Source organism: Malaclemys terrapin, chromosome 3 (assembly GCF_027887155.1).
Source record: "Malaclemys terrapin pileata isolate rMalTer1 chromosome 3, rMalTer1.hap1, whole genome shotgun sequence".
Lineage (NCBI taxonomy): Eukaryota > Metazoa > Chordata > Testudines > Emydidae > Malaclemys > Malaclemys terrapin.
In genome coordinates this window covers 191,496,636-191,568,724 of record NC_071507.1, presented here as the reverse complement: position 1 = coordinate 191,568,724, position 72,089 = coordinate 191,496,636, and positions in this window count along the sequence as shown.

Here is a 72,089-nt window from a genome sequence, read left to right as displayed (position 1 = left end):
CCCGCCCACTACCCTTTCCGATCAGAATATGGAGATATACCTATACCATAGAGCTGGAAGGAACCTTGAAAGGTCATCAAGTCCAGCCCCCTGCCTTTCCTAGCAAGACCAAGTACTGATTTTTTCCCCAGATCCCTAAGTGGCCCCTTCAAGGATTGAACTCACAACCCTAGGTTTAGCAGGCCAATGCTCAAACCACTGAGCTATCCCTCCCCAAGGCTGGGTTTTGTATGCATCATGGCAGAGGAGAGTCTCTTTAAAAGAGAGGCAGATTGGTGAGCTGTAAAAGCTGGGAATGCTAGTGGAATGAAGGGGGGGAGGATCAGCTTCACAATAGGTTACTAGGTCAGCTTCGCAGGGTAGAACTAGGTTGTGAAGAACCTTCAAGGTAAATTGTTGATAATTTGGAGAGGGTAGAAAAACCATAAAAAGATTAAAGGATTGGATTTGTTGTGATTTAAGACTGCAAGGTCTACAGTGTAGTTATTGTCTCTTACCTGTGTTTTTGCATTGTCTAGCACAGTGAGGCCTTCACAATAATATAAGTATTTACTACTAACATCATAAGCAGACCAATAAAATAGAAAAATGAATATACTGGCCAGTATCAGTAGCAAACCTACCCACACAGACCCAGGATCTCAGCTCTCCCCAGAACCCTTTCAAACATGTTTTGTGGAATTTTTATTTTTTAAACTTACTCATAGCCATGCTGCAGACAGTACTCCCTACCTCCTCATGCTCCTAGCAATGACAAGTTATCAAAATGAGGGGGCTGGCAGACAATGCAGTCCAAGGAGCCAGGGCCGGCTCTTTTTTGCCGCCCCAGGCAAAAAAGCCGCCGGCCGCCCCACCCCCCCCCTGCGGGGGGAGGGGGGGCGAAGGCAGCCGGAGCCCCGGGGGGAGGGCGGCCGGAGCCCTGGGAGGAGGGTGGTGAGCCCCGGCGGCGGCCGGAGCCCTGGGAGGAGGGCGGCGTGCTCCCCCCGGCGGCCGGGAGGAGGGCGCGGGGGGGGGAGGGCGGCCGGAGCCCTGGGAGGAGGGCGGTGAGCCCCGGCGGGGGCTCTGCTCTCCCCCCGGTGGCCAGAGCGCAGGGGGCAGGGCGGCGAGAGGGCGGCGAGCCCCAGCCGGGGGGGGGGGCAGGGCGGCGAGAGGGCGCCGGGGGGGAGGGCGGCCAGAGCGCCGGGGGGAGGGCGGCGAGCCCGGCCGTGGCCCCGCTCTCCCCGGGGGCCGGAGCGCCGCGCTGCCCCCCTCCAGGTGCCTCCCCAAGCACAAGCTTGGTGGGCTGGTGCCTGGAGCTGGCCCTGCAAGGAGCTTTACAAAAATATTGTCTTGCCCCTGACATGCATGAATTATAGACTAACAAGTGGGTATTTGGCAATCGCCTGCCAAGTAACTTGCTGCAGTTGACTACTCTATTTGCTTTATAGCAACTCATGGGATGCCTCTGGCTGAAAGATTGTCTGAATTTCTATTTTATTAACCTTCTTCTTTATCTAATGACAGTCTGTCATGTTCTAGGATGCCAGAACAATATTTGTTTGATAAGATGTCTCTTGGGGAAAACAGGCAGTTATAAGGGATAAAAGCATGCAAAAAAACAAAAAAAAACAGCCAGCTTCAGCAAAAAAATTGCTGCTTTGTATTCCTGACTTAGTTAATATATCCTCTACCCTTAGTGCACTCCTACGGCTGCAAATGCCATTATTTTCCTCTTATAAAAGATCCCCACAAAGGTAGAGAAATTCTCCTTGAAATCTGCCCTTTCCTCTGTCTTCGTAGATACCATGAAAGATAAAGCACTCATGGAGGAGGAGCAGAAGAAGGCTGAGAATAACTTTGCTGAACAGCTGCAGTTGCTAATTCCACATGTTTATTTGGGTAGCACACATTACAAGATAACATTTCAGTACCAGAACTCCTATGAATGATCTATCTTCATTTTGCTCATTTAATATGAATGGGGAGATCTGTAACTTTCATATCAATTCTCTACTTGCCATAATTGTCTTTCTTGGATTTTCTCATCAAATTTCCTGGACGTGATTTTTCTTTCAGTTCTCTGCAGCTCTGAATTGGAGTTATTTAGAACATGTAGTTCCCCCCACCAATTGTTTTCCTTTTTTACTAGATGGACCCTGTACCAACAAACAAAATTACATGACCAATCAATAGACTTTATAGACACAGAGTTTTGAAACACAGGTGTGAATTGCAATAAAGATTTCATCCATTTCAATTTGGACAGGCTCCACTTCAGTAACTAGGCCAAGTTTTGCTCTCAGCCATGCCCATGCATCTCTATCCCAGCCATCTTTGGGAAATCAATCACTCCAGATTTCTCGATTGCTGATTCAATCAGCATGAGACTACACTCTCATGAAATCAGGAATCTGTTTGATCAATTTGCCTGAGAACGTCCTGTGACTTAAAATATTGACAGTGTTCTCTCTCTTTTCTTAGCCTACCATTCTCTGGGTTAGTCTACACTACTGCACTGATGCAGCTGTGCTGCCACTTCCTGCAGCTCCAATTGGCCGGGAATGGCGAACCGAGGCCACGGGGAGCTGTGGGGAACCGTGCCTGCAGATGGTCAATGTAAACAAACTGTCTTGCAGCCTGCCAGCAGATTACCCTGATGGGCCGCGTGTCAAAGGTTGCCGACCCCTGCTATAGGTTTAACAACTTTAACTGTTTCACAACAAAAAGTGTTTTGTCTTTGAATGTCAATAAAGAGTACATTCATCTTCTGTACACAGTAAACATCACCACAATTTCTAACTCAGGACCTTTAATCCTAGATGTTGATATTCCCTGACAGCCAGCCATAATCTGGTGCAGTGTGCCCCACTCCTTCAGCAAAGAGAAGAATTAATATTTTTGTTTTAACTCAATAGACACTGGATACTGCTGGAACGTGACACCCAGCAAATGCTACAAATTATGTACCTTCACCTGGTACCAGCTCTTATGGATTCTACCGGGGTGCTGCCTTAGGCTAGGTCTATACTACCCGCCTGAATCGGCGGGTAGAAATCGACCTCTCGGGGATCGATTTATCGTGTCCCGTTGGGACGCGACAATCGATCCCCGAATCGGTGCTCTTACTCCACCAGCGGAGGTGGTAGTAAGCGCCGTCGACAGAAAGCCGCAAAAGTCGATTTTGCCGCTGTCCTCACAACGGGGTAAGTCGGCTGCGATACGTCGAATTCAGCTACGCTGAATTTGCGTATCTTAAATCGACTCCCCCCTGTAGTGTAGATGTACCCTTAGTGTAGCAGGAACATGCAAACTACTTACACATTCTGCTGCTGGAGAAACCATAGTTTTCCTGCCCATTATACATCAACTTTTACTTCTTTTATTTCTGTGGCAAGGATTTTTTTTTTTCTGAAATCTAGTATTCCCCCAGCAGAACTGCTAACTGTGGTGTGTAACCTATCATTTAAATCAGCTTCTGTACCAGATGACTGGAGGATAGCTAATGTGACATCAATTTTTAAAAAAAGGCTTCAGAGGCAATCCTAGCAATTACAGGCCAGTAAGTCTAAATTCAGTATCAGGCAAATTGGTTGAAACTGTAGTAAACAAGAGAATTATCAGACACATAGACGAACACAATTTGTTGGGGAAGAGTCAACACGGCTTTTGTAGAGGGAAACCATGCCTCATCAATCTATTAGAATTCTTAGAGGGGGGTCAAAAAACGTGTGAACAAGGCTGATCCAGTGGATATAGTGTACTTGGACTTTCAAAAAGCCTTTGACAAGATCCCTCACCAAAGGCTCTTATGCAAAGTAAGCAGTCATGGGATAAGAGAGAAGGTCCTCCCACAGATCAGTAAATGATTAAAAGACAGAAAACAAAGGGTAGGAATAAATGGTCAGTCTTCAGAAAGGAGAGAAGTAAATAGTGGTGTTCCCCAGCGGTCTGAACTGGAACGAGTGCTGCTCAACATGTTCACAAATGCTTTGGAAAAAGGGGTAAACAGTGAGGTAGCAAAGTTTGCAGATGATACAAAATTACTCAAGATTGTTGAGTCCAGAATAGACTGCAAAGAGTTACAAAGGAAACTCACAAAACTGGGTGACTGCGCAACAAAATGCCAGAGGAAATTCATGTTGATAAATGCAAAATAATGCACATTGGAAAACATAATCCCAGCTATACATAAAAAATGATGGGGTCTAAATTAGCTGTTACCACTCAAGAAAGAGATCTTGGAGTCATTGTGAATAGTTCTCTGAAAACATCCATTCAATGTGCAGCGCCAATCAAAAAACTAACAGAATGTTAGGAACCATTAGGAAATGGATATATAACACTGCTCTACAGCCAAAATGCTTCTGAAATAAATGTAGTCAAATGTTACTAATTCTGGGTCACTGAGAATGAAAATGATGCTTAAAATTGTTAATTGGCTCTAGTTTTCAAGATATACTATTGGGTCAGTATATACGACCCTTGACTTGGGAATGGCGGAGGATAAGTGAGTTATAAAGGGAAGGGATCTCAATTTAAACCAGAAATGACTAAAATACGTCTTTGACTGGATCTATGAATAAATCTATGACTGGGTTTGGACAGTACTTGCTTTTTAGGCAAAACAATGAATGATGCAATCTGAAGCTGGTATTGCATCAAACATGATATGAATTGCATCATGTTAGGGGGGAGGGATGGATAGCTCAGTAGTTTGAGCATTAGCCTGATAAGCCCAGGGTTGTGATTCAATCCTTGAGGGGGCCACTTAGGGATCTGGGGCAAAAGTCAGTACTTGGTCCTGCTAGTGAAGGCAGGGGGCTGGACTTGATGACCTTTCAAGGTCCCTTCCAGCTCTATGAGATAGGTGTATCTCCATATATTATATTATTCCTAGAAGTCATGGATGATGCAATCATAACGAAGCTTACATCACTCTGCTGAACAAATTGCCCTATATTAGCTCTAGAAATCATACAGTGTCATGCTCTCTTATTTGTCAGTGTTTGATTTTGAAAAGGGACACATTTCTGTTTAGCCAAAGTGAGCAGAGATGCCTCGAACTTGTGTGAACAGTGCAGATAACTTCTGCTATGTTTGTGAAGTGACTTTTGCATCACAAAAGCACAGTATAACCACTATGGTTAAGAAAGCCTATCACCTTTATTTTGGCTGCAAAATTGGAGATCAGGACAAGAGGTGGGCCCCACACATATGCTGCAACACTTGTGCAACAAATCTTTGCCAGTGGTTGAACAGGAAAAGGAAATCTTTGCCTTTTGCAGTGCCAATGATTTGGAGAGAGTCAACAGATCATACCAGAAATTGTTACTTCTGCATGGTGCCTCCAGTTGGGAAAGGTGTGACAAAGAAGAAAAAGTGGACTGTGCATTATCCAAACATTCCATCAACTATACGCCCAATACCCCATGGAGAAGGACTGCCGGTTCCTGATGCACCAGAATCATCCTCACTTGAGTCAGATGAGGAAGAGGATGAAACTTCTGGTCCTGAACCATCAATGTCACAGGACCCACATTTTCTCCCATCCTCCTCCTCTGAACCACATCTCATAACACAAGGTGAACTGAATGACCTTGTCAGGGATTTGGAACTACCCAAGAGTAAGGCAGAGCTGTTGGGCTCCAGACTACAGCAGTGGAATCTCCTGGCAGATGATGTTAGGGTTTCCATGTTCCGTGACCGTCAAAAGGATCTTGTCCCATTCTTCTTCATGGAAGGTGATCTTGTAGCCTGCAACTACATCGATGGTGTGATGGCAGCCCTCAACATCGTTCATGATCCAGATGAGTGGAGACTGTTCATTGATTCATCGAAGACGAGTCTTAAAGCTGTTTTACTGCATAATGGCAATGTTTTGCCATCAATTCCAGTTGGTCATGCAGTCCATATGAAGGAAACCTATGACAACATGAAACAACTTTTTAGGTGCATAAACTATGACCAACATCAGTGGCAGCTTTGTGGCGATTTGAAGGTTGTTGCTCTCTTGCTTGGTCTGCAGACTGGATACACAAAGTACTGCTGTTTTCTCTGCGAATGGGATAGTCGTGCAAGAGATTCCCACTACATCAAGAAAGATTGGTCACTCCGACAGTGGATCAAGGAAGATTTTGTTACCACCCTTACACATCAAGCTGGGTCTGATGAGGAACTTTGTCAAGGCCATTGACAAAACACAAGCAGCTTTCAAGTACCTCTGTGGAAAATTTCCAAGGTTAAGTGAAGCTAAGATAAAAGAAGGTGTCTTTGTTGGTCCTCAGATTTGTGAACTTCTTCGAGATGATTAATTTGACCATGCACTGCGTGGCAAGGAAAAGATGGCATGGAAAGCCTTCCAGTTAGTGGCAATAAATTTTCTCGGAAACAACAAGGCAGACAACTACAGGTTGTTGGTGGAAAACCTCCTCAAGGCATACAAAAGCCTTGGTTGCAACATGTCACTAAAGATATATTTTTTGCACTCTCATCTAGATTTTTTTTCCACCGAACTGCAGAGCAGTGAGCAACGAGCATGGCAAGCGAGTTCACCAGGACATTGCAACAATGGAGAAACGCTATCAGGGCAAATGGAGCCCATCAATGCTTGCAGACTATTGCTGGACAGTGACAAGAGATGCTCCATTTAATGAATACAAAAGACAAGCCAAGAAGCGCCGAGTCGACACTGAATAGGACTAAACTATGTACATAATATTTTTTTGCCTTTTGTTTCATAATACATTTGATTTATATAACACTTTTGCTGATTTTTAAAGTGTTACATAAACAGGACAGGTGAAATATTATCATGTAAAGCAACCATAAACACATGAAAAGACCTAGGTTTACAATTTATGATTAAAACTCTACTATCTACACAATATACATAGACATAAAATGTAAAAACTTAAATATTTTAGAAACAGTAGCTAATCAGTTGTTTTAATTGTCATATTTGAATTCAGCACATCAAAATACATAATAAATAGCACATTTTATCTCTGAAGCAAACGACGTCTCAAAAATTGTAGGCCAGTGTAATCAGACAGAAAATAGCACAATGCTATTATATAAATCCATGGTACATCACCACATGAATACTGCATGCAGTTCTGGTCATCCATCTCCAAAATGATATATTAGAATTGGAAAAGGACCAGAGAAGGGCAACAAAAACGATTAAGGGTATGGAACAACTTCCATATAAGGAGAGATTAAAAAGATTGGGACTGTTGAGCTTGGAAAGGAGATGACTAGGAGGGGATATGATAGAGGTCTATAAAATTGTAACTGATCTGGAGAAAGTGAATAAGGAAGTCTTATTTACTCCTTCATATAATACAAGAACCAGGTGTCCCCAATGAAAATAATAGGCAAGTAAGTTTAAATCAAACAAAAGAAAGTACTTTTTCACAGAACACAATGTCAATCTGTGAAACTTGTCACCAGAGGATGTTGTGATGGTCAGAACTATAATAGGGTTCAAAAAGAACTAGATAAGAGGATAAGTCCATCAATAGCTATTAACCAAGATGGGCAGGGATGCAACATCATGGTCTGAGTGTCCCTAACCTCTGTTTGCCAGAGGCTCGGAGTGGACAAGAGGAGATGGATCACTCGATGATTGCCTGTTCTGTTCATTCCCTCTGAAGCACCTGGCATTGGCCATTGTCAGAAGACAGGATACTGGGCTAGATGGACACAGTCTGACACAGTATGGCCATTCTTATGTTCTTAACATAAGGATTTCCAAATAGGAATCTAAACATCTGAAGGTGAATATCTACTTGTTTGGCCATCCCAGCTACATTAGTATCATGAACAGAACCTTAGTGTAAGAAACATCTGTTCAGCAGAGGAGACATCTCTAATTAAAGACGATTAGATAACACAATGCCATGTCACCCAGTAATCTTCCCAGTCCATGGCCCAAGTGGTGTAACAAAAATCACAACAGTATCATATCCTTGAAGGCACAGTAATGAGATTTTACAGCTCATTATTTAAAACAAGAAGAAATATCATGTTCAAGTGATCTATTCACAGTTTAATTTCTCAACATAATGAATTGTTCTTCCAAGGGTAGGTCTCTCTTCCACATGTTCTTTGTATTGTTATTAAACTATTCACTGAAGTAGCTCATGTGGAAAGCTCAGCTAATTGTAAACAAATGAATACTAATGTTACTTTGTTAGAAATAAGGCTAAGTGGCAGAGTTGGCATTTTAAACTGGGGGTTATTCTATCATCCTTTTTTAACTCAGAGGATAAATTATATCTCAGTTTGAATGTCTGTTCTTGACTGCTTCTGTTACAACAATGTTGCGACGTTGCACTCCATATGCTTTATGAAAATATGCTTATGAATGTGAATATGATGCAACTGGAATATGCTTTATGCAAAAGGTCTCTTGTAAGGTATCATTACAAAGCTTATAATCTACTGAGTGTGTTCATCCTATTTGTTTGCATGTATTATTTCTATGTCTGGAGCTAGAAGAATAAGATATACATTTGTATTACTGATATAAACATATTACGTGGAAGCCATTAAGGGTGCTTCAGAATCAATAAACTATAAATGGCTCTGTTTACTTGCAAACCTTCCCGTGTACTGTGGGCCAGCCCAGGAAGAATGGAGGCTGGGGTCTCACAGGACGTGTGATGATGTCACCTGATATTGGAATCCATCTTAAATCTGGTATTTTTCCATTTAGAAGGAGGGGTGGGGACCCAGAGAGACAAAAGAGTCCCGCTTTGTGCCAAAGCTATAAAAGGGGGTGGAGCAGGACAAAAGGGGCAGCCATGAGAAAACCCCTGCTTACCATCTGAGATGTCTGCTGGAACTAACAAGGACTGTACCAGAGAAAAGGATTGGCCCCAGATTAGGAAGGAGTCTAGTCTGTGAAAGAAGCTTATTGGAACATCTCTGAGGGTGAGATATTATCTGTAATCAATTTCTTAATGTATTAGGCTTAGACTTGAGTGTTTTGTTTTATTTTGCTTTGTGACGTACTTTGTTCTGGGTCAGGTTTTAGAGTGTTAGCCGTGTTGGTCTGTATCAGCAAAAACAACGAGGAGTCCTGGTGGCACCTTAGAGACTAACAAATTTATTTAGGCATAAGCTTTCGTGGGCTAGAACCCACTTCATCAGATGCATGGAGTGGAAAATACAGTAGCAGTTATATATATACATAATACATGAAAAGATGGGAGTTGCCTTACCAAGTGGGGGGGTCAGTCTAATGAGACAATTCAATTAACAGTAAAATACCAAGGGAGGAAAAATCACTTTTGTAGGGGTAATGAGGATGGCCCATTTCAAACAGTTGGCAAGAAGGTGCGAGTAACAATAGGGGTAAATTATTAGGGGGAAATTAGTAATGACCCATCCACTCCCAGTCTTTATTGAGGCCTAATTTGATGGTGTCCAGTTTGAAAATTAATTCCAGTTCTGCAGTTTCACATTGGAGTCTGTTTTTGAAGTTTTTTGTTGAAGAATTGCCACTTTTAAGTCTGTTATTGAGTGACCAGGGAGAATGAAGTGTTCTCCTACTGGTTTTTGAATGTTATAATTCCTGATGTCAGGTTTGTGTCCATTTATTCTTTTGCGTAGAGACTGTCCGGTTTGGCCAATGTACATGGCAGAGGGGCATTGCTGGCACATGATGGCATATATCACATTGGTAGATGTGCAAGTGAATGATCCCCTGATGGTGTGGCTGATGTGGTTAGGTACTATAATGGTGTCCTTTGAATAGATATGCGGACACAGTTGGCACCAGGGTTTGTTGCAGGGTTTGGTTCCTGGTTTGGATCTGTGTGTTATTACGTGAGACCACTTAAATCCTACTTTTTGTACTTAATAAAATCATTTTTGTTTATTAATAAACACAGAGTAAGTGATTAATACCTGGGGGAAGCAAACAGATGTGCATATCTCTCTATCAGTGATATAGAGGGTAAACAATTTATGAATTTACCCTGTATAAGCTTTATACAGAGTAAAATGGATTTATTTGGGGTTTGGATCCCATTAGGAGCTGGGTGTCTAGGTGCTGGAGGCAGGTAACCTGTTAAGCTGTTTTCACTTAAAGCCTGCAGCTTTGGGGGCGTGGTCCAGACCCTGGATCTCTGTTGCAGCAGGCTAGTGTGTCTGGCTCAACAAGGCAAGGTTCTGGAGTCCCAAGCTGGCAGGGAAAATGGGCTCAGAGATAATTTCAGCACACCAGGTGACAGTCCCCAGGGGATCTCTGTGACCGAACCGGTCACAAACGTACACACAATTCATTGACAAAAAGCTTCATTAATGCAGAGTTAAGGTTGCCTGTGGTGTCTCGTGCCCTTCCAGAATGCCAAGTTCGGGGACTACCAGGAATTGAAGAAACTATTCAGAAAAGAAAAGAGCCTTGTATATCTCCAAGTTTGTCCTTGAACTTGCCATAACGATAATTATTTAGAAATGTTTAGGACCGATCAGCAAGGGGACTTAATCTAATACCTTCTGGATATACATCTCTCTCTCTCTTTCTAGCTTGAGGCCTAGTGATACAGGAATTGTGTATATTTTCTCAGTTTTAGTATATTAGCATAGCTCCACTGAGATCAGTGAACCTCTACCAGTTCACACCTGCTGTGAGTATGGCCCCTCGAGAGAGTGTCATAGGGCATGTCCACCCCAGCACCCCCTTCTACTCAAGCATAGCACTCTCTGCCTCAGTTGCTTTCCCCAGGATGGGTCTCCTCAGCTTTCCTATGCAGGTCAGTTCTGGAGCTGTAGCATGGCTCTCCAGCCAAGTCACAAGCAAACTTAACCCCTTCCAGGTTAACAAAAGTCCACCTAAAGAGTCTCAACAAACAAAAAGTCTCTTCAGACCTTTGCGGGCATCTCTTCAGCCCTCTCTCTGGGCCCTGATCCCAGCCCCTTTCTAGACTACCTATGAGTTTTCCCCCTGGAGTACCATTCTCAACCCCTGCTGTGCTTTGTTCCTTGGATCCTCCCCTGCTCTGATATAGAGCACAGGTCCACACAGGCTCCTTCCCCTGGCGTAACTAGCCTCTTGCAGATCCTGGCTCAGGGTTTCCATAGGAACCTGTCCACTCGCTGCATTTCCACAACCCAGACTGATTGATCTCTCTTAGCCCTTTTGTGAGGCCCAGTGTCCATTAAGCTATCACCTGACCTGCTTAGTCCCACCCTCTCAGGCTGGGAAGCACCTAATTAGTTATGGCATAGTTGGGGCAGGCCCCATATCTCCTTAAAGGGGCCAGTCAATGGGACACAAAATCCAGCGGTTAGAGACAGAGACTGGAAATCAGAGTTCCTGGGTTCTCTCCTTGCCACTGAATCACTATTGTATGTAACTCTGGGAGACTCGTAACCTCTCCCTGTCTCAGTTTACCCATCTTTAAAATGTGGGAAATATTTACCTTTCAGCATTAGGGTCTGCAAGTATAAACACGCTGAAAGACATATTAGCACTCTCTAGGCTTTTATATGGCACCCTTCACTGGATTATCCTGGTTCACAGATAAACACTTAGAGGAAAAGCACATCGTCAGGTGAAAAGAGAAAGAAGTGTAGCCCCCGCTCCTGCTCACTGGCCCATTCTGAGATTGTTCAAGATAGTGGAAGCCTGCCTTGAAACTTTTTACACAACTTTGGGAAACTGGGCCTGTGGCTCTTTTCTGTGTTCTACGTTGTGTGTCAGTGTGGGTTCACCTCAGATCAGACGCACTCAGAATAACCACCAGGAACAAGGGTTTATTCCGTAAAGAACATAAGAACAAGGATTACAGTCCAGCAGCCTCCTCTCTGCTTGCCTGCTACGTGCTCCCAGCTCAGTCAGTGCTGAGACCTCCTGCTGGGGAGCAGAGGGTACATCCTGGCAGAAACCAGGAAGTTTTCCCAACATGCTGTAGTTTGTAGCCTACAATTTGTAGTTCCCACGGCTGCTATTGAAGCACACTGGACCTTGGGCTACAGATGGATGGACATAGTTATAGTTACTAGATGGACTGTCGAACCTCTTTGTATATTTTACAATATTTTGACTATTGAAAAACTTTGACAGAACCCTGGGTTATCTTGCCACTGATGTATCTTCTTTCTCAACAATAGGCGAACATTCTGTACACATTTGTGTTTTTTCTTTCACAAAAATAATGGAAATTACCCTATAATTTCAGGGAAATTGTAAAGACAGAAGTAAGAAAAGCAGACTGTCAACCATGGAATTGGAAAAACTTTGATCAAAACTAGATATTCTAACCCAAACTTGGAATAATGGTAACTCAAACAAAGAGCAACAGAGGGTCCTGTGGCACCTTTGAGACTAACAGAAGTATTGGGAGCATAAGCTTTCGTGGGTAAGAACCTCACTTCTTCAGATGCAAACAAAGAATGACTAGAAAACCTCACCATGGGCTTTTGTCTCTATATTTAAAAAAAAAAAAATACAAGTCAGACCAGTTAACAAGTATAAATGGGTTAGTTTTATAACTACAAACAGAGGACAAATTATTATTCCACCTTTGGAATCCAGAGGGTAGTTGCAGCAGCACAGAAGCCATATTGGAGGTTAAAGAGAAAAACAAACATAAATAAAGCAATTTGGTCAATAACCATGTTGTCTGACCTTTATGAGCTAGCTTCAACAATAGCAAAGCTTTAGTGAACAGCATAAGAACCAATATAGAAGAGGAAGAGGTGCATTGTGGGGAAGTCTGCCCTGCCACTATGGATAGAGGACTTCGGTTACTAGAGCTATTTCTATGTGGTACCCTTCAATCAGCACTAAATTAACAAGAACAATTCAAAAAGAAGGAAAGGCCTTTGGCTCTTATCACAGCCACTCCAGTAACCTTCAAAAACAAATATAGACTTAAAAAAAATCCCATCAGCACATGACAAATGCTGCAGAATGACAAGTGATGCAACAACTAAACTTTAGAGGACTGCACTGATTTCTAGATGAGATAACTTGGATCTTTTCTGATGAAAGGGAATCCAATCAAAAATAGCCTGGGGACACCCAACTGGAGGAGATGTGATGGTCATGATGACTTCAACAACTCTAGCCAGTAAATGTCACCATTTGCTCAAGAACAGACACATATATTGCAGCTGCTCAGTTCCAGGCACTTTTTAAAGCATTTCCATTTAGCTGCTCCACTCAATCAGTGCTATACTCCGTTTGCACTTGCAACTGTATAATGTAAAGGGAAAGTCTGTGCAGCAAAAACTCAGCAGCGTGATGACAGGTAAACAGTCACAGCACCAGAAAATGGGTAATTAAGAAAGCTTGGGAAATAGAGTCCGGATGCTGACCATTCAAAGTGAGTGCTTGTTTTGTTTTAAACTCAGGCATTACCATCGGGTTGTGATTTGTTGGGACGGATATGGCTGCAAAGAGAGAAAGCCTTTTGGTTTGCTTTTGGAATCAACACCAGCTTAATGCTTGTGCTGCAGTTTGGAATGACAGCCTAGCAAGCAAGTTTGGGTGGTGGTCTTTTTAGAGAAGATGATGATACAGCTCAGAATGGGATGGCTAATTGTAGCTGCTTGCCCTTGCTTTTGGAATAGTAACAGTATCAATGAAGGCAAAACCTCAGGCTTTCCTATTCGGCTGGCAGCTTTGTGTACAATATCTTCTGCAATACGAGTGATACAAGTATGGATAATGTTTATAAACTCACTTATTTTTCTACTGCACGAGTGGGCAGTTTTTAATTTAGAAATACACATAATGTATTCAAGGCATCGGGTATTTTTTTAAAAAGATATTTAGTTTACTTTTGTCCTCAACTGAAGTCAATTCCAGAGGCAGTTGTGCAGCAGCCCTTGTTAGCCATCCTTGGTTGAGGATATCACTGCAGACCTGGCTGTAAATCTTAGTTCCCATGACTGTTTGTCTCAAAAGGCTAGATTCCGCCCAGCCCATTTGCATCCAGAACATGAGGGAAGTGTGTCGCTTTCCAGCAGTACCCAGAGTTGAGAGGCACCTCTTTACCACCTGCCCTTAGTGTCAGGAAGCCTGCTCTGTGCCAGTCAGGGGCCAGCTCCCAAACCTGACCAGCCCCTGGAAAACTAAGCATTCCCCTCTAGGCCTCACAGGCCTTGCTGTTCCCCTGCAGGTTAGCGATAGGCACATTCCAACCCCCGAGCTCACCAAGCCTCTCCCTGGAGTGTCCAATGTCTGTTCCACTGGGCACTCGCAGTATTCGCTGATCTGATGCTTCCAAAGAAGCAGTACACCCCAACTCGCCAGTTCCACCTCAGCTCACCACTCCACTTACCTCACAGCACTTAGATTTGTTTAGGGTTGCCAGGTGTCCAGTTTCCGACTGGAATGCCTGGTTGAAAAGGGACCCTGGTGGCTCCAGTCAGCACTGCTGACTGTGTTGTTAAAAGTCCTGTCGGCGGTGCTTCAGGGCTAAGGCAGGCTAGCCCCTACCTGTCCTGGCACCGCACTACACCCTGGATGCGGCCAGCAGGTCTGGCTCCTAGGCGGGGGGCCACGGGGCTCCATGCGCTGACCCCACACCAAGCACCGGCTCCGCACTCCCATTGGCCAGGAACCCACGTGTGAGAGCAGCGGGCAGAGCCTCCTGGCCCCCCCGCCTAGGAGCTGGATCTGTGGCCTCTTCCAGGGTGCAGTGCGGACCCAGAATAGGCAGGGAGCCTGCCTTAGCCCCACTGCGCCGCTGACTAGGAGCCGCCCGAGGTAAGCCCACACCCCAACCCTGAGTGCCAACCCCCTCCCCCAGCCCTGATCCCCCCCCAAACCTGGAGCCCCCTCCTGCACCCTAAACCCCTCATCCCCGGCCCCACCCGAGAGCCCACAACCCCAGCCCAGAGCCCTCACCCCTCCCTCCTGCACTCCAACCCCCTGCCTCAACCCGCAGCCCCGTCCCACACTCCGAATCCCTCAGCCCCATCCCCCAGCCTGGAGCCCCCTCCAGCACCCCAAACCCCTCATCCTCAGACCCACCCCAGAGCCTGCACCCCCAACTGCAGCCCTCACCCTCTCCTGCACCCCAACTCCTTGCCCCAGCCCAGGCCCCCCCGTACCCTGAACCCCTCATTTCTGGCCCAAACCCAGAGCCTGCACCCCCAGTTAGAACCCTCACCCACTTTTGCACCCTAACCCCCTGCCCCAGCCCAGTGAAAGTGAGTGAGGGTGGGGGAGAGCGATCCACCAAGGGAGGGGGAATGTAGTGAGTGGGGGTGGGGCCTCATGGAAGGGGGAGGGCAGAGGAAGGGCCTCAGGGAAGGGGCGGGGCTTGGGTGTTTGGTTTTGTGCGATTAGAAAGTTGGCAACCCTAGATTTGTTTAGAGTGAAATCGAGTATAAGTTTATTTAACAATGCACAGACATTCAAGTGCTAGCAAGTAGAAATATTGGAAACAAAGGGCTACATATAAAACAAAAGCATAACATGCAGTTTAGAGCCTAGATATATTAATCAGGCCTCATGTCTAATAAAGTATTGCTCATCTCAAATCCCTGCAGGCCGTGACCCTTCTTTCATGAGACAAACATTGTCAGTTTGCCTCCTCGGTGAAGGATTCAGTGTGTCTCTTTGCTCTCCAGGATATACCAGACCAATCCTTTGCCTTGATCCGTAAACAGGACACCTCTTTCTTCCTGTAGAATTCCTCTTTTTTAGATTTTATAATCGCTCCATTGACACCTGGCTCAGTATGTAAATGGTCATGCAGTGTGAGGTAGTGTCATAGGGTGCACCACTCACCGCTAGTCTGGCACCTCCTCCTGGTCACTATGGGGATTAGCTCTTGAGATCGGTGCCCCTTCCTGTGTTAATACACCATCACCCAGTCAGGAGATTTCTTAGCTACCTGATTCCTCTCAACTCTGTCCTGATGGGTTAATTAACCCCCTTCTTTGTCTTCATTAACATTTTCAGGGCAAGTGTGAGGTGAATACCCCATCAGAGGCAAACAATACACAAATGGCCAGATAGGGAAATAGGTGTCTGTTACCACCTGCCTGAAAGGAACCTTTCCGACGAAGTGGGCATTCACCCACGAAAGCTTATGCTCCAATACTTCTGTTAGTCTTAAAGGTGCCACAGGACCCTCTGTTGCTTTTTACAGATCTAGACTAACACGGCTACCCCTCTGATACTTTCCGAAGTATGTCACCTCCTGGTGACCTGCCTTAACTCACGAAAGTTTATGCTCAAATAAAATTGTTAGGCTCTAAGGTGCCACAAGTACTCCTGTTCTTTTTGCCTTAACTCTGAGATCTTAGGAGGAGGTACAGGCCCTGGACTATAGTGCCTATGCCATGATTTGGCCTTGGCCCTACCACAAGGGTCGGCTGGGATGGCACAAACTTGCCCTGAGTGATTTGTGGCTACTTTGTGTTGAGTGATCATAAATTGTGTGTGACAGTGTGAGAGCAGCCTAGGGCTGTCTCACTACTCTGTGCACTTTGTACACATCCCCGCATGGGCCAGATTGGGAGAGAATTGATTGGGAGTGGGGGATTAACCAGGTAACAAGGGGATTCAGCTTGTCAGCTGGGGACTGTTAAATGGGAGATAGGGAAAGAGAGAGGGGAAGGCTGGAAGGAAGGGCAAAGGATCTCAGCATCTCAGAGAAGTGCAACCCCATCCTGTACATAGGGTTAAAGCTTGGAAAAAACCTTATGGTATTGGGACACGAAGCTGCATACGACATTGTAAAAAAAGTACACTGTGGTGAGCTTATGTAAGAGTCTAACGAGAAATCCAGTGGGAGGGAGAGTGCAGCCTGGGACACTGTGTACTTGAAAAATGCAATGATCAGTATAAATGGTCTCTACACTGAATGAGACTACCTTACCTGCCGACAATTATCTTTGAATTAAAACTCTATTAATGTTTCAATTAGATCATATGCTGCAATATGTAGTTAAATTATAAGCACTTCATTAATGATTTACAGAGCCATTTCTCCTTGCCTGCAAACTGTTATAAAATATGCAGTTATAGGTTTCAGTGCTATTAATAAAAGATGTTTAAAGACACTTTCGAGAGGATAACAATCTGTGCTATTGTCATAATAATCATAATAGGAGGCAAAGAAAGGCTTCTGGTTTGCTCATTGGTTCAGGTTGCTTACTGCAGTATTTGAGTGACTGAAGATATCTCTGGAGATATTTAAGAGCAGGTTAGGTAAATGTCTATCAGGGATGGTCTAGACAGTATTTGGTCCTGCCATGAGGGCAGGGGACTGGACTCGATGACCTCTCGAGGTCCCTTCCAGTCCTAGAATCTATGAATCTATAAGAAGGCAAAAATGCTGTCAATTGTAATTGTCAACCCCAAGCGATCAATTTTATTTTAAATGGGGTTCATTTTCTGGGTTTTGAACTTTTAAGCCTTTAGAGATCATGGGTTTTGAGCTTTTTTCTCTGTAACGAGATAGGCTAGAAACTAACTTTACCTGAAAATCTCAATTTCCCTTTTTTAAAAAAAATCTCCTGATTCCAGGCACTGGGGATTTAAGAAAAAAAACAGACAGTATCATGAGATTCACACAAAAAATCCTAGCAGTTAGCAACACCAGCTTAAATGTATGTATAGATTTTCTCATTTGAAAGCAGTGGGGTCTGATCATGTGGGTGAAGTTCTGGATGAGTTTCAGTGTTTACAGGGTGGGATCCAGACTTTAGCACATGCAACCGGAGCTCTGCATGGACACACGCTAAACAAATCCAATCATGAATTTAACTGAAAGAGCCAACCCATCCAGCTGAGTCAAGTAGGTATTTATGTCAACAACATAACTGGCAAAATGAAGAGTCATTGCATTTGATGCCAATGGTGGTCAGCTAAGGACAACAGCAATCTAAGGCCATGTCTACCCTACCACTTATGTCAGTAAAACTTATGTTGCTCAGGGATGTGAAGAAAACACCCCGGAGCGACATAAGTTTTGCCGGCATAAATGCTCGTGTGCACAACACTACATCGGCGGGCAGACGCTCTCCTGCCGACATAGCTACCGCCACTCATTTAGGTGGTTTTATTAGGAGAGCTCTCTCCTGTCGGCACAGAGCGGCTACAGCTGTGTTGCTGTAAATTCGCTAGTGTAGACATGGCCTAATATGTAGAATCAATATGTCACAGCCATCAGTTAGATGGCAGGAAAATTACAAGAAGTTATGGTGGCGATGGGGCAAATACACTCCATCTCTGAGGGAGTGAAGAAGGGGCTAAAATCTGCTTGTCCATATGTGACAATCACCCTTGTTGAGTCACCACTGGCGACTGACTCCCAGCGGTCTAACTCCAAAGCACAACCCTTCGCCAGCTGAAATGAAGCACTATGTTGATTAGCTAGGAACGGTAGACGGCAGCTATCCCTATATAGGGACAGACACATTTGGTCAGTTGGTTACTCATTTCCCTGCAAGGGAAGCTTGTCCTGAGCACCAGAGATCTCCAGAGGTTCAAACCCCCATCAGGGCACCACTTACAAGATCTGGGTTGTCAGTGAAAATTATACCGAGACCTCTAGCCCCAAAGCGCAGGCCTCGCTACTACGTGAGCTAAGTCCATTAGCTCATATGGGTAGCAGGCAGCTCTCATACTCTGTGGATCAGTCTTACGGGGAACACAGACAGTTAACCATCATGTTAGCTATAGAAGCAGCACAGCTGCTTGCCCATACTGTTCAGGATCTGCAGGACCGATCAGTGGGAGGAAATGAATGGTTGCTTGCTTTTGAAGGAGACTAGCAGGAAACAGATGGGTTCTTAGGGGAAACCGAAGGATACTCCTAGACTGAGAGATCTGAAATGGACCAAGACCAAGCACCATCAGGTAGGCTGAGCTGAGACAGGCTGCTTTGCGCTTATGGTATATATAGTCATATTATTTGACTGAAACAGACAGGACATGCTTTTGGTTTGTAGTAGTATAACAACTAGTGTCTGAAGGGTCTTGTCCAGCTTTCCATTTTGTTTCCTGTTCCCCAGGTCTGAGCATCCCACATATGTCTTCCACAGAGGGATGATCTGAGATTTCCCTCTCAGCTGGCCTACAGCCCAATCCTCCCCCGATTTCCCCTTTCTGCTGCCAAGCTTCCCTGCCACATGGAAAAAGTTATTAGCTAAATCCTTAGTACTTGTTCTGAAGTCAGAAAAATAATTCATGGGCTCAGATTTAAAAGCGAGAAGGAGCTATTATGATCATCTAGTCATTTCTACATTGGGACAATTTTCCTAGGGATGTGGTATATTACCTGTGACTTAATGCCTTTAAATCAAGATTGGATGCCCATCTAAAAGAGATGCTCTAACTCAACCAGAAGACTAGGCTCAATGCAGGAATCACTTGGTGAAATTCTCTGGCTTGTGCTATGCAGGAGGTCAACTAGATGATTTTAACAGTCCCTTCTGGCCTTAAAATCCATGCCTATGGATCTAGTCCGACATTCTGAATAACATAGGCCACAGAATTTCACCCAGTGACTTGTACATTAAAGTCAATAAAATGTTGCTGAAAACACACATTTATCAGCTCAGCTGTGCGATACTACGCATCACACTTTAAATAAAGGTAGACTACTAAAGGTCTGCCTGACTGCCCCATCTCTGTATCCTGTTCATCGCCTCTTGTCAAGCTGTCCTGCAGTAGCTCAAGTGCATGGCTCAAGAGCGTGAGTACCAAACTCAGGGCACAAACCCCAAACATACAGAATTCATTAATTATCAGGTGTAAACGCCTCAGGCACTATAATGTTACCCAGGGTTCCTTGCCTGAAGAAAAGCTCCCTCAGACTATTCCAAGTGTGGACTTTTACTTAACTTTTCAGAGCCATCCTGCATATGTCAGTCCTTTATATAGCATCACCCATTTAGGCATACTCTGTATCATATGCATGTATATGTTTTATTATTATATGAGTCCAGTCGTGGACCAGAGCCCCACTGTGCTAGGTGCTGTACAAACATATTTGCATTGTAAGCTGTAAGAGGCAGTGACTGTCTTTTTGCTAGAGCAGAAAAGAATTAGTAAAAGAAGGTAACAATGAGAAAATGATGGTCAGCCTGAAAAAAAAAGTGGTCACTGCATACCAGCTTCCTCACCTTTGTGAAGAATACATGCCACTTTCTATGTAGTGCCCTTATTTATTTAGGTTCTCTATTTAAAGATGACAAACTCAGAAGTATGAATCATCCATTGGGATGAACCAGTACAATTACTGCTGCATTTTATAGCATACAAGAGGTACATATCCTTCTACAATGTTTAATTATATAGGTCTAATTTAAAAACAAAAATCTTTACAGTGTAAATTCCCAGACCATTTGGATTTTTAGAATGGGATTTTCAGAAGTGCTTGGTTTTACCTTACCTCCGTAACCTCTGAAATCAAAAAGCGTAGAGATGGGCCAATGCTGGGGGCTTTTGAAAATACTACCCTTAAATACTGTAATTAATACTTTAAATTGCGCACTGAAATGAACTGGTAGTCAGTGCAGAACACTCGTATATTCTCACACCTTTCTGTGCCCAAGAAACAAGCAGCTGATTTTTCTTGTGCTGGCTGAAATTTCCAGACACTGTGGAGAACACAGATGTTAACTTCAGTTTATTGTAATATGGACATTGGGTCACTATGATCTTGACCTCAAACTATCAACTCATTTCATGTTGTCCGTAAGTCATGCTCCACTCATGGTTATTCTGTGAACACTTCCTAGGTTGGATGGTCATTTGGGGTTTGATTGAATGATCCCTGAAGTCAATGGGAGTCTTTCTATTGATTTCAGTGGTCTTTGGATGAGCCCTCTAAGGGAGTCCTGCATGGAGCAGTCTAGTCAGAAGTACCTTCTGCCGAGCAGTCTAGTTGGAAGTACCTTCTTTAACAAAGGGCTAGGTTCTGCTTTCAGTCATACCTGAGTAAGAGCAAAACATGGCCCAGAATAGCCAAGACAAGATATTTTCCTTCAGTAGATTCTCACGTGTTGTTTTTTTCTCTTCCAGTCTTAAGTGAGCTGGACAATACTTCCCAGATACCACTGAATTATACAAAAGCTTTCTTACGAGTAAGATGGGATTTCCACCACCTACTTGAGAGGTTACCAAAAAAAACCAACAACCCCAAAACAAAACAAAACAGTGCACCAAGGAGTGCAATCATTTGGTTACCATGCAATACATTAATGAATGCTTCTACCACACTAGACGACCCAAACTTCCCTTTGCCTAGTGCAAAAATGATGTCCTGAGAAGCTCTTAAGTATGAGCTCTAATGGCTATTTTATTGTGTTGGTGGCAGAGCTAAGCTATCTCTCCTCTCCTGTTATTGCATTAGCCATATTTTTAGATCTGTCATCTTCTTGTGCTTCACTGAGTGAGCTGCATAATAAGTAGCTATTGCATCTTTTTCTACTGGGAGCAGGGACTGAGTTAGCGAAAAGAGGAGAGCTTGATATAACAATTGCATAGCATTTTATTGGGTTTTTTGTTATATGTATTAGTATATAGCATTAAAACTGCTGTAAGAAAGTTCACATTTGTTGTATGGTGAAGACTGCCATTCTCTCTCCTCAGGGAACTTCTAAATGTCATGTCAGTGCCATTGAGTATTTTTAATCTACTTATTAACCTAAGAAAAGAGATTTTCAAAGAGAAATTCCCTGCAATTGCAATGGTATTATTGTGCTACATTTGCTTTCTAAATGCCAACAAAAAACAATTAGGGAGCAGTACTTGTAACGTATAATTTATATTCTGCAGGAATCTAGAGCAATTAGGCCCAGGGTGCAACATTACTTATTCATCACCATCTGGATCGTATAACTTTATAAACCCTGCTCTGGTTTATGTTTGTTTGGCAGAAATGGCAAGTTTAGCAGTTAAGTCCTGCATTATGCTGCAGGAAATAAATATTTAATAGTATCCCTGCATAATGCAGCCTAGTTGTTTGAGAGGAACATGTGTGGTCAGAGCAGACTTGTGCATTCAATACAAAGCATAAAAGAGAGAGCGAGTTCTTCTGGAAGAAAGGCTGTTGGGATTATTTCTAAATAAATCAATAGTGATTTTTTTCTCCCAGTGTATCAATATAAACCTATTGGACTGATTCCCTGAGCCAAACAATGAGCCACATACCAACAACTTGGAGCACTGAGTCTGTGAGGTATCAAGCAAGCATCTTCTGTTGCTCTTGACTGCGATGTGAAGGCGCACAGCACCAGCACTGGCCACAAATCTTATGAGGAAATGTTTTTCATTGGAAAATGTGGATTCATGGAACTCAAAAGCGGTCTTGAGGAAAGATTGACTTTGATGAATTTCCCATTTTGAAAATAGTTTTTAAATGGTCAGAACACCCGTTTTTAACATTTTCAAAATGTTTTTTAGGTTGATTTTTTTTAAACGAAGTCAAATATCATTTATAGTTAAAAGAAAAAAATTAAAAGATTGAAATTGAAACAGTTTTGATTGACCCAATCTAATTTTTTTTTTCAGATTTTTCATTCACAGAAAATTGAGGTTTCCGTTTTTGGTTGAGAATTGGAACATGAACAATTCTCAAAATATCAAAAATAAATCCTTATGGGACAGGAAAACCAGCTCAACTCAGCTCCGGACAGGACTTTTCTGGATTAGGACTATGCAGGGACATTAATTCTAATGAGTATTCTGTGCAAAAGAATTAGGTTCTCCTATTACATGCCATGTTGGGCTGTGATTTTGTTAGATGTCATGAGTTAGGCAGCTTCAAGCCTGCTCTTGTCCTGGCTAGGAGACCTCCAAAAACCAACACAAAATGGTGTTGCACACAACGATGCTGGTGATTCAGTGTCACTCTCCTCTGTCTGAATTGAACCAGTGGTCCAGCTGACTTCTAAGGGCTATTGCTCTTAGAGGTGCCTTCTCTCTATTAGATGTAAACCTGAAACCCTCATTTCTTCTACAAGGCTGGGATAGAAATGCTAGAACTGTATTACAATGTTCAGCCACTAGTTGGTGCTGTGTATAACATACCTTACCTGAGTTGGTAACAGCCATATCTGGCAGTGCATTAAAATATCTCTTGTGTCTCTCTCCATGCTTGAAGCTCTGTAGCCAGTCCAAATCTGGTGCAGAAGCCTGACCTGCTAGCAGCAACCCTGCAACCTACCATGTTCATGGAGTACATGACAAAGACAATATGGGAGAGTCCAAGACTCACCTACCAACATTATTCTGCCCTGCCAGCTGCAGCCATAATCTGTGACTACATAAGAATGGCCATACTGGGTCTCACCAAAGGTTCATCTAGCCCAGTATCCTGTTTTCCGACGGTGGCCAGTGCCAGGTGCCCCAGAGGGAATGAACAGAACAGGTAATCATCAAGTGATCCATCCCCTGTCGCCCATTCCTAACATCTGACAAACAGAGGATAAGGGACACCATCCATGCCCATCCTGGCTAATAGCCATTGATGGACCTATCCTCCATGAACGTATATAGTTCATTTTTGAACCCTGTTGTAGTCTTGGATTTCACAACATCCTCTGGGAAGGAGTTCCACAGGTTGACTGTGCGTTGTAAAAAATACTTCCTTTTGTTTGTTTTAAACCTGCTGCCTATTAACTTCATTTGGTGACCCTTGGTTCTTGTGTTTTGAGGAGTAAATAACACTTCCTTATGTACTTTCTCCAAGCCAGTCATGATTTTATAGACCTCTATCATATCCCCCCTTTAGTCATCTCTTTTACAAGCTAAAAAGTCCCAGTCTTATTAATCTCTTCTCCTATAGAAGCTGTTTTTGTTGCCCTTTTCTGAACCTTTTCCAATTCCAATTTATCTTTTTTGAGCTGGGGCAACCACATCTGCATGCAGTATTCATATATATAGAGGCAATATGATATTTTCTGTCTTCTTATCCATCCCTTTCTTAATGATTCCCACAATTCTGTTCGCTTTTTTGACTGCCACTGCACATTGAGTGGATGTTTTCAGAGAACTATCCACAATGACTCCAAGATCTCTTTCTTAAGTGCTAACAGCTAATTTAGACCCCACCATTTTATATGTATAGTTTGGATTATGACAGGTTTCAGAGTAGCAGCCGTGTTAGTCTGTATCCGCAAAAAGAACAGGAGTACTTGTGGCACCTTAGAGACAAATTTGTTAGTCTCTAAAGTGCCACAAGTACTCCTGTTCTAGTTTGGATTATGTTTTCCAATGTGCATTACTTTGCATTTATCAACATCGAATTTCATCTGCCATTCTTTTGCCAAGTCACCCAGTTTTATGAGATCCTTTTGTAGCTCTTCTCAAGATAGTTAAGTCACAAGCAGACTGCACAGTTTTGAATCATCTGAAAATTTTGCCACCTCACTGTTTACCTCTTTTTCCAGATAATTTATAAATTTGTTGAATAGGATAGTCCCAGTACAGACCCCTGGGGGACAGAACTATTTACTTCTCTCCATTCTGAAAACTGACCATTTATTCCTACCCTTTGTTTCCTATCTTTCAACCAGTTACCAGTCCATGAGAGGACCTTCCCTTTATCCCATGACAGCTTACTTTGCTTAAGAGCCTTTGGTGAGGGACCTTGTCAAAGGCTTTCTGAAAATCTAAGTACACTATATCCACTGCATCTCCCTTTTCCACATGCTTGTTGACCCCTTAAAAGAATTCTAGTAGATTGGTGAGGCATGATTTCCCTTTACAAAAAACATGTTGACTCTTCCCCAACAAATTGTATTCATCTATGTGTCTGACAATTTTGTTCTTTACTATAGTTTCAACCAGTTTTCCTGGTACCGAAGTCAGGCTTACCAGCCTGTAATTGCCAGGATCACCTCTGGAGACCTTTTAAAAAATTGGCACATATTAGCTATCCTCCAGTCATTTGGTACAGAAGCTGATTTAAGGTTACAAATTAGAGTTAGTAGTTCTGCAATTTCACATTTGAGTTCCTTCAGAACTCTTGGGTGAGTACCATTTTGTCCTGGTGACTTATTACTGTTTAGTTTATCAGTTTGTTCCAAAACCTCCTCTAATGGCACCTCAATATGGGACAGTTCCTCCGATTTGTCACCTAAAAAGAATGGCTCAGGTTTGGGAATCTCCCTCACATCCTCAAACTTGAAGACTGATGCAAAGAATCCATTTAGTTTCTCCACAATGGCCTTATTGTCCTTGAGTGCTCCTTTAGCATCTCGATCGTCCAGTGACCCCACTGGTTGTTTAGCAGGCTTCCTGCAACAAGTCCTATTTGTATTGATTACTAGGATTCCTTATCAACCCTTCCTGCTGAGCTTTCCAAGAGTAGTCTATAAAAGGTATCCTACTTCTCTAGAAGATCTCCACATCCCTGTTGTCATCTCCAGGGCACCAAAGGTCCATCTCCACCTCCCCTACCCACCTAACCAAGTTTTTGGAGGGATTCTCATAGACTCACAGGCTTTAAGGTCAGCAGGGACCATCATGATCATCTAGTCTGACCTCCTGCACATTGCAGGCCACAGAACCTCACCCACTCCTGTAATAGATCCCTAACTTCTGGCTGAGTTAATGAAGTCCTCAAATCATGGTTGAAAGACGTCAAGTTAAAGAGAATTCACCATTTACACTAATTTGAAGCTGCAAGTGACCCGTGCCCCATGCTGCAGAGGAAAGCGGAAAAAAAACAGGGTCTCTGCCAATCTGACCGGGGAGGGGGAGGGGGGATTCCTTTCTTCTCAATCTAGATTGCTGCAAAAGCCTCTGGAGTCTGGGAATTGACCATGGAGTAGTTCTGAGTATGTGAATTCCTCCCAATAGTTGAATTTGCGACTAGAAGCAGAATGGGGGAAGGAATAAAAAGCCCTAACATGAAGGAACTGTATTGTTTATGCTGCTTGGACTCTGAGGGCAAGGGTTACTAAGCATAAGCAAAAGCTCTCCAGTGCTTGGCCAGGGTAAGCCCTAAAGGACGTATAGAGCTTGCTTATTATAGAAGCTTCTGTTACCTTTGAAACTTAAGATTGGACCTCATTTGTGTTTTTATGTTTAAGTGCTTTAACCTAGTTATAATTAATTTCCTTTTCCTATTTAATAAATCTTTAGACAGTTTATTATAGGATTGGCTACAAGCATTGTCTTTGGTGTGAAATCTAAGGTGAAATTGACTGGCCATTTGGGACTGAGAGTAACCTGAATATTGCTGTGCTCTTTGGTGCCAGGGACCATCTATCACAAAGGTAAGCTTACCTGGGTGACAGGATTGACCAGAGTACTCAAAGGGACAGTCTGGGGGGAAGGGATAGCTCAGTAGTTTGAGCATTAGCCTGCTAAACCCAGGGTTGTGAGTTCAATCCTTAAGGGGACCATTTAGGGATCTGGGGCAAAAATCTGTCTGGGGGTTGGTCCTGCTTTGAGCAGGGGGTTGGACTAGATGACCTCCCGAGGTCCCTTCCAACCTTGATATTCTATGATTCCTAACTCTATGTTATGATGGTTATGGGAGAATTAAATTTGGCATAACTGCAGACAGCCATTTTGTGTGTCCAGCCACTGTTAGCTCAAAACCAAATACCACATAGCTAGCAATAATTGTTAGGACTCTGCGAGGCAAGACCAAACAGCTACGTGATTACAGTTTGCTAATCCGAATGGGAGGATGGGACAGAGAGTTAACAGATCATGAGAATGGAAAAGAGTGAGTGGATAGCCACCTTGGTTTTTAAGTGCCCCTCACATATAAGTTTTATTGTTATTATGACTAGAAGTATTGAAAATAGTTTGCTAATAAAAAAAAAGTAATTTGTTGGAATTAGGAGAATTGGTAATCCACTAGAGGTTACTATGAGTTATGTGTTTTGTGAGAGTTAGTTATAAAAAGGTGGGCTGCCAAGTGATTACAAAAATTAATCACAATTAATCACACTGTTAAACAATAAATAGAATACCATTTATTTAAATATTTTTGGATGTTTTTCTACATTTTCAAATATATTGATTTCAATTACAACACAGAATACAAAGTGTACAGTGCTCACTTTATACACCTCTACCTCGATATAACGCTGTCCTCAGGAGTCAAAAAATCTTACCACGTTATAGGTGAAACCGCGTTATACCGAACTTGATTTGATCCGCCGGAACGTGCAGCCCTGCCCCCCTGGAGTGCTGCTTTACCACATTATATCCGAATTTGTGTTATATCGGGTGGCGTTATATTGGGGTAGAGGTGTATTTATTTTTTATTACAAGTATTTGCACTGTAAAAAAACAAAAGAAATAGTATTTTGCCATTCACCTAATACAAGTACTGTAGTGCAATCTCTTTATCATGAAAGTTGAACTTACAAATGTAGAATTCTGTACAAAATAAACTGCATTCAAAAATAAAACTGTAAAATTGTAGAGCCTGCAAGTCCACTCAACCCTATCTCTTGTTCAGCGAATCACTCAAACAAGTTTGTTTACATATGCAGGAGACAATGCAGCCCACTTCTTGTTTACAATGTCACCTTGAAAGTGGGAACTGGCATTCTCATGGCACTGTCATAGCTGGCGTGGCAAGATATTTATATGCCAGATGTGCTAAAGATTCACATGTCTCTACATTCTTCAACCACCATTCCAAGGGGTATGCGTCCATGCCAATGAAGGTTCTACTCAATAACAATCCAAACCAGTGTGGACCAACACATGTTCATTTTCATTATCTGAGTCAGGTGCCACAAGCAGAAGATTGATTTTCTTTTTTTTGTGGTTCAGATGGTTAGTTTCCACCTCAGAGTGTTGTTCTTTTAAGACGTCTGAAAGCATGCTCCACACCCCGTCCCAATCGGGTTTTGGAAGGCACTAGAGATTCTTAAATCTTGGGTTGAATGCTGTAGCTATCTTTAGAAATTTCACATTGGTACCTTCTTTGCGTTTTGTCAAATCTGCAGTGAAAGTGTTCTTAAAATGAACCACACGTGCTGGTTTATCATCTGAGACTGCTATAACATGAAATAGATGGCAGAATGCGGTTAAAACCGAGCAGGGGACATACAATTCTCCCCCAAGGAGTTCAGTCACAAATTTAATTAATACATTTTTTTTAACGAGCATCATCAGTATGGAAGCATGTCCTCTGGAATGGTGGCCGAAGCACAAATGGTAAATGAATGTTTAGCATATCTGGCACTTAAATACCTTGCAATGCCAGCTACAAAAGTAGGAGCATTGCCAGCAGATCACGGGAAGTGATTATTCCCCTCTATTCGGCACTGGTGAGGCCACATCTGGAGCATTGCATCCAGTTTTGGGCCCCCCACTACAGAAAGGGTGTGGACAAATTGGAGAGAGGGACTCTTTAGCTCAATAAAATAATAAAATAAATCATCACTTTCTGGCCTAAAACATGGAATACAAGATCTGTGACAATGACAAGTATATCAATTTTGGGACCAACACATGGACAATGCTGAGACAGCATTTTTCACAGCCCAGTTTGTCAGATACTATCATTTTTTTCTGGATCAGGCAGTATAGGAAGTTCTTTGGTTTATTTAACAGGCACTAATCTTTCTGCTGACTTATCTTCATCACTGTGTCCTTTAGAGAAAGAGAGAGAGAGAGTGTGTGTGTGAGGTTTACAACTTCCCCAAGGCACAAATTCCTTCCTTGCCCTTGGTACCGCTGCCACCAAAGTGATTTAAACAAACATTCAGGGAGGGCCACTTGGAGCCCTACCTCCCCCCAAAATATCCCCCAAGCCTCTACACCCCCTTTCCTGGGGAGGCTTGAGAATAATATCCTAAACAATTGGTTACAAAGTGAGCACAGATCAAACCCCTTGGGTGTTTAGGACACTGAAAAACAATCAGGTTCTTAAAAGAAGTTTATTTAAAAAAAAAAGATAAAAGAATCACATCTGTAAAATCAGGGTGGAAGATAACTTTACAGGGTAACAAAAAGATTCAAAACACAGAGGATTTCCCCTCTAGGCAAAACTTTAAAGTTACAAAAACAGGGATAAACCTCCCTCTTAGCACAGGGAAAATTCACAAGCTAAAACAAAAGATAATCTAATGCATTTCCTTGCAATTACTTACTATTTCTGTAATATTAGATGCTTAGTTCAGATATGGCTTAGGGAAATGTATTTTCCCTGTCCTGGTTCCTTGCTGACCCGGAGAGAACAAAGGAACACAAAAACAAAAACCTTTCCCCACCGATTTGAAAGTATCTTCTCCCCTTATTGGTCCTTTTGGTTAGGTGCCAACCAGGTTACTTGAGCTTCTTAACCCTTTACAGGTAAAGGAGGGATTTTATGCTACCCTTAGCTGTATGTTTATGGTGTGTGTGTGTGTGTTCTCGTGCCCATTGTTGTTAACACAAAGGCAGCACAAACTGAAATACTTTGTTGTGACTTAGTTTGCTGTGCCACATAGAAGGAGTCCTTTGAAAAATCATTGCTAATAACAGAAGCTCCTTTATGTTTATTTAATTGCAGTTGTTTTGCTTGCCTTTTCCCAACCTGTGTTGTAGTTTAAAACTGGAGCCATGACCTAGAGGCACTCAGCTTTGCTTACGAGTCGGGACTAGGATTGTTAAAAGATTCCAAGGGAGTTAGGCCCCCACATTCCGTCTATTGACATTTGGCATCTGACTCCTTTAGGAGTCCTTTAGTCCATCCCTATTCAGGAGAGCATGTTTACTCATGTGCTTAAATCCTGTTGAAACATGTGCTTACAGTTAAGCATATGCTTAAGTGCTGCCCTGAACAGGGATGGACTTAAGCAAGTGCTTAAGTGATTTCCTGAATAGGGATGATTTCTCAGCTGGGGTCTTTGGTTCTTTGGAAATCCCAGCCTCAGTGCTCCCGGCCTCGACAAATAATGGACTCAGTAGTATCAATAAAGCTGTAACTTCTTTCTTTAGACAGTGTCCCTTTAAATCTTCTTTGTATCAGTGCAACCTCTCAGAATGCAAGATCAGGTGTCACATTCCTGACATCCTTTAAAGGTCACCACAGGTACAGCAAAAAGCAAAATAACCAAGTCTGTTTTTATGCAGTTGTGAAATGTCAAGCTAAAAACTATCAAATTCTAGGTAAAAGATGTTCAATTTTCTACTCTTTGTCGGCAGCAGTTTGCAAGAAGCGTAATCTTCAGACTAGGGCTGTCAATTAATAGCAGTTACCTCATGCAATTAACTCATAAAAATTAATCATGATTAAAAAAATTAATCACGATTAATTGCAGTTTAAATCGCACTGTTAAATAATAGAAAACCAATTGAAATGTATTAAATACTTTGGATGTTTTTCTACATTTCCATATATATTATATTCTGTGTTGTAACTGAAATAAAAAAGTGTACAATAACAAAACAATGTAAAACCTACAAGTCCACTCAGTCCTCCTCCTTGTTCAGCCAAACGCTAAGACAAACAAGTTTGTTTATATTTACAGGAAATAATGCTGCCCTCTTCTTAGAATAATAGAATATTAGGGTTGGAAGAGACCTCAGGAGGTCATCTAGTCCGACCCGCTGCTCAAAGCAGGACCAACACCAACTAAATCATCCCAGCCAGGGCTTTGTCAAGCTGGGCCTTAAAAACCTCTAAGGAAGGAGATTCCACCACTTCCCTAGGTAACCCAGTCCAGTGCTTCACAACCCTCCTAGTGAAATAGTTTTTCCTAATATCCAACCTAGATCTCCCCCACCGCAACTTGAAACCATTACTCCTTGTTCTGTCATCTGCTACCACTGAGAACAGCCTAGCTCCATCCTCCTAACTCACTAACTAGGGAGAGAGATGAATTAGGTCACATAGAATAAGAGTCTTTCTTCACTCTGGCCTATTTTTATAGTTGAACTCAAACTGACTTGGGATGGACTCCTGGGTCTTGTTTAAAAAATCCTTCATTCACAATGTTTTTCGGACAACTGCCATTAATATATTGGTGCATCAAAAACATACATGGGAACCTGACAGAAATATTCCCAGGTGTTTGTATTATTAACCCTAGTTTATTTTGGCTGGCATTCTAGTCCCTTTTAACACCAGGGCCCCAACTTCCCTCAGGAAGAAAGAACCTTAAGAACCTCAAAGTTCACCCATAAACACATAAGCCCACCACACTCCTAACCTGCACATGCATGCAAATACTGAATATTTGTTAGCGCTTCTGAAGTTGTGACTAAGGTTTTGCATTATACTATGAAGGAGATCCACTACCTACCCCCTGCCAAAGGGCACAACACCAAACTCTTCTCATGGTTATCATAGGCCCAGTCTCAATCATGGCTTTGCTACAAACCCTGTGTATGGGGCTGAATGGAGTTGCTTCAGGAGCAGAGAGTCACAGTGTGCCACCTGGTTTTCCCCCTGCTCCAGGGGGAATGTTTTTACATCAGCTCTATACTGGCTCAGCCTATGTCCCTCAGCTCACTGGCACAGATGTGCTACCCAGCATGTTGGAGAGGATGGAACCAAGGTTTCACGCATTCCCTACCCACACATGTTCCCTCCTTCCCATTGGCTCAGGAACGGGAGAACCAGCTCTGTGCAGCTCTCCCCCAGAATGGGGACAGCCGGCACAGGCATCGAAGGGGGAGATACATGCCCCCTTTTTCCCAGCACAAGTGCACAGGCTGAGCAATGATCCAGCCCTCCATTTCTGATGAGAAAACTTCCACCAGCATAGTCTAGCTCTTGCAAGTGGAATCCCATCTCTTCAGTGCATGAGGCACGATGAGCCCCCCATACCTCTAACACAGGAGTCAGCAACCTATGGCACGCGAGCTGATTTTCAGTGGCACTCTGCTGCCGGTCTGGGATTCTGTCTGTAAATGGCTTTCCATTTTTTTTCAGTGCATTGTGCAATCTTGTAACTTCCTTCTGTAGCTTTGGCTGTAACACCTGGTCTAATTTCAGTTGCTGATGACTTATGACATGCAGGAGACCAGGCTAAATAAGCTGGTGGTCCTGTCCGGCCCTGGACTCTCTAGCTTATCTGGCCCCCATCACTGCAGTAGCTGAGCAATTCACTATTTTTAAGACACTTACCCCTCTGGCAGCCATGCAGGGTTGTTCCCATTGTACAGAGGGAAAACTAAGGCACACAGGAGACATCCACACTGTGATAAAAAACTCGCCGCATCAAGTCTCAGCCTGGGTCAGCTGACTGAGGCTTGCAGGGCTAACATTAGCAATGTAGATGCTGCGAGACCCTTTCTCAGATCTCAGAGCCTGAGCATCTACATCACTCTTTTCAGCCCCATGAGCCGGAGCCCGCTGCTGCCCGTTTATTGCAGCGCAGCCATATCCAAACAGGCTGAGTGCCTGGCCCAAGGTCGCACAGGAAGCCTGTAGCAGAGGAAGGCAGAGGCGGTGAGTTGTATGTGAACGTGGTGCCCAGGCTCCAGAAATATTCAGGGCCCGGGGGCCCAGCTCCACTAATGTTTGGAGAGGTTAACAACTGATCACACAGAAGCCTGTGTGCAGCTTAAAGTATCCAAATATGTGCCAGACATTGAAAAACTCAGCAATGAAAAGCAAGGGCAAGGATCACACTAAACTGATAAGATCTGCATTTTAATTTAATTTTAAATAAAGCTTCTTAAACATTTTAAAAACCTTATTTATTTTACATACAACTATAGTTTAGTTATATAATATAGACTTATAGAGAGAGACCTTCTAAAAAACGTTAAAATGTATTACTGGCACGCGAAACCTTAAATTACAGTGAATAAATGAAGACTTGGCACACCACTTCTGAAAGGTTGCTGACCCCTGTTCTAACTGAATGCTGCTCCCAGCTAAAGGAATTTTGTCTTTCCATTCCACCATGGTCCCTTCCCATCATGAGACCATCTCTGTAAATAATCCAGGTTCCCTCTATTCCACCTATTTATGAATCTGGCCTCGAAATGACACATTTGGGCTGGTCATTATGGCAGAACATGAACTTGAAGAACTTCAGATGTAAATCTGTAGCAAAGAACATACATTCTAGTTTGACATGTTTATACTAAGGCTCACCAAATCCCCTACAGATCAAGGCCAAATGAAATCTTTGAAAGAGACCTCCTAGATTTGTGCAGATGTCAGATGTGAGGGTATTGGGGAAATAGAAATCCTTAAACATTTCACTCCAAATATTGAATTTAAAATGGGAAGAAAATTTTTTATTTTTCTGACATTTAAAACCATCAGGAAGAAATCAATTAGCACTGACAGATATAGAATCATAGATGTTAGAGATAGAAGAGGCCTATTAGCTTAATCTAATTCATCTCCGTCAATACAACAGGATTGCTCCCTGCAGTGTATTCTCCACTGTCTTGTCTGGTTTAGCTTTTAAGACCTGCATAGTTTAACAGGGAATGTAAAAGAGTAAGTGGATGGTGACCTGAACTAATTTTGTCATCTGTATTATTGTGTTTGCTTTGCAACAGACAGTGAAAGTTGATGTGTTAAAGTGTATTCCCTGATGTCCAGAGATGGCCCTGCAAAATACTTTTGCTTTGGGCAAACATTAACATCCCTGAAAAAGTAAAAAACAACCAACATTGAGGCAATAAGTATCAATGCTCAGCTTAGATGGACAGGTCATTTTATTAGAACGGATGATGATAGACTCCTGAAAAAAGTCCTCTATAGTGATCTGAAACTCAGAAAATGCAGGATGGAGGATAAATGTAAATGCTTCAAAGACACCCTTAAGCAGAATATCAACTCGTGTGGCATAGCTATTGATAACTTTTAAGACTCAGCCAAGGACAGACCTGAATAGAGAGCAACTATTAATACAGTTGTAAAGACTTTGAGAACGCAGACATGAAAAAAATGATTGAAAAAAGGGCCAAGCATCATGCCAAGTCTTCAGTGGGAGAATACACATTCCTACATGTGACATCTGCCTCCTCACATATCGGAAAATACAGCTACAAGAGGAGATGCAAGATGCGGACATCATCATCAGATACGGCAGACAAAGTTTAAGGTAAGATATAAGAGTTTTACAGGGCTATATTAACCTGGAACAGTTTGGGTCTCAGTTCTTCTCTTACTACCTGTTTTCAAGCACGTGTATAACTGATACATAAGTGCGACAGGGCGTATTTTTTGTACAATGTGAATGCAAAAGGAGTACGGTGTGGACTGAGAACTGGGACTCAGAAGAATTCTGGTTTTGAGCCCATCAGGATGAACAGCTAAGTATCTGACCCTTGCATACTGAAGGTGGGCTAAAAAGAGCTACAAGATTAAGGCAAAGTCTGGGACCATATCTAGAGACCGTAAACAGAGCTGAGGAAACTCTTAGGAAGCTGGGAATTGGAACAACAAATGTCGCATCTGTTGGTGGAGTTACTCCTGATTTACACCATTGTGAGTGAGAGCAGGAACTAGCCACTTAATCAAAAACATGAGGCAATTACTTTCACTTCCAACTCTTTTCAAATCTAACTTTTAAACCTTCAACTTTAATATACTACACCTCACCTGGGCATTTGGTTTTAGTAGCAAAGGATCCAGGTATGCTAAGAAAAAAATTGGAGGCTAGAAGAAATAAATTAGTGAGTTCATTCTGAATTTCAGCTTCTGTTTGTGCTGTTTCCTTTGTACCCTGGTTGTCTTATGTTTAAGATTATTCTTTTAAAGTCAAGGATACTTAAATCTATAAATAAAAATCCCTATTTTTTGCTATAGCTAGCCTACCCCTGTCCTCTCCATGAGGAATTTATTTTTATTTCTTCTCCATCCATTCTGTATGCTTGCATAGCAAGCAGTTCAGGCACCTTATTAAGAGTTCTTATTTTAAGTTTACTAGCTAATTCCCTTCTCTCTTTTCCCAGAAGGGAAAGCCTGATGTCACCCTTTAAAAAATAATTTTATTTCTAACAGTCCCTAAAGAATGTAACCTACAGTAAGAGGAATGGTAGTGGCTGATCTGACAGGTTTGATCAGTCCACCCAGAGTTTAATCAGGCTTGCATTGCTATGTATTATGTGGATCCATTCCCTGCTGATTTATCATGATCCTTTAGAGTGACAGTCCTGCCTGCTCTAACAATGCAACCTACCACTGAGTTTACTCTGAGAGACAGCTACCCAACACTAACACCATGAATCAAAACTTGGGAGGGGGAAATCCCCTCTCAGCATCCCCATACTTTCCCAGACAAACAAACCTATCAGAACTTTTCCCCCAGATGCATGTGTATCAATTCAGATTATGTCAAAAAGAATAGAAATGAAGATAGTGTCAGTCAGTCCCTGCAGCCCAAAGAGTATATATTGTATGGGATCCATTCCCCTTCTCACTTTACCTCATTAGTGTGCAGGGTTCATAATGTAATATTTTTAAGGAGTTCTTCAGACCAAGCAGTGTTCTGCAAAATGTTTCTGTTCAGTTGCATGTGTTGGAAGTACGGAAGCAAAGCTAACTGTGAATGGGTGTTCAGTGGGGACAGGGGATCTCGAACATTCCTCATTTCTATTTTTGGTTGGGAGATTGGAATTGCCACACTGGATCAGACTCATTCTCCATTTGGTCCCGTATCCAACAGTAGTCAGTACTAGCTGCTTCAGAGGAAGATGCATGACATCCCAAAGATATGGGGTCATCTGCCCCCAGGAAAGTTTCATCCTAACCCCAAGTAGTTAGAGATTGGTTTAAACTCTGGAAGCAAGAGGGGTTTTTTAGTCTGAACTATAACATTGAATGTTTTTGGTATCCCCAGAAACATCCAATCCCTCTCCAAATCTTGCTAAGAACCTGACCTCAATGACATTTTGCAGTAATGAGATCCACGGTCTCCTTATGCATTGAGTTACAAAGTATTTCCTTTCATCCGTTCCACTTTCGCCACCTTTCAGTTTCATCGAACGCTGCTTTCTTCTTGTGTATGAAACTAGCAGAACAAAGGCTTCCACTCTCTCAACCACTCACTGTTTTATATATTTGAAAGCTATCAATGAGTTTATACAGCACACATCAGTGCAGTGTCTCTGTGCTGGCAAACAAAAAAATCTCTCTCTCCCCCTCTTTCCTACACTGTAGGTGAATAGCTTGAGTCTAATGTTTAATTGGCTTTTTCATTTGTGTGCTTTGTGTTGAAGAACCTACTGAGGGACAGCTATACCAAAGAAATGAGAGATATGGTTGAAATCACTTGAGTGCTATTCAAAAGGAAATGAGAGAAAAGAATGACCTTGTGGACTTAGGATACCTGAGTTCAACCCTTTCATACTAACGTAGACTTGGGCAAGTCACTTAATTTCTGTGTACCTCAGTTTCCCATCTGTCAAATGGACATAAGAGTATTTCACACTGTAGTGGTCTCTTGCTCTCAAGTGATCAGGGAGGCTTCTCTGCCTCACGACTGCAGGCACCAATAGTTGAGCTCACTGGCACTGCTGGCCGGGGCCAGGCAACAAACAGGTTATAGCCCGAACCCTCCTGGCTGGGGCAGACTGCAATCACCAGTCTGGAGCTCTGGCCCTCTGGGTGGGGCAGAGCAAGAAGCAGTCATCTTTAGCCCTAAGCCTCCAGGCTGGGGCAGACAGCAAGTAAACAGTCTATCGGTGCAGGCCTTCTGGCCTCAGGTGAATAGGCAGCCAGCCCCCAGGTGTGGGAGGAGGACTGGCACAGGAAGAGGGACACAGGCCCACCCTACTCCACCAGGTCCCAGCTCAGGGCCCTAACAGTGGAAGGTGGTCTGGCCACTGGGTCAGCTGGGAAACACAAAACACTGCCTTGCTTCCCAGGAGCAGAACCAGACTAAAGTCTGATTTCCCTCAGCTACTTCCTACCCCACTCAGACGATGTTTCTCCATTGGGATTGGGTTCTGTCTCACTGCTTCGTAGTCGGGCAGCGTCCACTCTGGTAGCTCCACAGGACCTTCCGCCTCCTCAGTCAGCAGGGTGCTGCTCTGCTCTGCTGCTGGTCTGGGATCCTGCAGTGGGCATGACTTCCTGGAAGAGACATCTGCCTCCTCCCCTGATGCAGCACCAACTGAGCTATTGGGCCCTCCTTTTATATTTGCTGTTCCAACCCATACTTCTGGCAAAAGGGGCAGGGCTGGTTTCGCTCCACCCACCAGGGAGAGTGTAGTGGTCCCTCACTCTCTAGCCACTCCACATCACTAAACACCCCAGTGGCAGTTTGTCTCATTTATTTAGAATGTATACTAGAGTTGCCAACCTTCCCAGTTTTGCCAGGAGTCTCCCGGAATCATGCCCTATCTCCCAAAGCCAAACTGGGAGACTTTAGACGCTGAAAATCCGGTGGCGCAGCAGGACTGAGGCAGGCTCCCTGCCTGCCCTGGCCCTGCACCACTCCCAGAAGCATCTGGCACATTCCTGCGGCCCCAGGGAGGTAGGGGATCTCCGCACACCACCCCTCCTCAAGAGCTGTTTCTACAGCTAACATTGGCCGAGAACTGCGGCCAATGGGAGTTGCGGGGACGGTGCTTGTGGGCGTGGGCAGCGTACAAAGCTCCCTACCCCACCCCAACAGGGGCTGCAGTGATGTACCAGCCACTTCTGGGAGCAGCGCAGGGCCAGGGAAGGCAGGAAGCCTGCCTTAGCCCCGTTGTGCCACTGACCAGGAGGAGCCCGAGGTAAGCACCTCCTGACCGGAGCCTGCACCCTGTACCCCAACCCCCTACCCCAGCCTGGAGCCCCTTCCTGGACCCAAACTCCCTCCCAGAGCCCACACCCCTCACCACCTTCCACACCCCAATCCCCTACCCCAGCCCTGAGCCCACTCCAGCACCCAAACTCCCTGCCCCAGGCTTAGCCCAGAGCCCCCTTCTGCACTCTGAACCCCTTGGCCCCACACCCCAGCCCAGAGCCCACCCCCCAACTCCCTGTTCCAGCCCGGTGAAAGTGAGCAATGGAGGGAGGGGGGGCGGTGAAGTGAGTGGGGTGGGGCCTCGGAGAAGGGGTGGGGAAGGGGCAGGGTAGGGGGCAGGGCAAAGGTGTTTGGGTTTGTGTGGTTAGACAGTTGGCAGCCCTAATGGTATGGTCTTCAGAGTAGCGATTGTGTCTGCAAAGCACCTATCACCCTGGAGCCATGATTTCATTCGTGGACTTTACATGTTATTGTAAAGACACACAGTTATTATAACACGGTCCAGGAGGGGAAAGAGAGTCACATTTTTCACTGAGTTACTGAACTTTTATGGCCAGAGGAACAGCCGGAACATTCAGCTGCCTTCAGAATCAAGTGTCCTGCCTTTAAGATTAATACTATTTTAATAACTACATACATTAGCCACCAGGGCCTTAGAATGATGGATGGGCTGTGTTTAGAGAACAACAATATCCAACTTCCCCCAGTGGTGCAGGATCAGGCTCTAAATCAGTAGTCTTGTTTAAGTCGAACTTTCTAAGCCTGATGTGGTTTTTCTCCTCTCTAGTGTTTTGTCTGTCTCTCCTAAAATTAAAATAAAAAAGGATGTGAAGCGCTGTGTAAAATGGAGACATTCATGCTCAGTGAAGTGAGACATACCCCGGAAGGCAGCAGATGCTGACACCTCCGTAGCTGCTGAGGGCAGATTTTTTTAAAAGGTATTTAGGCACCTAAAAGATGCAGATAAAATGCTTTTCAAAAATCCTACTAGGCACCTAAATTACTGGATTTTATTACTTAGTCCTGCCTGGAGTGCAGAGGACTGGGCTAGACAACTTATTGAGGTCCCTTCCAGTCTTACACATCTAGGATTCTATAAATACCTCTACAGATCTGTCTAAGGCCCTATAAATATGAAGGACAGGCAAACTGGATAAATAAATCACTTAAAAGCTGTGACAATTAGAAAGGACAGGCATACCTGTATGTGTAACTTGGCACATAGAAGCTCTATAAATGTAGAGTGGGACGGATTCTAATGTAAAAGAACATAATGTCCTGTGTAAAGATACAATACTCTTTTTTGACTCATTGCTAATTTGACATCTGGCCCTGGTAAAAACAAATTCTTCCTAATGTCAGAGTAACATTTCTTCCCACTCCAGAAATATATTTATTCAGATTGTTTCTCTCTCCTCTCCCCTTATAGACCTGCCGTGCTGATGACCAATATAGGTTGTCTAACCGGACAGGGCATAGTCCCACTTGGAAAAACGAGACAGGTTCTACACTACCAGGCTACATTGATGCAGCTGTACCAATGCAGCTGTGCCGCTGTAGCGTGTCTGGAGAGCGCGCTCCCGTTGGCATAATTACTCCATCTCCACAAGAGGCGGAAGCTCTTCCACCGACACAGCATGGTGTGGACACTGCTTTAAGTCGATGTAACTTACGTCGCTCAGGGAGGTGTCGTTTTCACACCGCTGAGTGACGTATGTTACATCGACTTAAGCGGTAGTGTAGACCAGCCCTCAGGCTATGTCTGTACTTAGAGCTAGGGGTTTTGAGTCCCAGCTCATGCAGACATACTCACTTTAGCTCTCATCAAGCTAGTGCACTGAAAATAGTAATGAGGCCACTGGAGCACAGGCAGCAGCATAGAGGCGTGCAGAGAGAGCACGGGCTAGCCACCTTGAGTACAAACCTGCTTGTACTCCATAGACGCATAATCAGGCTCACTAGCTCATGCCACTGCTCACTGCCACCTGTGCTCCTAGAGCTACATAATATTTTTAGTGTAGCAGCTTGATGATAACTGATGTATGTATGCTTGTGTGAGATGGGAACCACACCACTAGCTCCAAGTGTAGATGTAGCCTCAGTCTATCTCCCATGTGCAAAACACTGTAGTGAGTAGGAGCAGCGGAGAGTCCTGTGGCATCTTATAGACTAACAGACGTATAGGAGCATGAGCTTTTGTGGGTGAAAACCCACATCTTCGGATGCATGTAGTGGAAATTTCCAGGGACAGGTATAAATATGCAAGCAAGAGTGAGTAAGGCTAGAGATAACGAAGTTAGTTCAATCAGGGAGGATGAGGCCCTTTTCTAGCAGTTGAGGTGTGAACACCAAGGGAGGAGAAACTGCTTTTGTAGTTGGCTAGCCATTCACAGTCTTTGGAGTAGCAGCCGTGTTAGTCTGTATCCGCAAAAAGAACAGGAGTACTTGTGGCACCTTAGAGACTAACAAATTTATTAGAGCACAGTCTTTATTTAATCCTGAGCTGATGGTGTCAAATTTGTAGTGAGTAGAAAATACAAGAAAAGCTTAGGAAAGTAGAATATACTTATCTAAATTGGAATTTGAGCAGGAAACATGGGTGGGCACCCCTGCACTTCTGAAAAGAGCCAGGGAACCCTTTCTGTATGTTATGAAGCACTTGGTCAGACTTGCCCGGCTCATTCTTGCTGAAAATTCATGAGACTAAGAAAACAATATTCTGTATTTGCACAGATCAAATATAGCTCTTTTCATACAAATCTCTACGAAACTCCATCATCCTTGTTATTTATGTCAATTGCCTAAAATTTTACTGAAGAGTGTAGCACAAAAACTGTATTTAGAGAGAGACAATGGAACATATAAGGTTTGGGAATAATGCTTAGTTCTCTTAGATACTTTTCAGCCATAGGTCTCAGGGCTTTACAAAGGACTATGTATAAAAATAGGCAAAATTTGAAAATGAAATTTATTCAGAACTCAATTAAAAATGAATGCAAGACTCAACTGCATGATAGAGCATGATGCTAAGGGAAATGCTAACAAATGCCTCAGTAACTTCAGGACACCCCAGTGACTCTTTCCTTTGCCTAAAAGAAGATTATAAAATAAAATTCACTAAAAATCTTTTGCTGCCATTCCAGTGCAAGTACAGTGTTCAGGACATGTGCAGCATGACATAGAGATATTTGTATAAAAAAAATATACGGGGTTTCCTGTAACTCTAAAACACTGACAACTGCCATTATTCTGGTTATTAAGGGGGGAACTTACATGAGAAAAAGGGTTTTTTTAGATCACCTGGAGCTATATCCAGTGGTGAGCTGGAGCCGGTTCACGCGAACCGGTTGTTAAGTATAGAAGCCGGTTTAAAACCGGTTGTTAAAGGGGTGGGCAAACTCCGGCCCACGGGACCGTCCTGTCCGGCCCGCCTGAGCTCCCAGCTGGGGAGGCTCCCCCGGCCCTTCCCCCGCCTTCCTCCCTCTCGCAGAGCCTCAGCATGCTGCGCCGCCGGCACCAGCGCTCTGGACCGCTCCTGGGCAGCTCTGCAGCTCCTGCCGCTTTGAGCGGCATGGTAAGGGGGTGGGGTTGCGAGCTCCAGCGGGCCGCGCGGCATCGATACACGCTGCCCTGAGCAGCATGGTAAGGGGGCAGGGAGCGGTTGGAGGGGGCAGAGGATCTAGGGGGAGGTGGTCAGGGGATGGGGAATGGGTCGGGGGGGTAGGCATGGGAGTTCCAGGGGTCTGTTGGGGTGGTGGTGGATGGGGTTGGGGCAGTCAGGGGACAGGGAGCAGGGCGAATTGGGAAGGGGGTGAGGTCCTGGGGGGCAGTTAGGGTGTGGAGGGTCTCGGGCTTGTACTCACCGGGCGGCGCTTAATAACCGGTTCCCTACTGGGTCTTCGGCGGCAGGTCCTTCACTTGTTCCGGGTCTTCGGCGGCACTGAGGGTCATGCCACCGAAGACCCGGAGTGAGTGAAGGACGTACCGCTGAAGACCCAGTAGAGAACCGGTTATTAAGATTTTGGCAGCTCATCACTGGCTATACCATGCCAGGTTGTGCTCCTGTAATGCTATTTTGTGACTTCACAGTCTCCTTATTGGTAAGTCAGCACAAACAGAATCACAAGGGGGCACAGGCTCGTAAACAGAATACTCACTTCATCCCGGAAAAGGATACAAAATAGAGGTGGGTGGCAAATGGTTTTTCCTATTCCATAAAAGTGTGACAGTTTAAATGTTGTTCCATTCCTCACTGGGATGAAACAGAGACTTTTTTTCTTCGCAATAAATGAGAGAGCACCCCCTTTCCACCCTCCAAACTAGCCAATAATCTGGGATCAGGGCACACAGGTGGAACATAGGAGAGCTGGGTTCAAGTCCCTGCTATGCGTGATGCAGACCAGAAATTTCACTTGGGTGTCCTCCATCCAACATTTTTAAATCAGCAGGTCCAGATAGCTTGCATCCAAAAGTTTTAAAAGAGCTGAATGAGGAGCTCGCTGGACCATTAATGTTGATTTTCAGCAAGTCTTTGAGCACTGGGCAAGTTCAAGAAGACTGGAAGAAAGCTAATGTTGTGCCAATTTTTAAACAAGATGACCCAGGTAATTATAGGCCTGTCACCCTGACATCATTTTCTGGCTAGATAGTGGAGCAGCTGTTATGGGATTTGATTAATAAAGAATTAAAGGAGAGTAAAATAATTAATGCAGATGACTCTGGGTTTACTGAAAATAGATCATGTCAAACTAACTTGGTATCTTTTTTAATGAGATTACAAATTTGGTTGATAAAGGTAATAGCATTGATGTAAAGCATTTGACTTGGTATTGCAAGATATTTTGATTAAAAATAAATCAATATATAATTAACATGGCACACATTAAACAGATTATAAACTGGCTAACTGAGAGATCTCAAATTGTAATTTTATATGGGGAATTGTCGTGGAGCGGGTCCGTTTCTGGTGAGATCCCACAGGTATCAGTTCTCGGCCCTGTGGTATTTAACATTTTCATCAATGGCCTGGAAGAAAACAAAATCATTACTGATGAAGTTTGCAGATGACACAAAAAGTGGGAGAGTGGTAAATAATGGAGAGGACAAGTCACTGATTCAGAGCAATCTGGATTGCTTGGTAAACTGAGTGCAAGCATATAATGTGCTTTAATACGGCTAAATGTAAATGTATACACCTAGGAATAATACATGTAGGCCATACTTACAGGATGGGGGACTCCATCCTGGGAAGCAGTGACTCTGAAAAAGATTTGGGGGTCATGGTGGATAATCAGCTGAACATGAGCTCCCAGTGTGATGCTGTGGCTAAAAAAGCCAATGTGATCCTGGGATGCATAAACAAGGGAATCTCTAGTAGAAATAGAGAGGATATTTTACCTCGGTACTTGGACTGGTGCAACTGTTGCTAGAAAGCTGTGTCCAGTTCTGGTGCCCACTATTCAAGAAGGCTGTTGATAAATTGGAGTGGGTTCAGATTTGAGCCCCAAGAATGACTAAAGGATTAGAAAACATGCCTTATAGACTCTAGAAGCTCAATATATTTATCTTAATAAAGACAAGATTAAGGGGTGACTTGATCACAGTCTATAAGTATCTTCATAGGGAACAAATATTTAATCCAATGGCTGGAAGTTGATGCTAGAAAAAAAATTACTGGAAATAAGGCATACATTTTTAACCATGAGAGCATTTAACCGTTTGAACAATTTGCCAAGGGTCGTGATGGATTCTCCATCACTGACAATTTTTAAATCAAGATGGGATATTTTTTTCTAAAAGATCCGTTCTAGGAATTTTGAGGGAAAGTTCAACGGCCTGTGTTATACAGGACGTCAGACTAGATGATCACAATGATCCCTTCTGGCCTTGGAATCGATAAATCCCAGGTGAGTGTCCCAGTCACCAGGCTATCCTGGAGCAGGAGGACAGGCAGGTTGGCTATTGCTGTCTTCAAATTCCAACCTGAACCGGATAAACTTTTCCTCACAAATTTTACACCAAAAGTGGTATATTTGCACAAAACACTTTTTCTGACAAAAACTAGTTTCAACAAAATTCCTCACCCACTCAAGCAGGAGGCAGCTCTCCACCTGCTGCTGGAGTAACAGTTTTGCTTACTGCCGCATGCCAGAAGTACACCCACACCCTGAGCTTCCTCTCAGAGTTACTTCTTGGGAGGTCACACCCACTTGGGATTATTTTTGAATATGCTACAGACCCAGCCAGCATTGTAACACTGCTATAATAGCTTGCAAGTTAAACAAGGACAAGCTGGGCCAATGCCTGGATGAGAGACCTCAGAGAACAGTAGGTGCTGCAGGAAGTTGTATTGGTGCTGTGCCATCTGGCACTTTCCTGTGTGATGGCCTGATCCAGCAAAGTATTTAAGTAAAGGAGGAGACGGTTTTTTTGCCTCTCTCGGCTACTATTGGCTAGGCTGTGGTCAGGGGGAGTCGACTGTCTCTTTTGCTCTCCCCTTCATGAATGCAGCACCCTTGAAGTAGCAACAGCAGCTATTCTGCTGCCTTGGCCTATTATTAGGGCTCTACCAAATTCCTGGTCCATTTTGGTCAATTTCACAGTCCTAGGATTTTAAAAATTGTAAGTTTCATGATTTCAGCGATTTAAATCTGAAATTTCACAGTGTTGTAATTGTAGGGGTCCTGACCAAAAAAGGAGTTCTGGAGGGTCATAAGGTTATTGTAGGGGGGGTTGTGGTATTGCCACCCTTACTTCTGCGCTGCTCCTAGCGGCGGCACTGCCTTCAGAGCTGGGCAGCTGGAGAGCGGCCTCTGCTTGCTGGGAGCGCAGCTTTGAAGGCACAGCCACTGCTAGCAACAGTGCAGAAGTAAGGATGGCATGGTATGGTATTGCCACCCATACTGCTGTGCTGCTGCTGATAGGACGCTGCCTTCAGAGCTGGGCATCCGGCCAACAGCCACTGCTCTCCAGCTGCCCAGCTCTGAAGGCAGAGCAGAAGTAAGGGTGGCAATACCGCGACCCCCCTCCCCCAAAAAAACCCCTATGACCCCCCTGCAACTCCCTTTTGGGTCAGGGCTCCCAATTTGAGAAACGCTGGTCTCCCCCATGAAATCTGTATAGTATAGGGTAAAAGCACACTAAAGACCAGATTTCCCAGAGGGAGACCAGATTTCCTGGTCCCTGACGTGTTTTTCATGGCCGTGAATTTGGTAGGGCCCTACCTATAATAGAGGTATGGTTGAAACTGTGATTCAAAGATTCTGTGTGGGTCTGACCAGTGACTAATTTTGGGAATCAGGAAGGGATTTTTCCCTTGGCGCAGATTGATAAGGAGCCTAGTGTCTTTTTTCACCTTCCTTGCGCTACCCTGGAAACCTGATTTTTAGGTTAATAAGGAGTAAGAACAGGATTTGAGGGTTGTAAGTTTATAAGCTTATAAGAGTTTATAGTTTCATTGTACCTGGCAGCCAGTGACAGGGTCAGAGGGGCAGCTCCCATAGGTAAACATTAGACCCAGGGGATAGCTGGTGAACCCTTAGCCTGGAGAAAGGAGAGGAGATCTTACGCCGTCACAGACTGAGGTGTACCCTGCTCTTTCCACCTCAGAGGGAGGCTGAATCAGGTAAACCCTCAATATTGGTTTTCTGGCATTGAGACCATTAATACTGCACTATGCCCAAAGCCATTGCTGGTATTTTGCAGGGGGTGACTAATGCCCTCCCCCTTATTAAATTTTAAAGGTAATAAAGTTGGAACCTTCCACTTTAAACTCCATAGAATCATAGAAGATTAGGGATGGAAGAAACCTCAGGAGGTCATCTAGTCCAATCCCCTGCTCAAAGCAGTATCAACACCAACTAAATCATCCCAGCCCAAGCTGGGCCTTAAAAACCTCTAAGGATGGAGATTCCACCACCTCCCTAGGTAACCCATTCCAGTGCTTCACCACCCTCCTAGTGAAATAGTGTTTCCTAATATCCAACCTAGACCTCCCCCACTGCAACTTGAGACCATTGCTTCTTGTTCGGTCATCTGCCACCACCGAGAACAGCCAAGCTCCATCCTCTTTGGAACCCCCTTACAGGTAATTGAAGGCTGCTATCAAATCGCCCCCTCACTCTTCTCTTCTGCAGACTAAATAACCCCAGCTCCCTCAGCCTCTCCTCATAAGTCAGGTGCCTCAACCCCCTAATCATTTTCATTGCCCTCCACTAGACTCTCTCCAATTTGTCCACATCCCTTCTGTAGTGGGGCGGGGGGAACCAAAACTGGATGCAATACTCTAGGTGTAGCCTGACCAGTGCCGAATAGAGGGGAATAATCACTTCCCTCGATCTGCTGGCAATGCTTCTACTAATACAGCCCAATATGCCATTGGCCTTCTTGGCTACAAAGGTACACTGCTGACTCATATCCAGTTTCTTGTCCACTGTAATCTCCAAGTCCTTTTTTGCAGAATTGCTGCTTAGCCAGTTGTTCCCCAGCCTGTAGCGGTGCATGGGATTCTTCCATCCTAAGTGCAGGACTCTGCACTTGTCCTTGTTGAACCTCATCAGATTTCTTTTGGCCCAGTCCTCTAATTTGTCTAGGTCACTCTGGACCCTATCCCTACTCTCCAGCATATCTACCTCTCCCCACAGCTTCATGTCGTCTGCAAACTTGCTGAGGGTGCATCGTCTAGATCATTAATGAAGATGTTGAACAAAACCAGCCCTAGGGACGACCCCTGAGGCACTCCACTTGATACCGGCTGCCAACTAGACATTGAGTCATTGATCACTACCCGTTGAGCCCGACAATCTAGCCAGCTTTCTATCCACCTTATAGTCCATTCATCCAATCCATACTTTTTTAACTTGTTGACAAGAATACTGTGGGAGACCGTATCAAAAGCTTTGCTAAAGTCAAGATATATCACTTCCACCACTTTCCCCATATCCACAGAGCCAGTTATCTCATCACAGAAGGCAATCAATTTGGTCAGGCATGACTTGCCCTTGGTGAATCCATGTTGACTGTTCCTGATCACCTTCCTCTCCTCCAAGTGCTTCAAAATGGCTTCCTAGAGGACCTGCTGCATGATTTTGCTGGGGATGGTCTGTAGTTCCCCAGGTTCTCTTTTTTCCCTTTTTTAAACATGGGCACTATATTTGCCTTTTTCCAATTGTCTGGGACCTCCCCCAAACACCATGAGTTTTCAAAGATAATGGTCAATGGCTCTGCAATCACATAAGCCAACTCCCTCAGCACTAGGGTTACCATATTTCAGCAAGCAAAAAAGAGGACGGGAGGAGCCCCGCCCGAGCCCCGCTCCTGCCCCTCCCACTTCCCGCCCCCCCAGAACCCCCAACCCTCCCCCCGTTCCTTGTCCCCTGACTGCCCCCTCCTGGGACCCCTGCCCCTAACTGCCCCCCAGGACTCCACTCCCTATCTAAGCCTCCCTGCCTCTTGTCCCCTGACTGCCCCAATCCTTATCCACACCCCCACCCCCAGACAGACCCCTGGGACTCCCACGCCCCATCCAACCACTCCCCACCCCCTGACAGCCCCCCCCCGAACTCGCAACCCATCTAAACCCCTCTGCTCCCTGTCCCCTGACTGCTCCGATCCCTCTCCCCACTCCTGCCCCCTGACAGCCCCCCCCAGAACTCCCAGCCCCCCACCCCCGCTCCTTGTCCCCTGACTGCCCCCTCCTGGGACCCCTGCTCCTAACTGCCCTCCAGAACCCCACCCCCTACCTAAGACTCCCTGTTCCTTGTCCCCTAACTGCCCCCTCCTAAGACCCCCCCAACTGCCCCCCAGGACCCTACCCCCTACCTGTACCCTGACTGCCCAAAACCTTATCCACTCCCCCCAAAAAGCCCCCCCCCGTTTCTTGACTGCCCCCTCCAGAACCTCCCTGCCCCTTCTCCTGCCCCCTGGCCCCCTTACCCTGCTGCTCAGAACAGGGTGTTGGGCTCTGTGCCAGCCGAGCCGGACACGTGGCTGCGCTCCCCAGCACAACAAAACCCAGTCCCTGGCCCTGCACAGTGCTGCTGGACCGGGCTGCAGGGGAGAGCTGCCGGCTCAGAATGCAGGGTGGATCCGGCTCCTCTACAGCTGCTCCGGAGTCCAGCCCGGGACTTTCCTGCAGCCCTCCCAGCTGCTCGCTCTGCTCTGCCAGGGGAGGGGGGAAATCCCGGACATTTTGAGTGCTTTACAAATTCCCCCCGGACGCTATTTTTAGAACAAAAAGGAGGACATGTCCGGGTAAATCCGGACGAATGGTAACCCTACTCAGCACCCTTGGATGCATTAGATCTGGACCCATGGATTTGTGCATGTCCTTTTCTAAATAGTCCTTAACCTGTTCTTTCACCACAGAGGGCTGCTCACTTCCTCCCCATGCTGTGTTGCCCAGTGCAACAGTCTGGGAGCTGCTCTTGTCTGTGAAGACCAAGACAAAAAAAGCATTGAGTACTTCAGCTTTTTCCCCATCATCTGTCACTAGGTTGCCTCCGCCATTCAGTAAGGGTCCCACACTTTCCCTGACTTTCTTCTTGTTTCTAACATACCTGTATAAACCCTTCTTGTTAGCCTTCCCATCCCTTGCTAGCTGCAACTCCAATTATGCTTTGCCCTTCCTGATTACACCCCTGCATGCTCTAGCAATATTTTTATACTCCTCCCTAGTCATCTGTCCAAATTTCCACTTATTGTAAGCTTCCTTTTTGAGGAAGCTTAGTGTGCTGCATTCTCCTGCCTGTTCTGAACAATTCCTATACATCCCTTTCCTACTGTGCTGTTAGGCCTTTGTGAAGCTCCTTACGATCCTGGATTGAAAGGCAGCATGTAAAAAGTCAGCATTGCAATTTTGAGTGCTTCCTGGTTCCACCATCCTGAAAGAATACTAACAGCCTTCCTTGTAGGTTTGTAGCAATTCCACTTCCAACAGAATCCAGCCATTGCTGAGCTAAGTGAAACTGGAAAGTAAGCCAGATGTTCAGCCTGTGTAAATTGGTGTTGCATCTTTCACTTCAGTGGAGTTTCAACAAGTCACACCAGTAGGAGAGCTGAACCAATCATTTCTAAAAGTTAGTGACTCAAAAGAAAATATATCCAGTTTATTTATTAGAGCAGTTCAATTCTCCCTGCATTAGTTGAGCACACCATTTAGATTAAAAAATTAATTGCACTGTTAAACAATAATAGAATACCATTTATTTAAATATTTTTGGATGTTTTCTATATTTTCAAATACATTGATTTCAGTTACAACACAGAATACAAAGTGTACAGTGCTCACTTTATATTTATATTTGATTACAAATATTTGCACTTTGTAAAAAACAAAAGAAATAGTATATTTCAATTCACCTAATACAAGTACTGTCGTGCAATCTCTTTATCATGGAAGTTTAACTTACAAATGTATAATTATGTACAAAAAATAACTTCATTCGAAAATAAAACAATGTAAAACTTTAGAGCCTACAAGTCCACCCAGTCCTACTTCAGCCAATCGCTCAGACAAACAAGTTTGGATACATTTGCAAGAGATAATGTGGCCTGCTTTTTGTTTACAATGTCACCTGAAAGTGAGAACAGGCATTTGCATGGCACTGTTGTAACCAGCGTCACAAGATATTTACGTACCAGATGCGCTAAAGATTTGTATGTCCCTTCATGCTTCAACCATCATTCCAGAGGATGTGTGTCCATGCTGATGACGGGTTCTACTCAATAGCGATCCAAAGCAGAGCGGTCCGACACATGTTCATTTTCATCACCTGAGTCAGATGCCACCAGTGGAAGATTGGTTTTCTTTTTTTGTGGTTCAGGTTCTGTAGTTTCTGCATCGGAGTGTTGCTTTTTAAAGACTTCTGAAAGCATGCGCCACTCTCAGATTTTGGAAGGCACTTCAGATTCTTAAACCTTGGGTCGAGTGCTGTAGCTATTTTTAGAAATCTCACATTGGTACCTTCTTTGCATTTTGTCAAATCTGCAGTGAAAGTGTTCTTAAAACGAACATGTGCTGGGTCATCACCCAAGACTGCTATAACATGAAATATATGGCAGAATGCAGGTAAAACAGATATACAATTCTCCTCCAAGGAGTTCAGTCACAAATTTAATTAAATGCACTATTTTTTTTAAATGAGCATCATCAGCATGGAAGCATGTCCTCCAGAATGGTGGTTAAAGCATGAAGGGGCATTTGAATGTTTAGCATATCTGGCACGTAAATACCTTGCAATGCCAGCTACAAAAATGCCATGCAAACGCCTGTTCTCACTTTCAGGTGACATTGTAAATAAGAAGCAGGCAGCAGTATCACCTGTAAATGTAAACAAACTTGTTTGTCTTAGCAATTGGCTAAACAAGAAGTAGGACTGAGTAGACTTGTAGGCTCTAAAGTTTTACACAGTTTTGTTTTTGAGTGCAGTTATGTAAGAACAAAAAAAAATCTACATTTGTAAGTTACACTGTCATGATAGAGTTTGCACTACAGTACTTGTATGAGGTGAATTGACAAATACTATTTCTTTTGTTTATTATTTTTACTGGTGCAAATATTTGTAATAAAAAATAATATAAAGTGAGCACTGTACACTTTGTATTCTGCGCTGTAATAGAAATCAATATATATGAAAATGTAGAAAAACATCCAAAAATAATTAATACATTTCAATTGGTATTCTATTGTTTAACAGTGTGATTAATCACAATTAATTTTTTTAATCACAGTTAATTTTTTTGAGTTAGTAACATGAGTTAACTGTGATTAATCGACAGCCCTATTAAAAAGCTCTTGCCATTAAGGGATGAATAGTAAACTCTGCATTTGATAGATTTTCGGTAGAGTAGCTAGTATTAACTAAGTATTTAGACACTAGTTTTATTGAATAATGCTGTATTTATGGCTTTTAGAAGACACATAATTGATGTACAGTAACAGTCTCCTGCTGCAATCCTACAAGTAGTATTAAGGCATATTAAGAAGCAACGTGGTTGGAATTTCCCATTTGGTGCCTGTTTAACCCTTATAGTTTACTTCACAGCATGGCCTGTCCCAAGAAAAAACCCTTTCTAGTCCAGAATTTTCATGGAAGACTGACATTCTGTCACATTTCCGCAGGATCCCATCACTATTTGGAACCCACATCTCACCAGGCTCAGAGACTTTGAGGGCCTTAGGTCAGACAGATTTCAAAATAACCAGGCTGATTTAGAACTTAGACAAGCTATGCAGATCCTTGATGGCTTGTAGCAGGGGCTTATCTGGTCTAGCATCAGGCCCATCCACTGCCTCAGTTTCTCTCACTTTTGACTCTCAGGCATCCATCAGCTTCCAGCCTAATTAGGTCACAGAGGTGAATTAGTCCTCTGGCTAAGACACAAAGTTACCGGAAGTCCTAGAGGGAAACAAGAAGCAGTCTTCCATCCCAGACTCTGGCCAGTCACAAGTCTTCCTCTTAGGGTCTGTCCCCTTTCATGACAGCATTTAGCCCTTCTCCTAGCTCAAACTTCCAGTCCTCCTGGGTTCTAGTCAGCCCCTTTTTCCCCAGGTGGACAAAGGTGGCTGTGTCACCTAACATGGTGACGGCATAGGGGGAACCTAAGCTCTGGGACTGCAAACCATCAGGCCATCTGCCTGATAACTTAAACTGCCCTGACTTTCCTTTCCAGGGCCTGTTCCTATTTACCAACCAAGGCCTCCTCACTGGCTTTTCTTTCCCTCAGCTCTTTAACAGAGCACTCACTCCCATGTCTACTCTCCCTAGAATCTCCCACAAGTGCCCACAAGATGCCCTTATATCTCCTAGTAGGCCTGTACTCAGTCATCTGCTCCCTTAGTTATGTGACCCCTGTACTCTTTCCCTGCAGCTGGGCAGGGGGAGGCTAATCCTGGCACAAGTAAGGCTGAACCCCAACCCACTTGAAGGGCCAGCTGACCTTAAAACAGATTTCAGTCTCAAATCCGTTGTGACCTCAGCATATGCCAGCCTCGGAACATCCATTCATTGTCGGAATGGTGACTGGGATTTAACCTGAAACTTCAGGGGCCACAAACCCATTTGAAATGAAACCAACTGAATAGCTACATCACCACACCAGGAGGTAGTACTCACAATGGACTCTGCCTGTTTGTTCTTTTCTGCCACTGCCATTCTAGGATCTCCCACTGATTGTTGCTTCTGCAGTCTTCACTAGCTTAAAGCGGATAAAACTCACATTTTCCCCTGATGTGTTTCCCAAAGTCTTTAAGTTAAAAACAAAATGGAGAAAGAAAGAGGATAATGTTGTGCTGTGACTAATAACTTAAGCAATCATGCCTGTCTCTGCTCTTACCTTATCCTCCCACAACTCTTCCCCTTGTGTGTTTGCTTATCCTCTTTCTGTGTATTGCCCAAATCCTAGATTCTGAGTCGATACTGTATTTGTGTTGTGTTTTTAAACCACCTAGTAAAAGGGGGCCCCAATCCCTGTTTGAGATCCTTATATGCTACCGTAAAGCTGGTAAAGGAGGAGAGGATATGGGGATTCACAAATATTTTATAAAAAAATTCTCTTTTAGATGGGAAACAACTTAGGCAGCATTGCTAAAAGCTGAAACAGAGATTCTGATGTGTACTGTTTAACCATGGGGTGACAGGATGGGTCTGACCAGTGGTGCCACCTAGTGGTTCTGTCACTGACTTCCAGCTGGGATCCCTGGCAGAAATTGCTCTGGTGCTGTGGCAACCCCGCTTCCAGTAGGTAGGGACTTGGCCCTCCAGCCAGGTCACCATTGTGTTCACCCTCTTAAGGGGTAACAGAATCCAGGAAAGTACAGTCAATCCAACATCCTCATAAAAGAAAGGGTCTTCAGCCCCCTCCAGGCCCACATGGGTTGTGCACCTTTGACTCAGGGCTTACATACCTATCATCCCTCCTTAGGTCTGGGGGGGAGGGGTTTGTGGCCCCCTTCACAAAAGGGTGGTTGGTAGGGGAGCCTGGGGTGTCCCTCTCCACTGGACTCTGACCCAGGCCCTATGAGAGGGAATGGTAGCAAACACCCCAGAGTGCTTCGGGGCTGCCTCCCTGGGCCACTTATCGCTCACTTTCCCAGTCCAAGGTGTGGTCAAAAGGCTCACAAATGATCCACCGGAGAAGGAGTGAAGAAGGGTTCCTTAGTCCTAGGGAAAGGCTAGTCCCTCCTCTAGGGCCTGGGGTAGCTCCACTTGCAGACCTCTCCCATACAAGCAGGACACATGCTGTGCCCTTACTGAGGTGTTCCCAAGATAGGTCTCTCCTATCTTCCACCCACACACACTTTTGTCTTTCTTTCCTCTTATGCTTTATGGTGAAGCAGACACAAAGGCTGAGTCTATAATCACCACCTACTATATTCCTCATACATACATGCCACTACAGTCTCTTATGCTGCTCTATAGGCTTAAAAAAAGGTAGTGCTTTATTACTGTTACCCCATTTTCCCAATACCCTCCTAGTATAGTCTGTCACCTTAAAGCATCTAAATTCTTCATAAAGAGCTTTTCTTTCTTGGGATCATTCCCTCTATTTGCATATCAGGTGATCAACTGATTCTTTAACCTTATGTGTTTTACATAACTCCTCTTGGCATCTATTCAATAAATAAAAGTGGTTACTCAAACCATAGTGGCCCGTTAACAGTCTAAATATGAGCACTTCATTGATCCTCTCATAAACTTGGACTACTTCATTAGCTTCTAGTTTGGGGCATGTGTCATATAATAGTCTTCCTCTTTTCTCCCTGGTCCACAATTCTTGCCCTTCCTTTTTTAATCCCTTTAAACTAAACTTTTAAATTCAGGCTTACTTGAAGGAATCTCTATATCAATTTCTCAATTTCTAAAGGCATTTTTCACTTTCCTATCTGCCATTTCATTGGCAAGTATCCCAGCATGTGCTGGAATCCATGTGAGTATTATATTCATGCCGGAGTACAACAACTCAGTTGTCAGAAACAATATTTCATTTATTACATCATTCCTTCTTTCTGAGGTACCCCCTTTTCATTGCCAAAATACCAGATAATGGATCTGAAAAAGATAATAGCTGTGGTAGGTCATATGTCCCGTATCCAGTTTCATGCTAACATTCTCACCAATTCAGCTGCCATATTGGCTACAAAATTAGATATTATTTTACATTTCTTAACACCAACCTCAGGAATGCAAAAGGCCCACTTTACTTGTTTTAGATCGATCAGTATATATTTGGCAATGGTGACTCCATTTACCATATATAAACTCAAACTTTATCTATCATAGAGGCCAAGTCTTACTTTCCCTTTATTTTATTATATAATTCTAAATCCACAGCCAGAGACACAATTTGCCATGTATAATTTGCTGCCCCATAACTACACATTATAATCTCTTCTAGTCCTTCCTTTTCTCTTATCTCTTTTACCCACATTTGGACCCTAAGAGCTGTGTTGGGCTACATGCCATCCATGCCCTCCTCTGAGCAGTCTGGCTCTCTTTTAAACTCCTCTTCCACCTGGAACAGATTCTGTGGGTGGGGGGGGGGGGTTTTCACCTGGGCTCAGAAGTGCTCCTTAACCCCTTCTGTCCCAATATGGAGTTTATATATCCCATCACACATGGGTGCCCAGATTTTGAGTTAGCAACAACGATTTTGGAAACTTGGCAGAACTTTGAAGACCAAAACAAATGCATACCTTATAAACATTTAATTTTTATAATAATGTATTTTATATTAACTGTCTTTAATAACAATTCCATAGCTCCTACTATGAGAAATTCTGAGGGCACTTTAAAAACATTAATGAACTTTGCCTCACAACATTCCTTTGAGGTAGAAAGTGTTATGAACTATCTTTTATACATGGGGCACCAACATTCAGAGAGAGTAAGAGCTAAATTTTCAAATGTGGCCTCTAGCTTTCTTTAATTTGTGGGCATCCTACCTGAAAAGCATAGTGTAGAACAGGGATCAGCAACCTTTGGCACGCAGCCCATCAGGAAAATCTGCTGGCGGGCTGGGACAGTTTGTTTACCTGCAGGGTCTGCAGGTTTGGCTGATCGCAGCTCCCACTGGCCGCAGTTCACTGTTCAAGGTCAATGGGGGCTGTAGGAAGCGGCAGCTAGCACATCTCTCAGCCTGCGCCGCTTCCCACAGCCCCCATTGGCCTTGAACGGCAAACTGCGGCCAGTGAGAGCTGCGATCGGCCAAACCTGCAGACGCTGCAGGTAAACAAACCGTCCCGGCCTGCCAGCAGCTTTCCCTGATGGGCCGCGTGCCAAAGGTTGCCGATCCCTGGCGTAGGATTTTCAGAGGCATTCAGCATTAGTGGCCATTTTTGAAAAATGGGCTTAAGTGACTTGTTCAAGCTCACTCAGGAAGTCTGTGCAGAATCAAGAGCAGGTTCTAGTTATCTTAATTCCCATCATAGACTCCAAGATCAGAAGGGACCACTGGGCTCATCTAGTCTGACCTCCTGCATAGGCCATTGAACTTCCCACAAATAATTCCATATGCTTTAACCGGAAGAGGACCTTTCCTCCCTTCAGTCAACAATGACCACACACCATTGTGGTTGATTGTACTTCCTGGATGGATCTATAGAAGATATTTTAATTCATGATTATTAATAAATGCTTTCCTCATTCTGCAGTTAGAGATCAGTCATGGGGCTCAAAAACTTTCTTGGGTTGCACTTTAGGGTACGTCGAGACTACCCGCCGAATTGGAGGGTAGTAATCAATCTATCGGGGATCGATATATCGCATCTTGTCTAGATGCGATATATCGATCCCCAAACACGCTCCCGTCGACTCCGGAACTCCACCAGGGTGAGCGGCAGAAGCGGAGTTGACGGGGGAGCCGCGGCTGTCAATCCCACGCTGTGAGGATCCGAGGTAAGTCGAAATAAGATACGTTGACTTCGGCTATGCTATTCCCGTAGCTGAAGTTGTGTATCTTACATCGATCCCCCAACCTAGTGTAGACCAGCCCTTAAACACGGGCCTTTAGGCCCAGATCCTTAAAATTATTAAATACTTTTGAGGACCTTGCCCTTAGCACTGTTTTTGACTCCTGGTTTTAAACTGGAGGACAGGTACAACTTCACCCTTCTGCTCTAGTTTCCCCATGAGTTTCATGTCTCCCTGTGTCCACCCCTATTTCCTTTGTCACAGAGAGCATCTATATTTTTCATACTTTCCCATTCATGTCTTCTCATCTTCTACTACATTCTGTTTTGCCTATTGCAGTGTCCAATTGATGTCTCTGGGTTTGTATCATTTAAAGCCTGTCTTTCATGCATTTCCATTTAAGTCAAGCTTCTCACCTCCTCACATTTGTCATTTTCTCTGCTCCTTCATTGCTTTCTGATACTTCTGTTCCCCAATCTCACTTGTCAATCAATTGAAAATGCAGTAAGAATATGCAACATGATGGTGGATAATAAGATCCTCTCTCAAAAAAACATGCAGTTAATAAAGTAGAATGATCTTGAGAAAATATGCAAATTCTTTGGTTCACACAGAAAGTGTTAAGGAGGAGTGGGGCACATTACCACGCTACCAGTTATAAACAATGAATAGACCCAGATGAAATTCTAGTCAGGCTGCAATCCTCAATGTCTCATCTCATGTAAACAATTCTGGCCAAAATCCAGATGTCCGAATAAAATATGCATATTGTGAAATCTAATCTTTAAAGTGTTCATTGTTGACAGTGTGCTGAGAGCTCCCAGGGACAAGAATTGAAATATTCTGAAGTTGTGCCCAAACTGAGAGGGGTCTCCTAACAACATTTTACTGTGGCATTGACTGTTCGCTAAACTCAGGACCAGTTGAATATTTTCCATTAAAACGTTTTTTCTACAGAAAACTGGTCTTTCAATAAAATGACAATGTTCCTGGAGAGGTCCTGCTTTCCTTCTTTTTGTTGGAAATCAGATCCCCCCCCCCCCCATTTTTGGTCAACATATGGGGGGGGGGGGGGGTCATTAATTTTCTGTGGAGAAAAACAGAAGTTCCAAACAGCTCTATTCTAAGGCTCCCTCTAAGGGTTCAGGAATTCCAGAACCCATTTAAGTCAATACTGGGCCTGATTTTCTTCTTACCCTGGTGTAAAATGAGGGGTATCTCTCTTGAAGTCAATGGAGTTATACCAGTGAGAAGGTTATCAGGCACACTGCATTTTTAAGGAGCCGCCCCATGTCAGGGGTGGGCCAGTTCCCACTGCCTTAGCAGAATCTCCCCGAAGTACAATGACCCCTGCAGAGGTTTGGAAAGTGCAAGGTCACTTTTCCACTCAATGCCAGGGTGAAACATGCACGTGCCCACACTTTGGACCATCTTCATTTGCTTGTAACAATAATACTAATACGAGGCCAAATGTTCCAAACACCTTATATGGGTGCAGTTTGTGGCTGCAAACATTATATCCATATTTTTATACCTATGTATGAACTGGATTCCTTGCTGCTTATCTAAACTCAACTTATTAACTTGTGAGCTTTTCCCATTTTGATCCTAAGTCAGTCAGTAATGCTTTCTTAAAACTCAATTGCTTAGGAGTGTAAAATCTTCCTAGTCTGCCTTTTTCAGTGGAAGTAGGTCCCTTTCAGAGGTCTTGGGTGGAGCATGTCTCAGGCATGGCTGATATGGGCTTGGGTATAATATTGATGGCCGACCTGAAGCCAAAACCAAATGTTTAGATAGTCCCAGCCTCCTGGGGGAAAGAATTTTGAATAATTACTTACTTCATCCCTATTAATTTCTGAAACCTGTAAAACATACAGACTGTTTAGCTTATACTTCAGGCTTGGCAAGGCTGAGCCCAGTACCTGTGCCCTGAGGAGTTACGTGCACTGAAGTTGTTTATGTAGAACATTTCCTTTTGGCTTCCTTTTGTGCCGTCAAGAACAGAATGCTGAACTCACATGGCCAGATGTCTGCCCCCCACCCCTTTACTCACACCGAGTAGCATCTTACAGTCTGAGAAACCCCATCGATTTCAATGGGATTACTCTGGATCAAGGTATTAGCATGCAGAAGGATGGCACAATCTGATGCACAGGCATGAGTCTTCCTGCCTATAAAGGGTTCAATCCTTACTTTGGTCAGCACTTAATTACGAATGTGGTCCCATGTGCATCAGTGGGACTACTCACATCAATAGATGCTTTCAGTGTGGGCAAGGGTCCCCAAATCTGGCTCTAGAGGTGAAGATAGCAAAGTTCAGCTAAAACATTGCCCAGCAAAGCTACAGTGATCTGAGAAAGTGGATGCTCAGTGCTTTGGGCACTTCAGCTGTTCTCAAAGGGCTCAATCCTGCAAGGTGCTCGGCCTTTTAACTCCCACTGGTTTGAATGGGACTTAAGGATACTGTACCTCAGTGTCAAGCCTTAAAAGTCTTGGAGAAGTAACAAGACAGCTGAGTGGTGTTCTTTTTCTACTGACAGTGGTGAGATAGTGAAGGGATGGAAGGTGTCTCTCATAGGGAATGCTATAAAATCCATAGTCTTCCTCCAGCAACCTAGTTCACAATACAATTAACCAGAAATAAATTTCTGTATTTAAATTTTAACACTTTGATGCCCCCAAAATTGAATGCTTGAAAAATTATCTGCTGTGATACCATCTCGAGTGCTGTAGTTGGGATTATTATTGGTATCAGAATAGAGCTCCTCACCCCGCATCAGGAGTTCAGTGGATGTCATGGTCAGAGCCATGTGGTGGATAAACAGGTAGAACGAATCAGGTCAGGACCCCATTGAGCTGAGCTCTGTATGGACATACAATAAAAGAGAGTCCCCGTCTCAGATACTTTACAAACTTAGTTTATGAGAAGACATAATAGAATCATAGAACTGGAAGGGACCTTGAGAGGTCATCTAGTCCAGTCCCCTGCACTCAAGGCAGGACTAAGTATTATCTAAACCATTCCTGACAGGTGTTTGTCTAACCTGCTCTTAAAAATCTCCAATGATGAAGATTCCACAACCTCCGTAGGCAATTTATTCCAGTGCTTAACTACCCTGACAGTTAGGAAGTTTTTCCTAATGTCCAACTTAAACCTCCATTGCTGAAATTTAAGCACATTGCTTCTTGTCCTATCCGCAGAGGTTAAGAAAACAATTTTTCTTCCTCCTCCTTGTAACAACTTTTTACACACTTGAAAACTGTTATGTCCCCTCTCAGTTTTCTCTTTTCCAGACTAAACAAACACAATTTTTTCAATCTTCCCTCATAACTCATGTTTTCTAGACCTCTAATAATTTTTGTTGCTCTTCTCTGGACTCTCTCCAATTTTTCCACATCCTTCCTGAAATGTGGCACCCAAAACCGGACACAATACTCCAGTTGAGGCCTAAACAGCGCAGCGTACAGCAGAAGAATGACTTTTCGTTTCTTGCTTACAACAATGTATTTCCTGCTAATACATCCTAGATGGATGTTTGCTTTTTTTGCAACAGCATTATACTGTTGACTCATATTTAACTTGTGGTCCACTATGACCCCCAGATCCCTTTCCACAGTACGCTTTCCCAGGCAGTCATTTCCCATTTTGTATCTGTGTAACTGATTGTTCCCTCCTAAATGGCATACTTTGCATTTGGCCTTATTAAATTTCATCCTATTTACTTCAGACCATTTCTCCAGTTTGTCCATCTGCAAACTTTACAAGAGTAATCTCTATGCCATTATCTAAATCATAAGCATAAGTAATTTTTAACCAGTTCTTTCCCGATTTTCGCCTCTGATCCTACCTCATTTTCACTGGCATTCACTATGTTAGATGTCCAATTACCCCCAACCTTCTTGGTGAAAACCGAAACAAAGCAGTCATTAAGCACCTCTGCCATTTCCACATTTTCTGTTATTATTTTCCCCCCGTCATTGAGTAACAGGCCTACCCTGTCCTTGGTCTTCCTCTTGCTTCTAATGTATTTGTAGAATGTTTTCGTGTTACCCTTTATGTTTCTAGCTAGCTTGATCTTGTTTTAGGCCTTGGCCTTTCTAATTTTGTCCCTACACACTTGTGTTATGTGTTTATATTCATCCTTTGTTATTCGACCTAGTTTCCACTTTTTGTAGGACTCTTTTTTTTGATTTGTAGATTATTGAAGATCTCCTGGTTAAGCCAGGGTGGTCTCTTGCTATACTTACTGTGACTGGTTGAACACACACACACCCTATCCGGGATGCCACCTGATGTGCTGGGTGTAACGATGCTGCCTCTGGCGGGACACGACCGAGAGTATCAATTCAAGACAAATTGCTTAGATTAGGGCAGTTACAGCCCAAGGCTGGGTTTTGTTTATTATTAAGGCACACCAAACCAGCCAAACAGAGAAGACTTCGGTCTCACCCTACTGGCTAGCCATAAGTCATACAAGCAATTCCCTTAGACACTCCAGTTTCCCAGTATCACCACCAGTGTCTCTCGTTATGGGGACGAATGGTTATAAAAACCCCAGTAAAAAAAAAAAGTTTCTCCCGATCCCAAAGGACCAAGCCCCAGACCCAGGTCAATATAAAAATCAGATCTTACCCATCAATCACGCTGTTGCCAATCCTTTAGAATCTAACAAGTCAGCTGAAAAGTCAGGATGGCTGGGCAGAATCTTGCAAAGTTTCTAAATGTTAAGATGCAGTGGAGAATGGAGGCAGCCACATGGATTTATTGGTTTGTCCGGAAATAATTTCTCCTTAACAGGTGGGTTGCTGATTGGGAAACTTCAAAGTAAGAGGTGGATGGAGAACAGATATTCCATTTTGGAAAATTTTGAAATTTGCTTTTTTCCCCAGTTTAGAATGAAGACTGAAAATTTTGAAATTCTCTGTGAAAGACACTTTTGAGAAAAGTGTCATGTGGGTGTCAATCAAAAACATCTCATCTAGACAAAATCAAAAATGTTTCATTCAACTTTTATATTATGTATAGTATAATACAAACATAATCAAATTCTAAACAGAAATTTGTATTAAAAGGAAAAATCAAAACTCTTATTCTGACAATGTTGAAATGCATTCTCCTCAAATATAGCAAAGGGACTTGGCTATGGAAGAAATACTGATCTGAAAATATTAGAGTTTAGTCCGACCAGGTGTTTTCTCCATGAGGAAGAGGCCCCTTTTTACCAGCCATCTTATCCACGAGGTGAACGAAACGGGATGGTTTACTTTGTTGAAACTTCCCCCTCCTTTTTTTCCCTTTAGAAATGAAATTTCAGCAAAATGAGCTCAAGATTGTGAAGTATTTCAGTTTTAACGGGACTGCATTTTCCAAAGGAAAACTGTTCATCTCAAGTTATTCCAACCACCTCTACTCAAAAGCTCTTGTAATTCATTTCAGTAGAGATACAAAATGTCAAAACTTTTTGAGGTCTGTCTACTTTACTCACTCATTTTTATCCTCTTCCATCCCACCACGATTCTTCACCTTTTCCCCATTCCTCATCCTTCTCCTTTAAACCCTAGCATTAGTAATATATCACTGGAAGCATTTCAGATAGGGTAAGTCTCTGCATTGTTCTGGGCCTTCTCCTTATTAGAGAGACAGAATGAATTCACTCCCTGGCCTCAAAGGAGTACCTAAGCTCACAGTACTTGCAGATAGCAACCAGACTAGCCTCTCGCCTCCTCACATCTCCCATTTCCCAAATTACTAGACAGGCTGAGACCCCAGAATGGATTTCAGCTCACGTAGGAAATCTGTGAAGTGTGAGCGAATGTATTTAATTGAATTTTTGCTGTGCTGTCAGAATGGTCTAGCGGAGAGGACATTGGACTCAGACTTCAGGAGACTTGAATTCTATTCCTAGCTCTAGCACTGACCTACTGGGTGACCTTGAGCAAATTACATCACTGCTCTGTTCCTCAGTTTCTCCATCGTGATGTGGGAGATAAAATACTCTCCATTGTAAAGTACTTTGAGCTATACTGATGAAAAGCACTCTATAAGAGGTGGGTATTATCAATAAAACATTCACGTACAGCTGAGCCAGTTCTCATTTTTATCATCAGACCCAGTTTGCCCATTCCTAATGAGGCTGGCTTTAACCTTAAAAAGCAAACATACATACATGTGGGCTGGCTGAATACTAGCCAGATGTCACCCTTTTGTCTTACCCCATCATAGGCTGGCAATTTACAAAGTGGAGTGGAGAGATAATGGAGGCAACAGAAACAAAGCTTGCTCAGGCAAACTGCAGTCTATGAATAAAAAGGTATATGGGAATTTCACTTAATTCAGTGGATGCAGTGGACTTAGTTCAGTGGATATGTAGGGAGGAGACCAGGAAAATGTGCACTGAAAGTCATCTGTATTAAATTATCATTGATGATGTTCTATTAATTGAAAATAGACATTCTGGGTCTGATGTAGAGGGTCCCCAGTGGCAGAGAGTCTGGCTGTTGGGAGAAGGCATCGCAACACAACAATAGTGTGACAGGGTTGGGGAAAACCCGGTCCAATGCAGGGCGAGCGCATCCCGACATACTCCTGAAGCCAGTCTATATACTCACCCTCCTTAGCAAGGGAGTACGTCCCAATGGCCAGAGTCACCAAATTGGCCCTAGTCGGCAGGACAATAAGGCCCAGCGGCTACTATCAGTTATTTCGTCCTAATGAGACAAGGCAATGTAGCCCAATGGTCAGCGTCAATCGATTCGCCCCTCTTAGCGGGGCAGTAAGGCCTAGTAGCCCCAGTCAGTACATTCGCCCCAGGAAGACAGGGCAGTAAGGCCTAGTGGCCAGTATCCATAGACTCGCCCTTCTCAGTGGGGCAATGAGGCTTAATGGCTAGAGTCAATGTATTCCCCCCTACTAGCTGAGTAGTGCGGCCCAATGGCCATAGTCAATGGGTTCGCCTCTCTTAGCGGGGCTGTAAGGTGTAGTAGCCACAATCAGTACATTCGCGTTAGAAAGACAGGGCAGTGATGCCTAGCGGCCAGAGTCAATACATTCACCCCGGTTTGCAGGATAGTGTGGCCCACTGGCCACGGTCAATAGATTTGCCCCTCTTAGCAGGGCAGTAAGGCCTAGCCGCCAAAGTCCATAGATTTACCCTTCTCAGCAGGGCAATGAGGCTTAATGGCTAGTGTCCAGCTAGATTACATACCAGCAAGGTTTCAAAATAGGGCTCTGAGGGCTCAGTTCAACCCAAATGCAGTCTCGAAGTAATAAAGAGTGGGGCACGCTTAGCAGTGCTGGTAAGAGATAATTAACTAAATTTTAGAACAATTGCAGTATGGACATGCAGCAGTGAGGTATACACTCCTACAGCATGAAAATTCTACCTGTGCTTCAGGAGTAGCCTTCCTGGCAGGGTGAATTCAATTGCACAATACCGAGTTCTTGTTTTAAAAAACAGACTAACAAACCTGTAGGACACCTGGAATTTTAAGACTGTGGGTCTCTAAGTGGTGATGTAAGTTTCATGTTGGGTTTAAATGAATCCAAGCAGCAAAACAATGCAACTTTTCCGATTTTGGCACTGAAGGTATGCAAAATGCCTACATACTGAGATGACAAAAAATGGTATAATAGGAAAAGGAACCGCCAGGAGGTTTTAAGATGATCAGGCCCTGCTTACTTTAATTTATGACCAGCACAGTTCTCAGCACACCCAGGGCTTAATTTGGTCTTGACGAAAGAAGCTGCAACTCCCACTGAATCCAATTTTTCAGAGAAATGATAATAAAAACCATACTGTGAGGTTATGAAATTTAGTGATGCACCATTAAACGCCAATTAAAAGCTGCTGAAAGTATCATTTACTAGGACTCAGAAATTAAAAGAGCAAGCACTGGAGTGCATGTTTTTCTCAAATAATTCCTCTCCTCAAATACGGCAAAGGGACTTGCATTTGGAAGAAATGCTGATTTGAAGATATTAGAGTTTAGTGCGAGTGGGTTTCTTTCACCAGACAGAAGAGGCCACATCCTACCCAAGGTGAAAGAAATTAACAGATACATGAACCTTAAGACACGTTTGGTTCTTTCTACTCTGTCGCCCCAATTATTCACAAGGCACTGAGTCACTGTTCAAACATTTTAAAGATGCAAATTGCACGGACATTATTTCATCTAATATTTTGGGTACATTAAGTCTTTTTCACATCTCAGTCCCTTCTGACCTTTAATTGGAAACCCAGGGAGGATATTTTTAAAAATCAAAAGGGAGTTCCACAAGTAATCATAGAAAGGTAGGGCTGTAAGGGATCTCAAAAGGTCTTCTAGACCAGCCCCCCCCCACATTGAGGCATGATTAATTATACCTACATCATCCCTGACAGACCTTTTCTTTAAAAATTCCCATGACAGACATTCCACAACCTCTCTTCATAACCTATTCCCATACTTAACTGTTCTTATAGTTAAATATTAGGAAAAACTTTCAAACCTAAATCTTCTTTTCTCAAGACTAAACATATCCAGTTTTGTTAACCTTGTCTCATAGGTCACGTTTTCTAAACCTTTTTTATTGTTGTTGCTCTCGTCTGGACTCTCTCAAATTTATAATCATCTTTCTTAATGTGTGGCACTTACAATTGGACAAAGTTATCCAATTCAGGCCTCACTGTGCTGAGTAGTCCAGGACAATTACCTCCCATGCATTAACGGGATGGTGGATAGAAGACACACAGAATTATATTAGCCTTTTTGACAACTGCATCACGTTATTAACTCGTTTAATTTGCGACCCTCAGATCCTCTTCAGCAGTACTACTGCCTTTATTCTCTATTTTGTAATTGTGCATTTGATTTTTCCTTCATATGTGTTGTACTTTGCAATTTTCTTTATTCAATTCATTGTGTTGATTTCAGATCAATTCTCCAATTTATCACATTCATTTTGAATTCTAATCCTATCCTCCAAAGTGCTTGCAACCTCTGAGGTTAATGCCCTCTGCAAATGTTATAAGCATGCTCTCTACTCCATTACACAAGTTGTTAAGAACAGTACCAGATCCAGCACAAATGCCTGCAGGACCCCACTAGGTACGTCCTCCCAGTTTGACAATGAACCATTGATAACTAATCTTTGAATATGGCTTTTCAACCAGTAGTGCATGCATCTAATAGTAATCTCATCTAGACCACATTGTGATAGTTTGTTCACAAGAATATCATGTGAGATTGTGTCAAAATCAAGATACATCACATTTATTGCTTCCCACTAGGTACTGGGCCAGTAACCTTGTCAAAGAAGGAAATTAGGGTGGTTTGGCATGATTTATTCTTAATCCACGTTGCTATTTCTTATAACCCTAACAGCTTCTAGGTGCTTACAAACTGATTGTTTAATAATTTGTTCCAATATGTATCTAGTTATTCAAGTTAGGCTCACTGATGCCCCCAAAATCTAATGCTTGAAAAATTATGTGCTGGGCTATGCCACCTTGAGTGCTGTAGCTTTAGGATTATTACTGGTATTAGAATAGAGCCCCCCATCAGGAGCTCAGTGACTGTCTATAATTCCCTAGGTCTTCTTTATTTCCCTTTTTAAAGATAGGTTCTATGTTTGCCCTTCTCCAGTCCTCTGGGACCTCACCAGTCCTCCATGAGTTCTCCAAGATAATCACTAATGGTTCTGAAATTGCATCAGCTAATTCATCAAGTACCCTAGGGTGAATTTCATCAGGCCCTGCTGACTTGAATATATCTAATGCATCTAAATATTCTTTAATCTGTTCTTTCCTTATTCTGGCGTGTGTTCCTCCCTCTGTTGTTAATATTAATTGTGTTAAGCTTCAGATCACAATTCATCTTTTTCAGTGAAGATTGAAGCAAAATAGGCATTAAGCACAACTTTCTTGGTGTGATCCATTGTTAGCTCTCCTTCCTGACTAAGTAGCCGATCTATTCTTTCTCTTATCTTTCTCTTGTTCTTACTGTGTTTATAGAACCTCTTTTTACTGCCTTTTATGTCCTTTTTTAGGTGTGACTCATTTTGTGCCTTATCCTGATTTTGTCTCTATATGCTTGAACTCATCCTTAGCAATTTGTCAGTTTCCACTTTGGGGGGGATTCCTATGATAGAGTTGACATTAAAAACCTAATGATGGATTTCTCTCAATTCTATTAAAGAAAAAAACAGTCTTGAGTTGTGTAATATATTTAAAGAAGCTTTCTACTTGAAAGCCTTACACAGGGATACTCTCTCCTACTAAAGCTCATCAGAAATTTTTCAACTAAACATTTTTGTCAGAAAATGTCAATTCATTGAAATTGTTTTTTTTTTTTTGAAATGTGTCATTTTCAACACAACTTTCTCAGCTCTAGGATGGGAATTGCTGGTCTAAAAAATGATCCACAAAGAACAATCTGATGATTAGGACAATCATTTGGGGGTCTGGATGTTCAAGTTCCTTCTTTGCCTGACTCAGATCAGGGATTTGAACACGGCAATCCCACATCTTAGGTGAATGCCCTAGCTACCAGGCTATTCTGGAGTGAGGGTCTGTCAATCTCTCCTATTGGTGCTGTTTCACTTTCTACATATAAACTAACTATTCATTGGGCCCGAGAGACTGACTGTAAAGCTGAATGGTTAGGACACCGAATCAGGCAGATCAGGGACTTAAACCTGAGTACACCCACAGCCTGGGGGATTGCCTTAACCACCAGACTATATACAAATGTGGAAGGAAACCAAGTGCCAAAACTTCCAAGTTTTTCACAAAATAGAATTCTTGTTTTCTGGCCTGTCTTGTCTCCTGTGTGTTTGTCCTACTGTTAGGCCATCCTTCCTCCTTCCCACCCCTATTTGTCTGTTTTGCTCACCTACTTCAACTACCCAGACATCTGTTGGGAAAATAACACAGCAGAGCACCTATTATCCAATAAGTTCTTGAAATGTATTGGAGATAATTTTTTATTTCAGAAGGTGGAGAAAGCTACTAAGGGAGAGGCTGTTCTAGCTTTGATTTTTACAAATATGGAGGAAATGGTTGAGAATTTGACAGTGGAAGGCAGCTTAGGTGAAAGTGATCATGAAATGGTAGAGTTCATGATTCTAAGGACTGGTAAGAGGGAGATCAGCAAAATAAAGACAATGGATTTCAAGAAGGCAGACTTTAGCAAACTCAGGGAGTTGGACAGTAAAATCCAATGGGAAGAAAGTCTAAGGGGAAAAGCAATAGAAGACAGTTGGCAGTTTTTCAAAGAGACATTATTAAGGGCACAAGAGCAAACTATCCCACTGTGTAGAAAAGATAGGAAGTATGGCAAGAGACCATCCTGGTTTAACCAGGAGATCTTCAATGATCTAAAAATCGAAAAAGAGTCCTACAAAAAGTGGAAAATAAGTCAAATTACAAAGGATGAATATAAACAAATAACTCAAGTATGTAGGGACAAAATTAGAAAGGCCAAGGCACAAAACAAGATCAAACTAACTAGAGACATAAAGGGTAACAATAAAACATTCTACAAATACATTAGAAGCAAGAGGAAGACCAAGGACAGGGAAGGCCCGTTACTCAATGAGGAGGGGAAATAATAACAGAAAATGTGAAAATGGCAGAAGTGCTTAATAACTTCTTTGTTTCAGTTTTCACCAAGAAGGTTGGTGGTTATTGGACAGCTAACATAGTGAATGCCAGTGAAAATGAGGTAGGATCAGAAGAGGCTAAAATGGGGAAAGAACAAGTTAAAAATTACTTGGACAAATTAGATGTCTTCAAGTCACCAGGTCCTGATTAAATGCATCCGAGAATACTCAAGGAGCTGACTGAGGAAATATCTGAGATATTAGCAATTATCTTTGAAAAGTCATGGAAGATGGGAGAGATTCCAGAAGACTGGAAAAATGCCCATCAATAAAAAGGGAGATAAGGACAATCCAGAGAATTACAGACCAGTCAGCTTAACTTATGTATCCGGAAAGATAATGGAAAAAATAATTAAGCAATCAATTTGCAAACATCTAGAAGATAATAAGGTGATAATAGTCAGCCTGGATTTGTCAAGAACAAATAGTGTGAAACCAACCTAATAGCTTTCTTTGACAGGGTAACAAGCCTTGTGGATAGGGGGAAGTGGTAGATGTGGTATATCCAGACTTTAGTAAAGCTTTTGATACTGTCTCGCATTACCTTCTTATAAACAAACTATGGAAATGCAACCTAGATGGAGCTACTAAGGTGGGTGCAAAACTGATTGGAAAACCATTCCCAGAGAGTAGTTATCAGTGGTTCAGAATCATGCTGAAAGGGCATAACGAATTGGGTCCCATGGGATCAGTTCTCTGTCCGGTTCTGTTCAATATCTTCATCAATGATTTAGATAATGGCATAGAGAGTATACTTATAAAGTTTGCGGACAATACCAAGCTGGGAGGGGTTGCAAGTGCTTTGGAGAATAGGATTATAATTCAAAATCATCTGGACAAACTGGAGAAATGGTCTGAAGTAAATAGGATGAAATTCAATAGGGACAAATAAAAAGTACTCCATTAAGGAAGGAACAATCAGTTGCACACATACAAAATGGGAAATGACTGCCTAGGAAGGAGTACTGTGGAAAGGGATCTGGGGGTCATAGTGGACCACAAGATAAATATGAGTCAACAGTGTAACACTGTTGCAAAAAAAGCGAACATCCTTCTGGGATGTATTAGCAGGAATGTTGTAAGCAAGAAATGAGAAATAATTCTTCCACTCTACTCTGCGCTGATGAGGCCTCAACTGGAGTATTGTGTCTGTTTTGGGTGCCACATTTCAGGAAAGATGTGGACAAATTGGAGAAAATCCAGAGAGGAGCAACTGATTAAATGATTAAAAGTCTAGAAAACATGACCTATGAGGAAAGATTAAAAAAAATGGGTTAGTTTAGTCTGGAAAAGACAAGACCGAGAGGGGACTTGATAACAGTTTTCAAGTACATAAAAGGTTGTTACGAGGAGGAGGGAGAAAAATTGTTCTTCTTAACCTCTGAGGACAGGACAAGAAGCAATGGGCTTAAATTGCAGCAAGGGAGGACATTAGGAACAAGTTCCTAACTCTCAGGCTGGTTAAGCACTGAAATAAATTGCCTAGGGAGTTTGTGGAATCACCGTCATTGGAGATTTTTAAGAGCTGGTTAGACAAACACCTGTCAGGGATGGTCTTGATAATACTTAGTCCAGCAATGAGTGCAGGAGACTTGATTAGATGATCTCTTGAGGTCCCTTCCAGTCCTATGATTAATAAACATGGAATCCAAAAGTCCTTTAAAAAAATTCCAAATACAATTTAATTTCCCCATAGGAATATGTTGTGATTCTTAAAGCTCAGACACTGTTTAGCTTGCAGTAATATACATGGAGATATGCTTTACCCTCCGAACACTTGTTTAGATAACTTTATTAGCTTTTGGGCTCAGCTTACTTCACCTGCTGCTCATTTATTATTTCTCCAAGATCTAACAAATTGACAAATTGAAAAGGTTATGGGGAGGGAGGCATTTACTCAGAACTCAGGGAAAATATTATTTAAACTTCTTTGCAGCTAAGACATGAATGCTGTCATGCTTCCTATATTACATTTAAAATCATCCACCCAATACCTCTTCATTTCTATGGATACTTAGCAGAAGTGGAGGTTGTGGGAAGTATTGATTTTTAATGCTATTAATGGGAGAGCTGGATAAAGATTGTATTGGCTATTGAGCTCAATGCAGCGACTGGGAGAGGTCCTGGATGATTGGAAAAAGGCAAATATAGTGCCCATCATTAAAAAAGGGAAGAAGGAGAATCTGGGGAACCTCACCTCAGTCCCTGGAAAAATCATGGAGCAGGTCCTCAAGGAAACCATTTTGAAGCACTTGGAGAAGAGGAAGGTGATGAGGAACAGTCAACATGGATTCACCAAGGGCAAGTCATGCCTGACAAACCTGATTGACTTCTATGATTATATAACTGGCTCTGTGGATATGGGGAAAGCGGTGCATGTGATATATCTTGACCTTAGCAAAGCTTTTGATACAGTCTCCCATAGTATTCTTGCCAGCAAGTTAAAAAAGTATGGATTGGATCAATGGACTATAAGGTGGATAGAAAGCTGGCTTGCCTGTCGGGCTCAACAGGTAGTGATCAACAGCTCGATGTCTAGTTGGCAGCCGGTATGAGGCGGAGTGCCCCAGGGGTCGGTCTTAGGGACTGCTTTGTTCAACATCTGTATTAATGATCTAGACGGTGCACCCTCAAGTTCGTGGATGACACTAAGCTGTGGGGAGAGGTAGATACGCTGGAGGGTAGGGATAGGGTCCAGAGTGACCTAGACAAATTGGAGGATTGGGCCAAAAGAAATCTGATGAGGTTCAACAAGGACAAGTGCAGAGTCCTGCACTTAGGACGGAAGAATCCCATGCACCGCTACAGGCTGGAGAACAACTGGCTAAGCAGCAATTCTGCAGAAAAGGACCTGGGGATTACAGTGGATGAGAAGCTGGATATGAGTCAGCAGTGTGCCCTTGTTGCCAAGAAGGCTAATGGCATATTGGGCTGCATTAGTAGGAGCATTGCCAACAGATTGAGCAAAGTGATTTATTTGGCACTGGTGAGGCCACATCTAGAGTATTGCATCCAGTTTTTGGGCCCCCCACTACAGAAAGGATGTGGACAAATTGGAGAGAGTCCAGTGGAGGGCAACAAAAATTATCAGGGGGCTGGTGCTCATGACTTATGAGGAGAGGCTGAGGGAACTGGGCTTGTTTAGTCTGCAGAAGAGAAGAGTGAGGGGGGCTTTGATAGCAACCTTCAACTATCTGAAGGGGGGTTCCAAAGAGGATGGAGCTCGGCTGTTCTCAGTGGTAGCAGATGACAGAACAAGGAGTAATGGTCTCCAGTTGCAGGGGGGAGGTCTAGGTTGAATATTAGGAAACACTATTTCACTAGGAAGGTGGTGAAGCACTGGAATGGGTTACCTAGGGAGGTGGTGGAATCTCTACCCTTAGAGGTTTTTAAGGCTCGGCTTGACAAAACACTGGCTGGGATGATTTAGTTGCTATTGGTCCTGCTTTGAGCAGGAAGTTGGACTAGATCTCCTGAGGTCTCTTCCAACCCTAATCTTCTATGATTCTATGACACGTGACCTATTCTGTATCCAAGAGAAACTGAGCTTGCCCTACTGCCAGCTGGCATAGCAAAAGTATCCATCACACCTTTTTTGGGCCTGGCAGCCAGAAGGAGCCAAACCAAATGACTCCACAGGGGGTTTCAGATTTGCTTATACCAGCACTGCTTGGAAGCACTGGATCAGATCCTCAGTGAGTGTAGATCAGAAGTTTTCAGCATGGTGCTGTCCCATTGATGTATAAAGTGAAGGATTGAATTTTTCTATGTGAGGTAATATGTGGCCTCTTCCTTGACTACTGTTTGCATGTGGTAACTTTACTAGCGAAGGGATAATGTTATCTGAAAGACCATCTAAAAGATAGTCCAAGGAGGGGATTTTCCACCTAAAAACACTCTACAGCTGAAAGGAAAGGGAACAAGGGTTATGATCACAGTTGCCAACTTTCACGCAATAAATAAGCACCCCCGACTTTCACAATAAGCCAAAAATCAAGCTAATACCATTTCAAAACAAGGCCAAAACAAGCCAATCCCTAAGAACCCCCAACACTATGTGACTAGATCCCCCAGGCATGCAGTCTGGGACTGTGCTGGGACCACTGTGTATCCCTGACTCTCTCCCCCTCCTTCCCCCCTTGCACCTGCTTGCCCCTCTTTGCCCTTGCTTGCTGGGAGCCCATCAAAAAAAAAAAAAAAAAAAAAAAAGAAGAAGCAACAAGCTACAAGCCAAACAAGCAACAAGCAACTCACAAGCCAATTAAGCCAAAAACAAGCCCAATTTCTGCCTTTTTTGTGGGGGGGAGGGTTTGGCATGTCTGGTTATGATTAAAATGAAAGCCTTACTCAACACTTGACATTTCAAATATTTTAATCATTTTTCGTTCTTTTCTGTATCGTTAATAAAAAGTTGAAAAGGTTGTTAATGTGTTTGCCCCAGTACTAAGCAGGCTGACCTCTCTGTATACCAAACTCCGCATCTCATTTAAAACTGTTTAACGTTGGACACTGACTGGGTCCTGTTAACACCTTTCACTCTTTGGGCCCCTTTATTCCATCTCAATTAATACAACACTTTTATTCATGCCTTTGCCCGACTGCATGACTTTCAACAAGTCACCTTACCAGCTCACTATTTACCAAAAACATTCCAAAGACCAACCCACTTTTAATAGTCTAAACAGTCTAACAAATAATAATAATAATAATTAGTCTAATAATACTAGTCTAAATCTGTTTAGGGTGTATGTGCATTAGGGCAGGGACTTTGTGTTTTTACATGAAATATCTAGCACTCCTTAGCCACTCTGTAAATAATAAAAGCAGTCATACAGCGTCTGTGCCCTAGAGAAAGGAAAGGACAACAGGGCCAGTCTCAATGGTATGAAAGCTTGTATGCTCACTGTGACCACCACCACTGGGAGCAGACGTGCAAACCTACAGGCTTCCCATGAGCACGA